Raw genomic sequence first — 66,584 nt, 5'->3', positions numbered from 1 at the left:
TAAACTGGGAGAGCAGACATTCAAGACATTTCGTGGGTCATCCAGTACGACCAAAACGATCTCTATTGCTATAAGGTAAGCAGCTTCTATTGTATTTCCGTTTACACAATGAACTCACTGAACGTTTTCTGTCGTGTTTGGCTAATGACAAGTGCAGTGGTTTTGCGATCTCAACCTTTGGCAACATGTTAGGCGCTTTGTAGTTACCACAGTGCGCTTCGTATCTGAATGCATTTAAACTTCCGACCCGCGCTTTTTTGTCAAGTTTGCAATAAAATATTTGGTGAGCGTAGATTGGGCAGAATTTAGAAGGGACACACATAGACAGCACATAACCTGGATGCTTTTGGCTTTCGCCAGTATTTCGGTATACATTACGGTACCGCTTCGCCATCGTTGGGTATCCTGCTTATTTTGATTTGTAAGCGTTACGTTTAGATGCCATCATTTTGTTTTTAGCTTAAAACCGAACAGCTTTCGAAACATATTAGGCCAACTTTAACGAATGCACACGCAGTACATTGACTTGCTCTTTTTGCTTGCACCACTAATGCTAGCCTTATTACGGTAACGTTTTGCTTTAGTTTGCCACTTATTTCATCCTCACTGAAACACTCTATGCATAAGATACTTTAACATTGATTGCATTGCAAATTTGCGACTGTTGCCAGTCATCTGCAATTATATGCTAGTATACAATTTTCGCACCCGAGGAATATTAATGCGCTTGATACTTTTTACATGTCTTACGACTGTTTTACTTTTGTTGGCAAAATGTGTTTTGTGATGCGAAACATTTATGTGAAATGTTTTCATATGCATGCCTCCTTTTGGAACTGACTTTTGGCCTATGATTGCAGTTATGGTGCGCGCATTCTATAGATTTGGGTTTATTTCTATTCGTTTGGCTTGACATTTGAATACATTTACCATGTTCCGGTTGGGATTCTTTGCATATGCTTTTAAGGTACATTGTTTACGTATAGGTACCGTCTAAAACGCGTCTTTACCTTACTTAAATCTCTAACGCTTCTATGCTAATGTAACCAACTGAAACAAGTGTGTGATGAGGGGGGCGAAAAGGGGGGTAGGGGGGTTAACCTTATACTAGCAGTGACATTTTGTCATGTGTACTAATGCTAGCCTTATTACGGTAACGTTTGGCTTTAGTTTGCCACTTATTTCATCCTCACTGAAACACTCTATGCATAAGATACTTTAACATCGATTGCATTGCAAATTTGCGACTGTTGCAAGTCATCTGCAATTATATGCTATTATACAAATTTCGCACCAGTGGAATATTAATGCGCTTGATACTTTTTACATGTCTTACGACTGTTTTACTTTTGTTGGCAAAATGTGTTTTGTGATGCGAAACATTTATGTGAAATGCTTTCATGTGCATGCCTCCTTTTGGATCTGACTTTTGGCCTATGATTGCAGTTATGGTGCGCGCATTCTATAGATTTGGCTTTATTTCTATTCGTTTTTCTTGACATTTGAATACATTTACCATCTTCCGGTTGGAATTCTTTGCATATGCTTTCAAGGTGCATTGTTTACGTATAGGTACCGTCTAAAACGCGTCTTTACCTTACTTAAATCTCTAAGGCTTCTATGCTAATGGAACCAACTGAAACAAGTGTGTGATGAGGGGGGCGAAAAGGGGGGGAGGGGGGTTAAGCTTATACTAGCAGTGACATTTTGTCATGTGATGTTTGTTAGACTTTTGGAGGGGGTGGGAGGGGTTTCACAAAGTACGCTAGCGGGACGAGGTATCCTTTTCTAAATTATTTCATCGCTCCTCGAAGGTTACTTAATTTTAGTGTTTGCTGTACAAACATTGGCGTTCATGTATGTATTACCCGCAGTAATGCAGATACTACTGTGCAATTGTTTTTGGGGAATCACGCGTTGGAAAAAAATGCATTTTTTCATTCAGAACATATGGTTCATAGCTTAAAAATGTCATGCACTGTTTGGCATACATCTCTGCTGCCTTTATCTTCAATACTAACCTTTAATATTTGTATACTACATAAATTACTCCTCTCGCTACTCCTTTATGTTTATTACACACTTTATCTTCTTTAATCTTCTCTTTGTTTTCCATGATTTTTCATAATTTACAACTAAAAGTTGACAATAGCTAATGATGAGAAAGTGAGCATGCAGGTGAGAACCAATCTGCTAACTCAAATGGTGTGACTGACGTGAGGCTCTGCAAACGTTTTGTACAAGTTTTACCTTTTGCTATTCCTATTTTCAGCAGTAATAGCGCACACTCGCCACCATGCATTTCACATCATGCATTCTCCAAAACACACGCTACACCACACACTCTTTAGCGCACATTGAAATTCACTCTCTTCTATCCACTCTCTACAGCACACTCATTGTGTGACTTAGTGCGTGTAACTTAGCGCGTGTAACTTAGTGCGTGTAACTTAGCGCAGGTAACTTAGCGCGGGTAACTTAGCGCGGGTAACTTAGCGCGTGTAACTTAGCGCGTGTAACTTAGCGCGTGTAACTTAGCGCATGTGACGCTCTGTTGCACGCGCTCTGTTGCACGCGCTCTGTTGCACGCGCTCTGTTGCACGCGCTCTGTTGCGCGCGCTCTGTTGCGCGCGGTCTGTTGCGTGCGCTTTGTTGCACGCACTGTGTCACACGCTCTCATGCACTATCATTTCACATACTCTTTAGCATACTACTTTTTGTACACATTTTTATATACATCCCCTCAACATGCACCACAGCAAATTTACATCTCTAATGCCTTTATCTTCACTACTATCCTTTATTATTTGTACACTGCATACATTACTCTTGCTCCTGTCGCTACTCCTTTATGTATGCTACACTATGCCTCTTCTTTATACTCCTCTTTGTTTCCCTTGCTTTTCTCATACTTTCAAACTATAAGTTGACAATAGCTGATGATGAGAAAGTGAGCATGCAGGTGAGAACCAATCTGCAAACTCCAATGGTGTTACTTACGTGAGGCTCTGACAACTTTTTCTGAATTTTTTTCATTTTCCTATCCCTGTTTTCAACAGTAATTGCTCACACTCCACACCATGCATTTTGCACCATGCATTCTCAAAAACACACTTCACACCACACACTCTTTAGCACACATTCTCATTTACACTCTTTTATCCACTCTCTACAGTACTCTCATTGTGTAACTTACCACATGTGGCTTAGCGCAGGTAACTTAGCGCATGTAACTTAGCGCATATGACAGCATGGTGCATATACTCTGTAGCACGCAGTTTAGTTACAGCCTCTATGGCACTCTCTGTACTACCAGCTCTTTACCACAGGCTCTCTGCCACACACTGTATGCCACACACTTTTCTACATGCTATCTTTTGGCAGGCGCTTTCACATACTACCTACTGTACACATTGTAATACACATCTCCTCTACATGCAGCATAGCTAATGCTTCCAACTACTACCATTATTATCCTCCTATCCTTTACTATCAGTCAAACACTACACACACTACTTTTACTGCTCAAAACTACTTCTTCATGTATAGTACATACTGTCTCTTCTTTATTCACACTTTTTATTCCCTTCTTTTTGGACACTTTCAGCCTATTTGTCAAAAAAAAATAATAAACAGAAAGTGAGCATGCACGTGACAACCAATCTGCACAATGCAATGGTGTTACTTATGTCACGCACTGTCAACTTTGTGGGCAACTATTTTCTTTAGCTAGCTGTGTTTTCACCATTAATAGACTATTTTTTGATGCGCACTCTTTCCCAAGCCCTCTTTTCCGCGCACTTTCCCGCGCCCTCTTTCCCGCGCCCTCTTTCCCGCGCCCTCTTTCCCGCGCCCTCTTTCCCGCGCCCTCTTTCCCGCGCCCTCCTCCCCGCGCCGTCTTCCCCGCGCCCTCTTCCCCGCGCCCTCTTCCACACGTAGTCTCAATACACATACTTTACTGCACACCATTTTTAGCACACCTCTTAAACATCGTAGCTAATGCTAGCTTTTTTTACTACATGCATAGCCCAAACAGCACCATACATCTCTAATGCCTTTATCTTCACTACTATCCTTTATTATTTGTGCACTGCATACATTACTCTTGCTCCTGTCGCTACTCCTTTATGTATACTACACTCTGCCTCTTCTTTATACTCCTCTTTGTTTCCCTTGCTTTTCTCATACTTTCAAACTATAAGTTGACAATAGCTGATGATGAAAAAGTGAGCATGCAGGTGAGAACCAATCTGCAAACTCCAATGGTGTTACTTACGTGAGGCTCTGTCAACTTTTTCTGAAATTTTTTCTTTTTCCTATCCCTGTTTTCAACAGTAATTGCTCACACTCCACACCATGCATTTTGCACCATGCATTCTCAAAAACACACTTCACACCACACACTCTTTAGCACACACTCTCATTTACACTCTTTTATCCACTCTCTACAGTACTCTCATTGTGTAACTTACCACATGTGGCTTAGCGCAGGTAACTTAGCGCAGGTAAATTAGCGCATGTAACTTAGTGCATATGACAGCATGGTGCATATACTCTGTAGCACGCAGTTTAGTTACAGCCTCTATGGCACTCTCTGTACTACCAGCTCTTTACCACAGGCTCTCTGCCACACACTGTATGCCACACACTTTTCTACATGCTATCTTTTGGCAGGCGCTTTCACATACTACCTACTGTACACATTGTAATACACATCTCCTCTACATGCTGCACAGCTAATGCTTCCAACTACTACCTTTATTATCCTCCTATCCTTTACTATCAGTCAAACACTACACACCTTTTTTTCCACTTCTTTTTGGACACTTTCAGCCTATTTGTCAAAAAAAACCAATAAACAGAAAGTGAGCATGCACGTGACAACCAATCTGCACAATGCAATGGTGTTACTTATGTAACGCACTGTCAACTTTGTGGGCAACTATTTTCTTTAGCTAGCTCAGTGTTTTCACCATTAATACACTATTTATTTATTTATGCGCACTCTTTCCCGCGCCCTCTTTCCCGCGCCCTCTTTCCCGCGCCCTCTTTCCCGCGCCCTCTTTCCCGCGCCCTCTTTCCCGTGCCCTCTTTCCCGCGCCCTCCTCCCCGCGCCCTCTTCCCCGCGCCCTCTTCCACACGTACTCTCAATACACATACTTTACTGCACACCATTTGTAGCACACCTCTTAAACATCGTAGCTAATGCTAGCTTTTTTTAATAGATGCATAGCCCAAACAGCACCATACATTTGGGGAAAGTGCTCCATGTAGGCATCTCCACCGTAGCACCCCAGAACGATGAAGCCCTGTAAACAAACAAAGATACACAGTTAGTTACAAAACATACAATATGCCTTACCTAAGTCCCGCAAACAACACCATACTTACAAAGGAAAAGCCTCCCTGCATGCCGCCGCACTGGAACGACCCTCACTGCTGAAGACCTGTAACGAAACAGAAAAAAAAAATGAGTTACTATATGCCTTACCTAAGTCCCACAAACAGCACCATACTTACCGAGGAAAGCACTCCCTGCACGCCGCTGCACCGGAATGACCCACACCGCTTAAGCTCGAGAAACAAAAAGTTAGATAAAAAGCAAGCAAACAACAAAACAGCCAAAAAACATAGCACATTGCTTGCCATACTGCTTCAGGAAGAATTTGCCTCACAGCCATAAACATAAGCCGGAAAAGGCCAAAGATAAAATAGAAGAAACATGCCCACCATCAAATATGGGTCCGGCTGGGCAAAAGAGAAAAGTTGCAAAAAAAGACACCCATGATTCTGAAGAGCGTGGGGCAGGCTGAGGGAAACTTCCTCAACAAATACTTGCTATGGGAAAGGGGAGAGAAAAGAGTTGGGCCAAAAAAAACAATACATAGATGGCTGTGCACAATCAAATAATGTATTATTGCTTTTAAAGAAATTAGCAAAATGGGAAGTTTGCATGGAGTACTTAAATTCACGATTGAATGAAGCAGTGTGTATGTGTAGGTTTATGTAAATGCCTGTGTGACATCGTGAAAATGTGAATATAAACCACATTTGGCTTTAGCTGTTGATGGGGAAGTAAACATGCACATGCAAAACAATCGGAAAACTCGAATGGTGTTAATAACATGAGGCGCTGGCAACTTTTACGTTAGAGCAGTTGAATTTATTAGATAGCAATATAGTTTAGTTTTCTACAAACAGTCTTGCGTTTGCACTGTTTACCATACAATCTTTAACATGCACTCTTTAACATGCTATATTTTACAGAATACAATTTAAAGCGCGCTTTTTTAGAGACACCTCCTCTACATATATCATACTTAATGCCTACATTTAGACTACTGTTGGTCGTTAGACGCGCCTCTTTTTAATCCTTTTTTTGGGGAACTTTCAAGCTATATGCTGCCGAATTTTAACAATGAAGAAGTGAACATACAAGTAAAGTATTTGGCAAACCTCAATAGTGTTACTGACATTAAACACTCAACACTACCAGGGGATTTGGACTTTGCCTATGTCAATTTTTCCAGCAATAATATACTTTAATCCTCTACAAACACTCTTTTGCACGCACACTGTTGCACGCGCTCTATTGCACGCGCTCTGTTGCACGCACTCTGTTGCATGCACTTCTTAAATGCTCTCTGCCATACGCTCTATCATGCACTATGCTTTTACATACTCTTTACCATACTACCTGTTGCACACCTTTTTAAGTACATCTCCTCAACATACACCACATCTAATGCTTACATCACTACTGACCTTTATCCTCAACACTATCCTTTACAATTTAACACTACATACATTACTCTTACTCCTCTCGCTACTCCTTAACGTAAAAGACACACTGCCTCTTCTTTATTCTCCTCTTTGTTTTCGTTTCTTTTTCATATTTTAAACCTAAACGTTGACAATAGCTGATGATGAGAAAGTGAGCATGCAGGTGAGAACCAATGTGCAAACTACAATGGTGTTACTTACGCGATGCTCTGTCAACTTTTTATACAATTATTTCCTTTTACTAACCCTGTTTTCAACAGAAATTGCGCACACACCACAGCATGCATTTTACACCATGCATTCTCCAAAACACACTCCACAACACACACTCTTTAGCACACATTCTCATTCACACTCTTTTAGCCACTCTCTACAGTACTCTCATTGTGTAACTTGACACATGTGGCTTAGCAACTGTGACTTAGCGCAGGTAACTTAGCGCGTGTAACTTAGCGCATATGACAACATGGTGCATATACTCTGTAGCACACACTATATTTACAGCCTCTATGGCACTATCTGTACTACCAGCTCTTCACCACAGCCTCTCTGCCACACGCTCTATGCAACCCACTTTCCTACACGCTGTCTTTTGGCATACACTTTAACATACTACCTATTGTGCAAATTGTAATACACATCTCCTCTACATGCACCCTAGCTAATGCTTATAACTCTACTACCTTTATTATCCTCCTATCCTTTACTATCAGGCAAACACTACACACACTACTCTTACTGCTCTTTCTACTCCATGTATACTACATACTGTCTCTTCTTTATTCTCACTTTATTTTCCCCTACATTTTTGACACTTTCAGCCTATTTGTTGGCAATAACTAATTTTGAGAAAGTGAGCATGCACATGACAACCAATCTGCACAATGCAATGATGTTACTTATGTAAGGCACTGTCAACTTTTTGGGAAAGTTTTTCCTTTACGTAGCTCAGTGTTTTCACCATTAAAAGACTATTTCTTTATGCACCCTCTTCCCTGCCCCCTCTTCCCCGCCCCCTCTTCCCTGCCCCCTCTTTCCCCGCGCCCTCTTCTCGCGCCCTTTTTCCCGCGCCCTCTTTCCCGCGTCCTCTTTCCCGCAATCTCTTCCCCGCCCCCTCTTCCCCGCCTCCTCTTTCCCCGCGCCCTCTTTCCCCGCCCCCTCTTTCCCTTTCCCTCTTTCCCCGCCCCCTCTTTCCCCGCCCCCTCTTTCCCCGCCCCCTCTTTCCCCGCCCCCTCTTTCCCCGCGCCCTCTTTCCACGCGCCCTCTTTCCACGCGCCCTCTTTCCACGCGCCCTCTTTCCACGCGCCCTCTTTCCACGCGCCCTCTTTCCACGCGCCCTCTTTCCACGCACACTCTTTCCACGCGCCCTCTTTCCTTTGCCATGCACTCTGTTGCATGCATGCTGTTGCATGCGCTCTGTTGCACGCGCTCTGTTGCACGCGCTCTGTTGCACGCGCTCTGTTGCACGCGCTCTGTTGCACACGCTCTGTTGCACGCGCTCTGTTGCACACACTCTGTTGCACACACTCTTTTGCACACACTCTTTTGCACACACTCTTTTGCACACACTCTGTTGCATGCACTTCTTAAATGCTCTCTGCCACACACACTCTCATGCACTATGATTTTACATAATCTTTAGCATACTACCTGTTGCACACATTTTTAGGTACATCTTCTCAACATGCACCACAGCTAATGCTTACATCTCCACTCTCTTTATCCTCACTACTATCCTTTAAAATTGTACTGTACATACATTACTCTTACTCCTCTTGCTACTCCTTGACGTATGACACACTGCCTCTTCTTTACTCTCCTCTTTGTTTTCCTGGCTTTTTCAAACTTTGAACATTTAAGTTGACAATAGCTGATGATGAGAAAGTGAGCATGCAGGTGAGCACCAATCTGCAAACTCCAATGGGGTTACTTACGTGAGGCTCTGTCAACTTTTTCTCAAAGTTTTTCAGTTTCCTATCCCTGTTTTTAATTGTAATAGCACACACTGCTTTTTACACCATGCATTCTCTATTATACATTCTGTACCACACATTCTTTAGCACACATTCTCATTCACACTCTTTTAGCCACTCTCTACAGTACTCTCATTGTGTAACTTGACACATGTGGCTTAGCAACTGTGACTTAGCGCAGGTAACTTAGCGCGTGTAACTTAGCGCATATAACAACATGGTGCATATACTCTATAGCACGCACTATATTTACAGCCTCTATGGCACTCTCTGTACTACCAGCTCTTTACCACAGCCTCTCTGCCACACGCTCTATGCAATACTACACGCTGTCTTTTGGTATGCACTTTAACATACTAGCTACTGTGCAAATTATAATACACATCTCCTCTACATGCACCCTAGCTAATGCTTACAACTCTACTACCTTTATTATCCTCCTAGCCTTTACTATCAAGCAAACACTACACACACTACTCTTACTGCTCTTTCTACTCCATGTATACTACATACTGGCTCTTCTTTATGTTGTAAATTGAAACAATGATGTGATTAAGCATTTACTGAAGACATTAATTCCCTTCCTTTAGATCATGTTTTCTCTGTTATGTTGACCGAAGTTCGGACTCCATTTTGTATTGTCATGCTCCCACGTGTTCCCCACGAGAAGAGTCCAACCTCTGTGTTAGTTGCTCTCGTAATCTGCCTAGTAACAGTCTATAAATAGCTCCTTTGTCCATCTGGCGCATGCCCAGATTTGACCACATCTGTTATCAGTTAAGCCTTGCTTGACCATGTTTTCGCGGGCTCAAGGAGTGTGTTAGCTCCGCCCACATATTGATTCAGTATCGAAAATGACCATAAATGGTAATGTTCTCTGGCCTCATGTTGTATCCACCCACTTATGAGCCCCTCTATTGTGTATAAAAGGGGACCATGTACGCAAGTTCTTTGTGCTACTCTATGCAATACTGAAGAGTGTTGTGTGGATTGTAGGACCACCCTTAAGGGTTAATAAATGCTGTCTTTGTACTTTGCAGTTTCCGTGCCAACTTCCTTATAGATTCCATTACAGGAGAGCGAACCCTTGTGTCCTGCGGGCCTAGCTGGGGCCTGTATTCATCAATTGGCGCCCGTCACGTGGGGCTCATCGGCGACTCGGATGCTCGAAGGACTGGTCGCGACGAAGGTGAGGAATTTGGCCGGGGACGTGATCACTGCCAGCGGCGTCTTAGCCCTGGCATCCCGAGGTTTCTTCCTTCCCTTCCGAGCTGACCGTCTGGGTGGCGCCGGTCCTCGACTGAGACCTCTTCTGTCGGTCTTGCCGTGAAAGCCGTTTGGGCGATTTTGGAGCTTGGCAGTTGGAATCTGGACTCTTGATTGGTAAGAACCGTTGTACGGTACTTGCTCCGAGTTTTTGAAGCCTGGTCTGGCTATTTGAGTTTGATTTGTGATGACTAGTCATATTTTGTATTTGTCTTTGTGAAAATATATGCGTTGCAACACATATAGGCAGGTAATGTGGAGAGATTTCTCCGGAGCTGTGTAACTTTGAACGGCGCAACGATTAAGTGCCATTTTCTTTATAATATTGCATATTTTGCATTATTTCTGAGCATGCCTGCTTTTAGCGCACTCCGTAAGTGGTGTTGCTGCTTTGGAAACCGGTTGAACCTCGAGGAATCTGCTCCAGCTCCCCCAGAGGGGACTCCTAATAGGGATATGTATGTGAAACATGGTCTTTCTTCCATAATGTACAGCACAGTATGGAGGAAATATACTAAAAAAGATCCTGAGTTACGATGGCCTTTGTATGGATCGTTTGATATACGTAAGATTGAGTATGTGGAACAGTGTATGTGTAAGCGGCGTGCTCGTCAGGATATGTTTGAGTGTGTGCGGTTGTGGGTGAAGGAGGTGCGTGAGCGAGAGAAGCGTGAGAAAGCACTGTTTGATAAAGAACAACGGAAGAATGATCATGTGCGAGCACAGGAAGCGAAGCGTCGGGAGGACAGAGAACAGACGGAGAGACAAGAGAAAGAGCGTAGGCTGCAAGTCTCGGGTCAATATGCTGTTCGGCAGCCACTTTATCCTGTCCTTAATAATCTTGATGATGATTTTTATTTACTAGATCGCTCTCCGCCCCCTTATGTTGGCGCATCTGCTCCGAGGCCACAAGATTCTGTCCCGGGTCCGGGTAAGGTAGATACGCGGTCCATGCTATCGGCTGAGCAAATGGCTGAGCTTCGGCAAATTTCCTTCCGTGCACTTAAGGGCAAGGTGTCCGTGGATGAATTATTCCATACTTGGGGGCCGTGGCAGGATAGAGAGAAATTGTATTTTCTGGGTCATTTCGCTGAGGAAGTGATTGCCGCCTTCCGGAAATATTCTAGTGTCTTTGAGCCTGAAGAAGTGACATCGGATGCTAAAGCATTGCATAATGGTGTTTTCTCTTCCTCTAAGGCTCCTGATACGGCTCGGCGGCTGTTCGCCTTGCGGGACTCGGTGCTGGCCCTTAAAGAAAAAGCGCGCCAACGAGCAGGGGAGGAGAAGCAGTTGGATTCGTGTACAGCAGAAGGCCACTCATCCACCTCCCAGTCAGATAAGGATGGCATAGTGCATGTTAAACCAATGCGAGAGGCGGCGCCTTTGTATGTTCCTCCTAAAGGAGCGGGGACTAGCTCGGACATTACCTCCGCCGATGCTAAGGGATATTTTGTGTATAATTGGGTTTATACTCCTTGGCATAGAGCTGATGTTATGGCCTTAAAGAATGCGTTGCCTGACCCCCGCAAGAATCCAGCGGCCTTCTACGAAGAAGTCGAGGGGGCCTTGAATTCTTGCGTTATGACCTTAGCAGATATAGACCTGTTCTTTGGCCTTATTCTACCACCGGATATGTGGCGATCTGTCCGAAAGGTAGATGATATAGTTGCCTTTAAGGCTCGGTGGTCTGACCTTGAGGATGAAGATAGGGAACGGAAGCCCGCGCAGAAACCACCCCAGAGTATTTTAGATCTCCCTGCTGCTATTCTGGCTAAGCTGAAGACAATTATCCCCCCTAAAAAGATTGACTGGAATATGTTAGCTTCATGTAAACAGAAAGTTGACGAGTCAGTGGCGGACTTCTTTACGCGCTTTGAGGAGACGTTTCATGATTTTAGTGGCCAGTCGCTTACTGATGATACGGGTCGCCTTCTCTTTGCGGATAAATATGTAGCTAATCTGCTGCCAGCAGTTGCGGCCCGTTTAAAAGCGAGCGAGAGTTCTTGGTCTTCCGCAACCCCGACGGCCCTCCTGACTATCGCTCAGTATTATGAGCGTCAGGAGCAAGAAGCAAAGGGCCAGGAGGAAAAGAAATCGAAAGATCTAAAAACAAAGGTGATGTTGGCACAAGTATATGGCCCGCCCCGGCGGGGTGTTAATAGAGGTAGGGGAGGATCTTATGGTCCTCCCTCGGGCCGATCTGATTTGAATAGGAACCAATGTGCGTATTGTAAGCAATCGGGTCATTGGGCTAGGGACTGCCCGGTGTTGCATGCTTCGCGTCAGGGGCATACTCAGGGTGGCCCGCGAGGTAGAGGGGGTTTCTCGAACTTTAGAGGGAATTCTAACGAACAGGCTCGTTTTGACTCTGCTGGGCAGCACCGAGATAGATCAAATGTTTTCGATCGCCAGCATCAGTATCAAGTGTCGGGGATTGACCGATCGGGGTACCATGATTCTCAGCATGCATAGGAATGCGTTGGATGGGGGTTAGAATCAGTTGAGGTGCCGGTCGATCAGAAGGGTCCTTATGTATCGGCTGAGGTTTTGGGCTCTACTGATCAGTTCCTAGTGGATACAGGAGCGACACGTAGTGCGCTGTCTAAGCAATTGGTTCCGGGGGCTCCCCCATCCGGCTTAATGGTCACATCGGTAGGGTTTGATGGTACACTCTCCCGAAGCCCTCTTTCGCAGCCCCTCATGTTTAAGGTTGATTCTTTTTCTGCACCCTGTCCGTTTCTGCTTGCCCCGTACACACCGGACAACATTATGGGCCTTGATATGTTAAAGCATTTTAGGGCTACGATCCGCTGCTCCCCTGCTGGTGTGCGGGTAATATTGAATGACAATTACCCCCGGTCTGAACGGATGTGTGCGATGTCAGAGGATGCGCTGTTAGCTACCCTCCCTCGTGCTTTGTGGGCAACGTCGGATACTGATGTGGGACAAATGGTGATTCCACCGGTCCACATTAGTGTCCAGGAGGGGGCGGTGTTACCACGCCTCCCACAGTACCGTATTTCCCAGGAGGGCGAGGAGGCTCTCATACAGATAGTGCAGGATTTGATTGCGGTAGGGGTAGTGGAGGAAGTTCCCTACAACATCTGTAACAGTCCGATTCTTCCCATACTGAAAAAGGATACGGATGCCAGAGTTTATCGGTTTATAATTGATTTGAGAGAAGTAAACAAGATCGTGATACCTCAGTACCCAGTGGTTTCCGATATCACGACGTTGCTTACTTTGGTCCCGCCTACGGCGACTATGTTCTCAGTGATCGATTTGAAGAATGCCTTCTTTTCCATTCCCATTCATCCTGATAGCCGATATCTTTTCGGGTTTACATTAAATAATAGATCTTATCGTTTTTGTAGGATCCCCCAGGGCTACACAGAAAGCCCTAGCATTTACAGTCAGGCTTTGAGAAGACAATTGGATTCCTTTGTTCTGCTCGAGGGGGTCGCCCTCATTCAATATGTCGATGACATCTTGCTGGCGGCTGACACCCTGGAGTTGTGTGAGAAAAGTACGTTATCCTTACTTTCCTTTTTAGCATCCCACAATCATAAGGTATCTAGGAAGAAATTGCAATTCTGTAGACCAAAGGTGACTTATTTGGGTCACCTTTTGTCTAAGGAGGGGCGTGCACTCACACCGGATCGTATCCAAGTAATTTTGGACACACCGAGACCGTCCACGCAGAGGGATGTGCGTGCATTTTTGGGTCTTGTTTCTTTTTGTAGACAGTGGATATTGGGGTTTTCACATATAGCTAAGCCATTGTTAGCCCTCTTGACAAAGGACACGCCTATCCCAAACCCTTGGTCAGATGAGTGTGATACTGCTTTTCAGCAACTACGACAGGCCCTTTGTTCAGCACCAGTGTTAGGGACCCCTGATTATGCAAAACCCTTTTCGTTGTATGTGCATGAGAAAGATGGATGTGCATTATCAGTTTTAGTGCAGATGCACGGCGATAAGCAGCGCCCTTGTGCATATTTTTCGGCTGTACTTGATCCTGTCGCCCGAGCATTACCAGGGTGTTTCCGCTCGGTTGCGGCGACAGCTGTGTCAATACGCCAAAGTGAGGGAATTGTGTTATCTCATAAGCTGTTGGTATTAGTCCCCCATGCTGTCGATGCCCTGCTTAATCAGACGAAGACGCAGCATCTGACCAGTGCCCGCTTAACGGGATATGAGTTGACGCTTTTGGCTCCTCATATTACGTTGAAAAGGTGCGTAACGTTAAACCCGGCAACATTGTTGCCATACCCCGAAACCCAGCCTGAGGCGCGGAAAACACATGATTGTATTCTCGTGACTGAGGAACAAACAAAGGGTCGTATTGATCTCCAGGATACGCCCTTTCCAGATGTAGATGGAGAACTGTGGGTGGACGGATCATGCCTGAAGCTACCAGATGGTACGACTTCAGCAGCGTATGCAATTACCACATTACAAACAATAGTGGAGACAGCACGCATACTACAGAAATCAGCTCAAGCAGCGGAACTGATAGCATTAACACGAGCATGTGAGCTCAGTACAGGATTATGTGTGAATGTTTATACAGATAGCCGCTATGCCTTCGGAGTAGCGCATGACTTCGGCCTACTCTGGAAGGAGAGAGGGTTTTTAACGTCACATGGAGTACAGATAATGCATGGAGAGTTAGTTCACAATCTTTTAACTGCATTGACATACCCAAAGAAAATTGCCATCGTTAAGTGTAGCGCCCATAGGAAAGTAGTTGATAAAGTTGGAGAAGGGAATGCGTTAGCAGATCGAGTAGCACGGGAGACTGCGATGCAGCCCGGTGCTACTGCTATGTATGTAGTAAAGTCACAGGTGGAAAGATGGCATGATGCAAAGGAGGAAGTGCGAGAAATGCAGAGGACCGCTTCTGACAAAGAACGGGAACAATGGGCCAGCGAGGGAGAACTGGATGACGAGGGCTGCTGGAGAAATAAGCAGATGGATAGATGGAAATTACCCACGGCCTTTGTACAACCTATGGTTCAGATGGCACATGGGCTAGCACATGTTGGAGCTTCCGCAATTGTGAAATTGCTTACCCAAGTCTGGGAGCATCCAGAGATTGCTAGCACGGCAAAGAGGGTGGTGCAGACCTGTATGATCTGTTTGAGGTATAACCCAGGAAAGGGTACTCGAACTCCAGCAGGAGGATTCGTGACACCCACTGCACCCTTCGAGGTTTTGCAGATGGATTACATCCAGCTTGAGCGCTGTAATAATTTGAAGTATGTTCTAGTAGTGGTCTCCGCTTTCAGCAAATGGGTTGAAGCGTACCCTACGAAAGACAATACTGCAATGACTACTGCGAAGTTGCTGCTGAAAGACTTCTTCCCTCGATATGGCGTCTGTAGACTTCTGTGGAGTGATAATGGGCCTCACTTTGTAGCGGATGTTATAAAGTACGTCTTGAAGGGCCTGGGCATCACCCAGAAGTTTCACGCGGTATTCCACCCTCAGTCTGCAGGACTAGTCGAGAAGTATAATGGTACACTGAAGCTCAAGATCGCTAAAATTCAAGCTTCAACGTCTTTGACTTGGCCAGATGCTCTACCGCTGGCGTTATTGTCAATTAGATCGGTACCACACTCTTGAACTGGCCTTACACCTTACGAGATTGTCTTTGGACGCCCAATGAATATTTGGGGTCCACCAAAACCCAAGGCTGTGTATGATGTACCTTGTGTGATGATGAATGATTATCTGGCGCAGTTAACGGATAACTTGGTTTCTATTCATCAACAGGTCCGAGAGGCGCTCCCTGATCGGTCTACCGGTGAAGGACATGGTCTCCGACCTGGTGACCACGTGATGGTGAAAATCTTTGACAGAACAAACAGCTTGGAACCGAGATGGGTGGGTCCTGAGCAGGTCCTCCTCGCAACGAGGACGGCTGTGCGAGTCTCCAACAGAAAGAATTGGATCCATTCCCTGCACTGTAGGAAGGTGCCGCCCGGATTGGTGGAACCTGCCGTGCTGACCGATCAACGAGAAATCCTGGCTGCAGAGACAGGCCGTGCTGCGGAGCCAAACGCCACTGAGGAGCTCTTTCCGGACCACGCGACTCCTGGAGGAAGGCGATATCATCTTCGACCAAGGAAGTGAGTTCTCCAGTACCGGGACATGCTGTCAGAACGGCCCTTGGGTTAGTGAAACGGAGAGCCGATGAGGCAAGGGGGGGGGATCAGCCCTGCATTAGTGTAGCGACACCCGTCTTGGCCCGCTGGTGAAGAAATCGACCGCTGCCCAAGGGGAAGAGTTCTGACAGACTTTTAGTTTCAGGAAGATATTGGGTTTTTATTTTTGACATGGAGAAAAAGAAAGTCCTTTGTGCATCAGGGTTCATGTTGACAGTAGCTATTGTTGGGATAACCACATGGTTTGTGGAGGATGTAACTCCCGCTCGGAAAATACTTGTGTTGACAACTCCGGTGCCTGAGGAGCACTACTTTTATACATTACCGTATCAAGAGTTGAAGCATCGACAGTCTTACTTGAATAACACTTTCATCCAGATGCTGCATCATACCCACGTTGCTACGAACGCTACGAACTGTTGGATATGTGGGATGATGCCAGCCCATCAGAAGAAAGGAGGTACGCCATTCATACCACTTCCTTTCTCTCACAATGGCTCTTGTAGAGCATGGTACACTTTGCTTTTTGCCACTCGGAAACCGACAGTGGGACGATTGCTCTTCAGACTCAATAAAGAATGTCATCAGGATAAAAATGGGTATCCGCAAGCGAATGGGACAATTTGGGAGTGGGAAGAGTACCGACCAGACAATCAATCCATTCCCTACATCTTCACGAACACAAGAGACACTGTGGGGAAGGACAAATTTGTGATTCAAGTAGCACAATCTCAAGCGGACCTGTGTGTCCAGAGTGTGGGTTTTATTCCTGTTGGTGTCAGTGATTGCATCACTGTCCTGAACATTGATGGATTGAATAATAGTACCTTTCTAGCGTCCCATAATACATACTTTGTGTGCGGAAATAAAGGTTATTACCGTCTGCCGGCTGGGTGGTCTGGGGTATGCTATGTATCATTTCTATTACCTCCTGTATTCCTAGCACCCGCATCTTATCATAAGGATCTGAAATTATTGAATAATGTGACTGTAAATAGGTATAAACGTACTTTATCAATTGATGATGTAGATCAGACTGATACCAGTCTGCAACAGTATATTGATTTTAACTTAGGACTGTTTTTCTTTGTTGGAGCTGCTCTGAACAGTAGGAAGATCCGAAGATTAACAAGAGTGGTAGAGGCTGTGACAAACCAGACTGCTGCTGCTCTTGGGAATCTTATGGAGGAATTGCAAATTACTAGAATTGTTGCATTGCAGAATCGTATGGTATTAGACGTTATGCTAGCTGACAGAGGAGGAGCATGTAAAATTATTGGGAGTAGCTGTTGTGTGTTTATCCCTGATCATACGCCATCAGTTTATAATGCCATCAACAAACTACATAAAATTGCAGCTGAAATCCATACAGAAAACGGCACTTGGTCCTTTTCTGGATGGTTTTGGGCATTGATTACTGCCTGGGGATGGAAGGTTTTAACTGGTCTTTGTATTATTGTAACAGTTCTGTTTTCTTGCTGTATCTGTATTCAATGTGGTCCTTTGCTCTGCTCCTTATGCGTATCATTCTGTGTCCCTGATAAGAAAGCTATTGCCGATGTTGCTCACCAGAAACGTTTAGCTAAAGAAGTCGAAGAAATGATGACAATTGACATATATGATGATTATCCTAACAAACCGGATGTCTTCAGTAAATGCTGAAAGGGTCGTCTGTTGTAAATTGAAACAATGATGTGATTAAGCATTTACTGAAGACATTAATTCCCTTCCTTTAGATCATGTTTTCTCTGTTATGTTGACCGAAGTTCGGACTCCATTTTGTATTGTCATGCTCCCACGTGTTCCCCACGAGAAGAGTCCAACCTCTGTGTTAGTTGCTCTCATAATCTGCCTAGTAACAGTCTATAAATAGCTCCTTTGTCCATCTGGCGCATGCCCAGATTTGACCACATCTGTTATCAGTTAAGCCTTGCTTGACCATGTTTTCGCGGGCTCAAGGAGTGTGTTAGCTCCGCCCACATATTGATTCAGTATCGAAAATGACCATAAATGGTAATGTTCTCTGGCCTCATGTTGTATCCACCCACTTATGAGCCCCTCTATTGTGTATAAAAGGGGACCATGTACGCAAGTTCTTTGTGCTACTCTATGCAATACTGAAGAGTGTTGTGTGGATTGTAGGACCACCCTTAAGGGTTAATAAATGCTGTCTTTGTACTTTGCAGTTTCCGTGCCAACTTCCTTATAGATTCCATTACAGGAGAGCGAACCCTTGTGTCCTGCGGGCCTAGCTGGGGCCTGTATTCATCATTTATTCTCACTTTATTTTCCGCCAAATTTTTCACACTTCCAGCCTATTTGTTGGCAATAACTAATGATGAGAAAGTCAGCATGCACATGACAACCAATCTGCACAATGCAATGATGTTACTTATGTAAGGCACTGTCAAATTTTTAAGAAAGTTTATCCTTTAGATAGCTCAGTGTTTGCACCATTAATAGACTATTTCTTTATGCACCCTCTTTCCCCGCGCCCTCTTTCCCCGCGCCCTCTTTCCCCGCGCCCTCTTTCCCCGCGCCCTCTTTCCCCGCGCCCTCTTTCCACGCGCCCTCTTTCCTTTCCATGCGCTCTGTTGCATGCATGCTGTTGCATGCGCTCTATTGCACGCGCTCTGTTGCACACTCTCATGCACTATGATTATACATAATGTTTACCATACTACCTGTTGCACGCATTTTTGTGTACATCTTCACAACATGCACCAGAGCTAATGGTTACATCTCTACTGTCTTTATCCTTACTACTATCCTTTAAAATTGTACTGTACATACATTACTCTTACTCCTCTCGCTACTCCTTGACGTATGACACACTGCCTCTTCTTTACTCTCCTCTTTGTTTACCTAGCTTTTTTCAAACTTTAAACCTTTAAGTTGACAATAGCTGATGATGAGAAAGTGAGCATGCAGGTGAGAACCAATCTGCAAACTCCAATGGGGTTACTTACGTGAGGCTCTGTCAACTTTTTCTAAAAGTTTTTCAGTTTGCTGTCCCTGTTTTCAACTGTAATAGCACACACTGGCCACAATGCTTTTTACACCATGCATTCTCTATTACACATTCTGTACCACACACTCTTTAGCATACATTCTCATTCACAATTTCTTCCATCTACTCTTTACAGCACACACATTCTGTGACTTCACACATGTGGCATGACACGTGTTACTTTGCGCCTCTGCCTTAGCCCCTGTACCTTAGCGCATGCGCCAATATGTTGCATAATTCCGTGCTGCAGACTACCATGGGATGAATTATGTGAAGCACTGACAAGTTTTATTGCCTTTTTTTTTGTACCGTACTGTTTGTCTTTTTTAATGAAACTATTTAAATATTATACTCTAAGAGAAACACTCTACTACTCTTTTCTTCACATTCTGCTACACATTCTCGATGTACACTTTTTTAGCTACACATTGTCTACACTATGCTACATTTTACAACACTTTTTCTACCATACTCGACAGAAACCTTACACTACAAACCATCTCCATATTATTACATCTGTATTGCTCTTTGGGATACAATTTCTACTTGTGTTTTCCCTCTATTACATCTACCAACTTTATGAGCCATGCAAAAATTACTTAATTTCGTTACTATTGACAACTTACTGTATATTACTATGCTAAATCAACATTAATACTTGTTTTTATTCTTCCATAGATAACTGTGAGAAGTTGCGCATTCTTTTTCAAGGCATCAAGGGGAAAGTATCTTAATTTATTGTTGATACACCAGCCTATGGTGAAAACAAATCAGTTGGGATCATTAGAATATATATATATTTTTTTTGAAACATACTCATTGTTTTCAGCATGCATAACCTCTGTTAACGATAGCTATAGGCTGTTGAGAAAGTCTAGTGCTTACAAATCCGTAAACATCATTCACAGACTATTTAAGAAACACTGACCTTTGCTTAAAGCACAACATTCGTGGAAACACTACAAGCGTATAGAAACACACAACAAATGCATGCTTAGAAAACACTTCTATTCGTTTTAGAATCCTATGCATATAGCATAAATTTAATAAAGTATACATCTAACCTATCTCACAGAAATTAGTTTGCTGAACAGCATCTATTTATTACTTACTGTTATTAGCAGCACAAGGGAAGTTGCATGAACCTTGTATAGCTATACAAATAAATAGTAACTACTCAGAAAAGTTAGAAAGTGTATATAAATTTTAATATATGCTAGTTAGCATTATACTTGTATAGAAGCATACAGATATATAGTCCATACAAGAAACTTACAACACTAAAATACAGCATCCAAAGAACGCTACAATACAAACCTATAATAGGTAGTTTAATACCGGCAGTTTATTTGAACAATATTTTGGTGTCGCTATTAATATCATGGAAATACTGCAGGCAGCTTATCATCAAGGGCATAACAAATTTTCTCCTACTTCGCGGGGCAAACAATGTTTGCCAAACAGCACATTCGCAATCATACACAATAGCTACAAACCTGCTAATACATGGACTGTAGAAGATTTACATGCCATTATGGACTTAGGGGATGCTTTATATATAGATATGCATTCCATAAATCAAGAACAGCTTATGCATCCTGATGATTTACCAAATTATATCCAACACAATGACACTATCTATTCGCTTAAGCTTAAACAACCTTCTTATGGGGATATACTGAAACAGTTTGACCCATCTTCGCCAAATATGCAAACAGTATTGAGAGCTGCACTCAATTTGCATTGCGGTGTTTTACTTTGCATGGATATGTATGTTATAGCTATTATGCACAGTGAAAATTCATACTTTGTATTTGACTCGCATAGCCGCGACACCACAGGAATGCCTCACCCAAATGGGACATGTATTACCATACAAATATCATTTGAAGGGCTTATACAGTACATAACAAATCTGGCATATAGTCTAAAGCGACCCAATAGTAATTACTTACCATATGAATTAACTCCAATAGATATAATTCCAATTAAAAAAGATTCACTACATAAGGCAATGCTCATAGCAGAAAAAAATGCAAGTGCCATATTACACAAGCATATTTATGTGCATTCTACTAAAGCATGTACAGATTTATTCACACACACATTAAGAACTCGCATACAAAATGAAAGAGATTGCCTCCAAAGATCAAAGGCAGGTACTCTTCAGCCATCAGCATCATTAGCTAGTGATCAGCATATTCCCCCCTCACAAAATTGCATTGTGCCTATAACAACTGCACAACTGACGCTACCTACCTGCACTAGCATAGATACAACAGAATATGCAAGTAACTCACATAATACTCCGACATACGCAAATATACTTAGAAATACACTTAGACACAACACAAGAGTCACGAGTTGTGATACAAAAAACATACAGACACAAAACATCACAGGCTCAACAAGTGATTTGCATAATAACGCATATATACAAAGCTCCCATCCTACAAACAAACCTAACACTCAGGGTAACAAAATACTTAGCCCAAAAAATAACCCCAAGACTATATTGTCCAAAATGCATATTAACATCAAGAACAACATAGAACAAACTTTTTGGCCACAAACACAACAACATATAAATGTCATAAATAGTACAGACAAACAGCAAACACAAACAAATCTTACACTACCATCAAGGTGTACACAATCTATACAAAATAGTCTATTTGCTATTCTACATAACTACTGTAAACCCGCACATAGTTGGGATAGTCAAGACTTGCAATCTATTATGGGACTTGGAAATGCACTATATATTGAAATGCAGTCAATTAATAAAGAAAATTGTATGCAACCACAATATTTACCCAATTACATAGAGCACAATAGCGTTATATATGCAATTAAGCAAAAAAAGAGCATAACGTTGGAGGAAAAGCAAACAGAAATGCAAAATGCAAGGCTTTTGAGAACCCTTACTTCAATGCATTTGAACAGTGGTATATTGATTTGTTTTAATGCATACACTATTTCAATATTCAAAACGATTCATGCATACTTTGTATTTAATTCAAATAGCCAAAATGAGGAATTAATACCTCCTGCTAAGGGGACCTCTATTGCTTTACAAATCAAATCACCTGAGCAGGTTATTGATTACATCAGAACGTTGGCTCTCCAGAACAAAGTACCCCATTCGTTAAGTTTTACTTTATACTTCACTCCAGTTACAGTACGCAAAATTAGCAAATTGTCACTTGAGACAACACAAAGAAAACATAGAGAGAAAAAAGTTACACCTATAAGAGACATGTATATCCATACTACTAAGTTAACTCTACATGCCTCTATACATATCACACCTATAGAGTTACAACTAGAAAATACAATTACAGAAACACTCAACAGCGATAGGCAAATGCATACAGAGAATTCCACAACCACAAGTCATATTGAATCTATCATAGCTATTAACAATCCCAATCCAATAACAAACACATTTACACATAATGCTGGGATTCACAATGAACCAAATGCAATAGAAGTACAACCAAATAACTGTAACAGAAAAAGATTGCATGAACAAGAAACAGAAAATACACTTAATGCCACAAATATAACATCTTTGACAAATGCCACAATTAGTACTTTCCATGCACAAATTAAATATGGCCCAGAGTATGCTTGCACTATTTGCAATCAGTTATGGCATAAACAAAGTTTGCAAACAACGCACAAGTTAAAAAAAAGGGCTAAATTCATAGAATGTAACATTAGTCAATATCAAACAGAAGATATATGCCGGACATGTTACAACTATATTGCCAAGGACAAAATACCACCATGTTCTTTCTATAATGGGATGACATTTCCTGATATCCCACCTGAATTACACTTGCATAATTTAGAAGAGAGATTAGTATCGCCAAGAATACCTTTTTTACAAATCAGAACGCTGCCGCGAGGCTTCCAAAAATCTCTCTCAGGTGCAGTAGTTAACGTTCCTGCCGATGTTATGACAACTGTAACTGTTTTACCAAGACAAATTAATGATAACATGACGATTCCAATAAAATTAAAACGCAAATTAAGCTATAAATCCTATACCCATTTCGAAAATGTAAGGCCAAACAAAGTAAAGCGTGCAGCTCTATATTTAGCAACTACTAGCAGTATGTTCCAAGAATATGGAGTCACTGTTAATAAAGATTGGGAATATACACCAGAGAATATGCCACCTTGTAATGACACTTCTGATGCAAACAATACATCAGATTCATCAGACAACATTGCAGCTGGGAATTTAGATACTATGCTAACTAATGAAACTATAACTACAGAAAGCATTAACATTATTAACTTGGCACCTGCAGAATATAACACACCAAGGGGTCTATATGAAGACAAAGATTCTGAATATTTAGCTTTCCCCACTATTTTTTGTGGGAAGCGAAGGCCAACAAACAAAGAAAGGCATGTACCAAGACATTACAGTACAATATGTCAATGGGAATTAAGAAGTTATGATTTAAGAGTAGCAAAGTCCATGACAAATGTTTTCTTCAAATTGAAAAAGTTGCATATTAAGCAAATACAGAGCAAAATATACATCTCACTTAGAAAATATTTTACCAATGGTAACATTATTACAGCAAAAGACATCAAACAAAAATTAGATAGCATTTTCCAATTTAATGAGGGATATAAAATACTAAAAACAATACGTGGCTCACCACCATATTGGGAGCAATGCAAAAAAGACTTATTTGCTATGATAAGACAATTAGGGATACCAACATTTTTTTTAACTTTATCAGCAGCAGAAACTAAATGGTATCATTTAATCAACATACTATTACGCACTGAGAAAAAAAAAGAATGTACAGAAGAAGAATTAAAAAAAATGTCATGGGAGGAAAAATGCAAATTAATACAGAGAAATCCCATTACTTGTGCCCGACATTTTGACTTTCAAGTTAGAAAATTCTTTAATTGTATATTACTGCATAAAAGTAACCCAATTGGCAAGGTGATAGATTACTTTTATAGAGTAGAATTTCAACAAAGAGGATCACCACATATACATGCTATAATATGGATTGAAAGAGCTCCACAGTATGAAACTTCAGAAGTTACTACTGTTACAGCTTTTATAGATAAATATATAACCTGTGCAAAACAACAAGATACAAATATCGAGCCTTTATTGCCACTACAAAAGCATGGACATACCAAAAATTGTCGTATTAAACATAAAAGAACATGCAAATACCAGTACCCAAAATATCCAATGCCAGAAACTTTTATACTGGAACCATTACCACTAGACAAAACTGATCAAGAGCTCTTACAGAAAATCGAACTAATCCACCTAACTATGAACACGCAAGAGTTCTCACATTATTCCTTTGAACAGTTTTTAGATACAATGAAACTAGATCTAAGTCAATATGTTAGATGTATACGCTGCATTATAGAAAAAAATACAATTTTCCTAAAAAGAACACCAGCTGAATGCTTTATTAATAACTACAATACGACAATTTTACAAGCATGGCAAGCAAACATTGATATACAATACATCTTAGACGCATATGCATGTGCCGTATATATAGTATCATATATTAGTAAATCACAGCGTGGAATGAGCAAGTTGATTGCACAAGCAGCAAAAGAAGTTTATCACAATCCAAGCATAAAAGAGCAGCTTAAGCATATAGGTAACAAATTCCTAAACAGAAATAAGCGCGCAAGAAGCAGCCTATCTTATACTTCAAATTCCTTTACGCAAAAGTTCTAGATCGTATGTTTTCATTAATACAAGCCCTCCAGAAAAGCGTACCTACTTATTAAAAGACATTGAGACTATAAATTTGTTACCTGATACATCCAATCAAATACAATATGATAATGTAATAGTAAAGTACAGCAAACGTCCTACAGATTTGGAAACGTGTACATTAGCTGACTATGCATCTATGTATCATGGAAATCATAAAAATAGAAAGCAGAAAAATGCAACAGACTATGATAATTTCCTCACCGAAAACAACTTTTATAGCTCGGATGAGGAAGAACTTGAAATTAATATACCAAATAAAACTGCAGAAACAGATTATACAAAGCGGCAAAAACAAAAAATAATTCGGTATTGCAGGTTTAATAAAAAAAATGACCCTGAAAATTATTACAGAGAATTGCTAATGCTTTATTATCCCTGGAGAGTAGAAAATCAAATTATTGGTAATAAGGAAACATATTATGAAAAATACCTAGAACTTCAAAATATAGTTGACGCTAATCATACTAAGTATAATAGGCATAATACCCCTTTAACACCTAATGCCAATGGAGACTGTACATTGGACGCATTACTTATACCTCCAATGGATATAGAAACTGACGAAAACATTTGTCCTGAAGTTCAAACAAATGAACCACTATTATATGACTTATCATTTGATTTAGGCATTAGAAGTACAAGTAATGATGAACTTTTAACCAATAATATAATGCCAGATGACCAATATCACAGTTTGATGCAAAATCTTACAGATGAGCAACTTAACTTTATATACCATCACTTGCATTGGATAAAAACCAAAGAAACACCTTGCTATACGTTTTGCACAGGTGGTGCAGGAGTAGGGAAAAGCTTCCTTATAACAGCCCTTTACCAAACATTACTACGCTATTACAATACCAAAGCAGGGGAAAATCCTGATAACATTTATGTATTGCTTACAGCTCCAACAGGCAAAGCAGCACATAACATCCATGGTAAAACGCTACATAGTACATTCAAAATACCAGTTTCGCAATCGCTATCTCATAAACCACTCACTCATGAGAACAGGAGTGCACTTCAAAATGAATTATTGCATCTTAAATTGCTAATAATTGATGAAATATCAATGGTAGGGGCAAATCTTTTCAATTTTATACATAACAGGTTACAAGAAATTAAAATGTCCAAACTCCCTTTTGGTGGGATATCCATATTAGCTATTGGAGATTTTTATCAGTTAAAACCAGTATTTGACACATACATATTTGAAAATTCTAGGCATTCATACAGACCAGTAAGTACAAATTTATGGCAAACACACTTTAAGTTGTTTGAATTAACAAAAATTATGAGACAGCTAAACGACTTACCATTTGCTCAATTACTAAATAGATTAAGAGAAGGAAAACAAACTAATGACGATATTATACAAATACAAACACGCGAGCAAGACCCACCCCAAAACATTACCAAAACCATCCCTTATATAATGGCAACAAACAAAGAGGTTAATAATATTAATAATGAAGTTTTGTTACAACATATAACAAAATACCCTGTATACACATCAACCGCAATAGATACAGTTGCATCTGACCTAAGCGAAATTGTAAAAAAAAAAATACTAATGCAATTACCTGCAGATGCAACTAAGACCATGGGCCTGCCATTTATATTGCATATTGCATTAAAATTACGATACGATCTAACATGCAATATCAATGTTAACGATGGCTTAACAAATGGTGCAACAGGTATAGTTGAATTAGTAGAAACTATCAATAGCATTCCAAATGTGATATGGATTCTTTTTGATAAAGAAAATGTTGGCAAATTAACAAGACAGGAAAATAGGCACATATATCACAGTAACATTTCCCCTCATTGGACACCAATTCATGTTATCTCTAGACATTTTCAATTTACACAAAAATTTATAACAATAATACGCAAGCAATTCCCATTACGCCAATCATCTGCACGTACTATACATAGAACACAAGGAGAAACTATTGAACCACTTTACATCCATTTTAACAATAGTAAAATACATCATTTGCATTATGTTGCTTTAAGCAGAGCAAAATCATTAGAAAACATATATATTAAAAACTTTCAGCAGGACAAAATAGTTGTCCACCCAAAGGTTCATGAAGAAATGGCCCGCTTAAGGACACATATGCTATTAGAAATATCAGTACCACAATTATGTAATTATCTGCTAAACTTTAATGTTATTGTACACAACATACGTTCACTACAAAAAAATCACAAAGCTATACAAGCCGACACAAATATCATGAAGGCAGATATTATATGTCTCAATGAAATAAACACAACTAGGGAAGGGAACAGTCATTCATTATATATTGACCACTATCATCTGATGCTATTTGATAAATTCCATAATCAAAATACCAAGCATGGGATTGCTATTTATTACAAGAAAAATATTTGCCTTTTGCCAATTTATCAAACACAGCACGAAATTGACATTTTACATTTTACTTTATTTATAAAGAATTGTGATTACTTATTTGTGATAATATACAAACCACCACATGTACAACTACAAAAACTTTTTCAAGTGTTAACTAGCGTATTGAGCTTTTACCCAAACTACAAATATATAATAATGGGCGACTTCAACATAGATTTAGCACAAGTATCACATAATGCAACACTACTTTTAGAATACATGCAAAACCAATTTCAATGTCACCAAAAAATACAAAACTACACAACAGACTACAATTCAACCTTAGACCATATATATGTTAATGAAGAGATAACTCACTTTGGTATACTAGAGTCCTACTATAGCGATCACAAAGCATTATGGGTAGCTATTTAATAAGCTGAAATTATCAATTGGTATGTTATTTTGCTTTAGGAATTTCCTTTCTTTACATGCTAGATTCAGAAGGTCTACTTACATTATTTGTCTCGTTGCAGATGATTTCTATACAAGAAATTAAGGAAACCAAACACGAGGAAAGCAAACCGTATCAAAAAGCAATACGAGCAAACATAGTCAAATGCTCTGCAAAAACACACTACAAAAACGCTAAGCAAGAAAATAAGATTTTATTCCACATTGCTCTTGCTGATGAAAGTGGGTCCATTAAAGGAACTTGCTACAATGATGATTTTTTCAAGCTAACAAAAGAAGGGAATGGAATTATAATTCGGAATTTTATAAACAAGAACAATGTCATCATCTTAACGAAACAAACAAAGATTTCGAGAATGCCACCATTAACGCTCCCGGAAACAATAACCCAAGAAGCAGTATATTTGCTACAGCCGCCTGCACCCCCAGTTTCTCCAATAAAAACTATAAGAAAAGCTAATTTACGGACATTGATGAGCATATTAGGGACAATATCAGAGGTACGTATCATAAAAAAATTAAGGTGCTTAACTATTGCATGTAGTAGTCTGTAAACTTACATACTATCAGCAACACTATCTGCCACACACACTTTGTAATCACACTCTTCAAACCACTATACCATACATTCAAAACCCATTTAGTAACTGCAACTCTTTAAAACACACACTATTAGCAGCACACTTTACTATAAACTATATACAACACTCACTCCAACACACATACTATCTACAAACATTTCAAGTAATAGCTGTTGCTTACTCCTTTTACCCACACCACAAGGTTACATATAGTTAAAAACGGACACTCTCTATCTCATTCATTGCTACTTAAACTTTGCCAATACTCTGTAGTACAATCTACTACAAGCATACAACAATTTTTTATAGAGAAATAACATCTAAAGGCTATATTTAGGACTAATCGATGTAGAAACTCAAATAGAATACACAACATTGCTGCTAATAGCACTATACTTACTGCACAACACATACAATATCCTAGCAACTCTACTCGCTCATTTTACAATCTAAATTATATTTAACTAATATAATTTACGAAAAAAAACATTAACATCTGTAAAAATACACATCGGACACTAAATGCACTGTAAAGTGTTGATTACATGGAACAGTCCCACAAGTTTCAAACATGTAAAGTATTTTTACTATTTATTTCAAACACTTGTAAAAATGATAGCTATACAAAATATCATCATCTACTCTTTTATGTGCACTCTCCTACAAATTATATCATATATATACTTCCATACAAAAGTCTCTAACGCACACTCTCTAACATACACACTGTAGCACACACTATTACACAACTAATACACCACACCAATCAACAAACTTTTCACTCGCATGTTCTCTCCAATAAACAAAGATACAGCACAAGTGTATACTATCTATGCAAGAACAAATAACAATGATTGTTTATCAAATTTAACAGGAGGAAGAAACCAAAACTGTATTCATTGGAGGACAAGAAACAAAACTAAAATCAATAACAGTAAACGATGCAACAGACTCAGTGAAAATAACACTGTGGAGGGACGCAGCGGACTTTCCCATCGAACTTGGGAGCTACATAAAAATAACCCATCTGACAGTGCATGAATTTAACAACGAAAAAATATTAAATTCTACTCGGAATACACAATTGCAAGTAAGTACAAAGTAAAAAGACAATGCGAAAAACAAAAAATGTATTCTTTGCAAAGAAATTACTTACACATCTAGAACAGAAGACTCATTAAATTCACCATTTTTATATCACACGTAGTAACATCAGTTGCTCTTTTTTCAGCATACAATTTGGAATTCTACACATAAATCTCATACACATAGATGAAACACCAAAATACTATATCGCCTTTAAATACATGCATATACATTCATACAAAACACTCTCGAAATATCACAAACAACTTTTCTGTTTACCTTTCCTACAGCTCAACACCTAACGACAAACTTCAAAACATGTAGGTCAATACATTGCAAATCATACTACACCTTTCATTATAATAATTTTGCACACATTTTAAAATGCTAGTCCATAACCATGCCATATTAACTATTTTTGTCCATATCTACACCTTACCTACAAACACATGGAAACATAAAATATCTTACTTTATATATAGCACTAACTTACTGTTAGAATAGCACCAGAATCATACATTACTACATCTCAAGCAAAGCAACATCCAACTCTCTATCTATGTCTATATTTACCTTTTTGGAATACATACTAATCAAAAACTGCCTTAAATGCACTTTTCCATTTTACATTACCTATTACTTAACTTGGAGTTTATTTGCACTCTCTCACTACTTTCCTGTGCATATTCGAATTCTATTGCAAATTTTTCACAAAATGTGCCATATAAACATACATTTCTATAAATATCTGACACCTTTACATCATCTTGCATTACATTTAGAAACACTCTGCATCAAAAAAAATACAACACCGCCTTCATAAATTCCATAGGTAAGAACACATAAGTACGCACTTTGGGTCTTTGCCTTCAACTACATTTTTCACATTCTCTGAACCGCGCAGAACAAATGCAATTCACAGAAAAATCTTGAAGAAATTCCTTCAGCATCTATAGAAATTTTTTATTTCTCTGAAAAGCACGTTAAAATATAGAAAAAAAAATAGACAGTAAAAAATGGGTTTTATAACTGATGTTTTTTTCTATTTGCAGAAAATTGAGCCACCCTAAGAACAACTGCAGATAACTATATATGGACTCGAAAATACAACTCAGGAAAAAAGCACCATTACCATACAAATTCAAGATAATGAACATTTAAAATCGGTACAAATAAGCAATACGCTTTTAATGGACCACCTACAAATTCCAGCAGATATTGAGGACTTTTCAGAGGCTCTTATGCCACACCTACCGAAAACACTAAATATAATATTTCAAAATGAACACATTGTCGAAATTCTCGACGAAGATTAAATTATGCAATATGCAAAAAGATAACTACTTTTGTAACTTTGAATAAAATGGATACATACAAAATAAATATTTTAGTTAATAAAAATCTTAAATCACATTTGACTTACTGTTTATTTTTTCTACGAAATAATGTTTGATATGTACTTGCATGTATTTATATGCGCCATTCGGATAAATAATTACACAATGACTTATGTATACATTTTGCAAGAATTGGGTACTAGTATTACTAAAAAAAATATATATATAATTTCTAAATATTACTTAATGCACTTGGATAAGGATAATTACTCCTCCATTTAGAATATAGAACGTCCTATTCAAACCTTTCTCTTTCTCTTCACAACTATTACTCATGTAATAGTACACTATCTAAACAGTAGGTCACCCAACAATACTACTATTGTTAAAGTTACAGCTATTCGAATTGCTAATGACATTATGGTTTGCTTATCTTTAGAAAACAGTACAAAAAAAACATTAGTATTTACTGTATCAATAGCTAACTCAATATATGTGTAGCTAACTCTGTCTGTAAGTACAAAGGCAATAAATGTTGCATTTAAGACTTATTAAGGTATTAACATTGGAAATAACAATACCTTTTGTTTAAACAACAAAAACTTACCCAAAAACAATGTCATAAACAATGCCAATAGCTCTAACTTTACTAATGCCGAGACCATTGCATTTTAAATGCTTGTTTCCTTTTATGATTTCTACAATGGGACACAACAAGGGAAGGGCAATCCCCCTCCAGGGAGGAGAATATGCTTAACTGAAGCTTGATGTGATGTAATCTCATTGTCAGTTTCCTTTCATTTTTTTTGTTGTGCTCCGACCCACTTGTAACAAAGACTCTGAGCCTTTGTAATTTCTATCAGTGATATGCACATAATCTCTGTAAACAACGGTGTACAATGATCCTACAATGTCAAAAACCTAATAAAATGGTTTAACAAACAAAAGTACTTCAAAACTTGGACATAAAGTGACATTTTTACATTAATGTTTTTATGAATGTAAATATTGTATATTTCCTAATGGAATGCATCATTTAGAAGTTTTTTTTAATGTATTTGATAGAGAAGTTCCCCAAAAAACATTATTGACTTAGTGATAGTGAATTTATACATCCTGTATATCCAATTACCTTTCAATATTTTAGTCCCAGATATTTTGTCCACAATATTCTGATGTCAGAATGTTTCTATGTTTGATATTGAGTAGTACAATCCATCAAACACAACTATGTTTCTGGAAGATAGGTGTTTTATTTCGCTTAAAAAAACTTTCCAAGCTTTGTATCCATCTTATCCCTTGTTCATAAGGTCTTCACCAGGCAAAACACTTGAGATAGGTGTCAGTCCAGTACCACCCTTCAATTCTTAAAATAAAACACAAAACAGTTCTTAGTGAAATGATTGGAAGGCAAGTATTGCACATTCTGTAGTGGGTCTGGGTTTGTATCAATCCTTTATTAAGTGGACAGTTAAATCGCTGTGATCAGAATCTGGGAACAACTCAAATATGGTGACTTCTGTACAAAGGGGATATTAAGTGCTTCAAATGGCTTATGAAGTGCTTCAAACAGACCAAGGCTAATCAGTATGTTTTGGGCCATGAACTCTACAGAGACTCAACATAAAAACGTATTTGTCAAATTGAAAAATAAAAAAAACTGAAGGAATAATGTGGCTCTCATTTACAGGGTTTTTGCATAGGGAAGAATGGCAAGTGCTGCCCTACACCAAAGTGAAAGAGCAGGAGTGCACCGTATTTATGCAATATAGTGCATTCCTGTCCATTCTCCCTGCACTGGCAAAATTTTGCAGCCTGGGGTCAACGTAGGCACCATTGCACCATGGTGCAAGGGCCCTTCCAATGCATGCATGCAGGATTGTTTTTGTGAAGGAATTGGAACCTTATTGCACTGAATCAATCCTAAAAGTCGTTTTCCTCTTAGCAGCACACATAGAAAGAGGAAGAAATGAGGCAAAATTAAAGATATTTCTCCTTGTTATGCCTCACCTCGGGAGGCGTTGGGGAAACGTATGGATTTGGTGCTTCCAGAGGTTTACATGATTTTGTAAATCTGGGGCAGAGTAAAATTCCCTGGGGGTTGTGTAGAAACACCCACCGCAACGCCCATGGAATGCCTCCAGGACTCAGAGTAAGGCAGCGCAGCGATTTGTGCTGCGCCGCCTTACTCAAGATATATTAGGCCATGCAAGGTGGCTTTGCGTGATGGTATAAACCTAATTCAGAGCCACTTTACAAATGTGATGTAAGACTCTCATAAACAAACCTCTTAGTCTTGATAATGGTGTTACTTTCTTATGAGAGTTCTTAGTGTCAGAAAATGCATACATTTCTAGGAGTGTGAAGTGATGAAACCTACACCATCAATGTTTGAAAAACCATGCAAAAAACAAATAATTCTGGTGATGAACATAGGTTATGGTGAAGGCACATATATGTCTTGCACAGGCGAAACCATGGATTAATTGGTCTGTAATCGTAATACCTTATCCAGCTTCGCTGGCAGGACAGCCGTCTCTGTGTACACCTTGCCAGAGAATCATCTGCATGGTACATTTCCATGGTACATAAGTAATTTGTGGAATCATAAATAGCGAATCCCATGTCAAGGGTGTCAAAAATCGTTCAGCAAGCAGCAGTTGAAAAGACATCTAACAAGTTCCTAAATATTGTCACTAATGGACTATAATATAGTTGTGCCCATCAGCAACGAACAAATGAAAACGTGCAAAAAACATAAAATGCTTGCAGAATTTGTCTTTTGAAAATAGAAAAGAGGCTGAAGTGGTTTGCCTTCTCCAAAAAAACACCAAAGAGTGTATTTAGCCTTATGTCAAGCAGCACCCATTCTTTTGCTATTGGGTTGGAGTCAAACACATTCATCATTTTTGATAGGCACAGGTAAACATATTACTTCATGATAGTCAGTAAATCAAATACTGCAAACTACATTATAATTAAAAAAAGAGTGCACCTAAGCAGCTACTCGACAATGGTCACACAATTCAAAATAAACAAGTTCATATAAAGGTATTAAAAAATTGCAAATATCACGGTTTTGGAATATTGTTCATTTATTGTTGAATTTTCATTGGCTGGTAGGTAGCCACCTATTACATGGAAATTCAAGACATACTTCAAGTCAAAGTACTAGATGAGTCTGTGGGCATTGTTATATAAACCAAATTACAAACTGAATGACATCCAAGATAAAGTTCCAGAAGAAATAAAGAAAAATGATGCCAGCACCTTGGAGTTGTTCATAACAAAGACAACAAGTTTTCCAGAAATCAGATGAAACCTTATATTAGGAAACAAAAGACATTATTTCATAATCTGCTATATGAAAAAAAATACAGAATTTCTTAGAGAACCTTTCGGTTATTGTGGGAAAATGCCCTTTTATGCGTGGTCACCCCCACGTTTTGCTAGATTTTCTAGGTTTTGGACTCTGCACACTGGGAAACTGTGTCCAGTGTATGTGCTCTGACCCCCAAAATCATGACCAATTGTTATACTCCTAATTGGCATATTTATTTACCTATAAGTCCCTATTATATGGTACAAGATGTACCCAGGGCGTGCAAGTTAAATGCCAATTTTGGGCTGCAATACATATTGTGCCACCACTGAAAGTGGCAATGTGAAGCCATCAGTAACATGGCTTTAAACTGCAAATTCAACCTGTCAAAATATTCTCTTTTGACAGGCCTAATCCCTCCTTTTAAATATTCGTAAGCCACCCGTAAGTAGGCCTTAAATGCCCATTGAGGGAGGGTGCATGATATTTCAAAGTAGTACATATACATTTTAATGTCAAACATGTCCTTGCAGTGACAATGCCCTAAACGCTATTTTCACTCCAGCAGGGTTCCATACAAAAGTATTGGTATACTTGATTAAGGTTAATAAAGCACCTAGAAACCAGATAAAAAGTTCTTTTTTTTTTTAAGTTACCCTTAGCCTAGCTGAAGTGTCTAGAGGCGCATTTGCCTGAGCTTTCAGCTGTCACCCAGGAGCTGACTATCTCCTTGATTAGGTGTGAATTGGCTGCCAGAGCTGAGACATAGGGCTGGGATGTGAGTAGGGGACCTGTTCCTCAGACAGGAGGACCATTTGCGCCATCCAAGAACTTAACTATCTTCAAAGGGGCCTGCTCATTCACAGGCAGACGTAGATAACATCTGAGCCTGCTCCCTCTATTGTCCTCCTAGCCAGCCAGCCACCAAGCCCAGTAGGGAGGAGCTGCCGCCAGAACCAGTTTTGAGCGACAGGAGCTACTCCCACCTCCACCTCCAGGCTCTTGCCAATCATAAATGTGAACCCCCTGCGCACCTTGTCCAGAACACCATTAGACATGGAAGACAGATGAAGGACTGTACCTAATGTTGTGACCTGCGGGGCCAATCCCAACGGCTGTACCTGCTCTCACTTGTACCCAGAACAACAAGTGTCCACAAGGCCGCTTCATCTCCATCCCTCAATGCTGCCATCAGCTAGCACTCGCATGCCTCCAAAGGCTGCCAAGGTACAGCAATCCGAACTTCTTCCTCCTTCATCGCCGTCCACAACAAGACACCCATCCTTCTGCAACTCGTCACCATTGATCCCCTTCTTCGCCTCCCACCTGTTGCTGTTGATACAGATAAACCCACTCACAACCTTTCAACGTCCAGAACTGTGTCTAAGAAAGAAAGTAACTCGGACTAGGCTGAACCGAATCATTATAGCCAACAGGTGGATGGCCTTAACTTTGACTTTCCCCTGATGTAGCGTGACAGTTTCCAGTGGTTTGCGCTTTTCCTTTTTTGGTGCTATTTTTATTTAAATCTTTAAAAAATCATCTATCCAGTTCCCCTTATTAGATTTTTTTTTGTTTATGTGTCATGTTGTTCATTAAATTATCCTCTATTTTATAAATTGGATTGGAATATTTACTGTGTTGTATTTCTGACTTTTTAACCAATGTGGTGCTACTAAATGCTTCATAAAGTTTCTTAAATGAAGCCTGTCTGTTCTGTGCCCTGGCTACTAGGAGTTGCCCTCAGGATTAAATTACTGAAACCGTTACTGGACCTAACAAGAATAGTGCCATTTTTACTTCAACTCTGTAGCCACACTACATTAACTATAATTCTCCACTCGACCATCCACCTATTCTCACAATAGATGTGTTTTGCGATGTCATAACTATTATTGTGAATACCATTATTTTAAATGGTATAAGGGATATAATCAGGCGTGTTGAATTTAATAAAATATCTACTTGTCCATGGAGCAGGTTGCTTCATAAAGCTACTTGCCCTGTAACTAAATCCACTTGTGCCTTTTGTGATATGAAATGCGGAGACAAATTATGGCAGCAATCTCATTATATAAGAGCTCTTATTTAGCCTCTCTGATTATGCCAGGGCTCCTTCCGTAGTAGGATTTGAATACTAGCAATCCCCTTATGTTACACGTTTCCGCAGATCTACATACTGGGACTGAAGGTAACGGTAAGCAATAGTTCCAGGGTTGGAATGCCTTTTTTGAGTCTGTGCAAACCTACCAACTTGCATGATTTAGGAGTTTTCTTCAGCTCTTCTCTAATCTTTTCCCATACTGAGAAAGGTTGGAAATTTACTCCTGACAATGGCAGACATGAAACCTCATCCAGGGTTGGGGAAAAAGTGGTTGGAGGGAAAGCAAACACTCAGATTTTCGCATGAGCAAATATACACCTGCATTCTAGGAATGCTATTTCTTGGTCTACTTCTGTAAAATCCTGTGAATCCACAACATCCGTATATCTGCACTTAATGCAAGGACATGGGTGCACTTTTGAGACTTTATTTAATAATTGGCCCCCTAATTAGGTCTGGCATTAACCATGACCTTTTGTGTTTATTAAAATGATCTCTCTCTCTCTCTCTGTCTATCAGCTAGCTTCACTGTGAGTGACAGCATTCTGTTATTTCACAAGGAGCATATCGACACACAGTTGTTTTGTTCAGTGCCAGGAACTACTGTGGCAATGTGTGCTTTTTTGAGACCAAAAAAATGTTTTGCTTTTGCAAATGTTTGTTATAATGGTGAGAGCCCAGCAGCTCCCACACCAATAAGGTTTTACAAAAACCATGCCAAAACAAGTCACGCATTGACTAAACCAAAAGGCTGACCAACAATATCTGACCTACTGGCTTTAACAATGCTTGTTTATTTTTAAGTTTCCCATGATCTTATTAGAACTGGTTATACTGATTTTCCATTATGAATATTTTTGGTAAATACTAGCATACTAGAAAAACAATGGGAGAGAAAGGGTTTTTTTGGTTGGGGTACTCCTAGTCCCCTAGAACAAGTTAAACAAACAATGGAAGGAGTACACCCTCAGAGGTAATTCAATGCCTCGAAGATAAAGAGAGGTGTACTGAAAGGAAAGGCTTATCCTTTCTTATAGAAGACCCCTCACTCACCAACCTAGTTGGTGACATGCTTCATCATTGGGGTCCCACCCGGATAACCGAGTGTCATCCAGGTGTGCTGCGACACCTGATTACAGTGGAGCTGGTTTTGTTTTGTTTTCATGTGGTGCAAGTGCAGGAAGTGAATTAAAAATTGGTCAGATTTAACTCTCTGTCAAAAATTCTTTAATCATGGAGCAACTGAACAATGTTAAAAAGGATTGGCGGGATACCATATAAGGTTAAATTGACCTAAGGTATCGACAAAAAAGTGAAGTGAAAAAACTAGTGAGTTAGGTCTACAAGTTTCAACCTTTAGGGAAAGTTATCCAGGTTTTCGTCAGGACCGATGCTAACCAGGGCGGTCTATACACGCTAAGGTGTACCCTACCCTTGGTTAGAATGAAAAACCCCTCCTGTATTTACAGCGGGGTAATCATTACTCGTATTTCTTAAGGAACTGTACCTGTTGAAAAAAAGAGAAGGAAACAATATATACACAACATATGTTCTGTACACAGCTTCGTTTCAGGCTCCTCTCAATCGTCAACCAATATTATTATCACGTTGTTGTAAGTGACTAACTCAACAGTCATACTGTTTAGCTAACTTCAGTGAATAGATATAATCGTGCTCCGTTGTGACTCACAAAACGTAAACACTGAATCGGGCTTACATTCACCCGTGATCACTCCATGTGTCCGAATGAAACAAACAAGTGATATTGTGCACTCACAAGGAAGGTACCGGGGTGCACATTTAAAGCGACGAGTGGCCAGGTGACTAGCACGGATGCCATTCGTCCCACATGAGAACACACATTGCCAGTATCTAGTTAATACCGACGGGGGGGTCCTAAGTTACAACTCAATGAACTCAACAACATAGAAGCACTCTCAGAAGCATGCGTGCGTGAACGAGGAAATCAGGGACGAGACTAAAGGAAAAGGAAAAAAGCTGTAAGGGCCAGCCTTACTAGTGTAGCGGAACAAGCGTGCCTCGAGGATGCCGAGGTCACGTTGATAAGTCCTTCCACGATCTAAAAAATGGAAGATACGTGGTTAGGTAAAGAGGCATGAAGGAGAAGGACAGGCTCTGTGGTGCCCACCCACATGAATTGAAGGTACTTACTTCGTGGAAAACACGGATCTGCTGTTACGCCTGAAACCGTGACCCGCAACCGCGTCTCGACGGTGGCCGAGATACAGTGTGTATCAGAGCGGAAGTAAAGTAGTACCGGGTTGGCGGCAATAGGAGGGAAGGGAGCCAATCAACGTTGACTTGCTCCGGGAAGAAAAACCAATAGCAGATGCTCAGAGAAAGGAGGTAGTATCCCTCACAAAGGGTGAGAGCGCGATTGGTAACTAGGGGCGCTAATCGTTGGCAAGTCAATACTGAAGCGCCCATCTCATTGTAACGTGAAAAAGAAGGAAATTAAAAGAATAGTTATAATTTCGCAGGCACGCGTTAGTAAACAGAGAGCGAAAGACCTATTAGTCAAATGGAGGTTTAGAAATTGACATCGAATCGGGCAGAGTGCCCACGATAAGGGGCAAAAGTCCCAAAGGAGGGGGGAGCAAAATGAGGATTGGAAACATAACCCAAGACCAAGTCCCGAACACAAGGCACTCATACGGGGAAGGAAATGAAAAGAAAACAACAGGCAGCCAGGACAGGCACTTCCATATAATGATGGTAGGTTCCAATGGGTAAATCAATGTTAACAGTTAGCTAGATGAATGATGGTCTATTTTGGAAGGACAGAGTTCCATGGGATATTATCATTTAATCCGCTTTTGTGAGTGGAGAGTCTATATACCCAGCGTTGTTCTTTTTCAAACAATCGTTCCTGCATTCTCTCTCTTGTCTTTATTTGTTCAATGACGGTCCATTTCAGATCATTGGTTGTATGGCCTTGCACAAGGAAATGTTCCGTGAGTTTAGTCATTGATTTTTTACACCTAATAGTGCTGCGTTGTTCACAAATTCGCTGTTTAATTTTTCTGCTTGTCATGCCCACATATTGGAGTTTGCAGGGGCAGATAATCCTGTAGACTACGTTCGTACTGTTGCAGTTGGTATGTGTTCTCAAGGTCCACACCTTACCAAGTTCTAGTTCCAGAGTTTACATGTTGTCTGTAAGGTGACAGACGCTGCAGTTACCACATTTGTAGTGTCCAGTGATGTCCGGTAGACCCCATGCGTTGAGGACAGTGGTTTGTTGTGCTTGGACCACCATTTTGGGGTGTGTGTTCACTAGAGTGTTCTTTAAGCTTCTGGATTTCTTATAAGAAATAGTGGTTTCTCCCATTTGAGATTGCCGGTGTTGAGAATTAACCAATGTTTGTTAATGAACTTAGTTACCAAATTAGATATCGTATTGTATGTAGTCACACAAGTCAATGGTGACGTAACATCTTTAGCGACTCTATCTTCCAGTAATGCCGTTCTTGGTTGGTTACGTGCCCGTTTCTGGCATTTGTTGAGAATCCTCTCAGGATAACCTCTTGATGAGAGTTTGTTAGTGAGATCTAGGGCTTGTTTCTTGTAATCCTGGGTTTTGCTGCAGTTACGCCGTAGTCTTAAGTATTAGCCATACGGAAGATTTTCTCTCAGAGGCCTTGGGTGGAAACTTTCAAACCTCAATAAGTTATTTTTCGCTGTGGGTTTGTAGTGAGTTCTAGTCTCCAGGCGATCGTTTTCCTTCGTGATCACAACATCCAAAAAGATCATGGTGTTTTGATCTTTGGTGTGAGTGAATCTCAAATTCTGATCACAGGTATTAATCCACTGACAGAATTCGGACAGGATGTTTTCTGGTCCTTGCCAGATTGCAAGGACGTCATCAATATGGCGTTTCCAGAAGGTGATATATCTGAAAAAAGGATTCTGTTCGGTGAGTATACATTTCTCCTCAAAGTTATACACATAGAGTCCAGCCACACTTGGCGCAAATGTGCTTCCCATCGAAGTACCCCCCGTTTGGAGATAGAAGGTACCTTCGAATTCAAAGAAATTTTTCTTTAGGGCCAATCTAGCGCATTCCAGAACAAAATTCTTGGGTGTTCGATACGTCCAGTTAGTGGCATCAAGGGTGCTCCTTAGGACTTCGAGGGTGTCATCCTGCGGAATGCTAGTATACAGGCTTTCGATGTCAAAGCTCACCAATATCGTGGTATCATTAACTCTGATATTATCCAGAAGTTGAAGCAGGCTTTTGGTGTCTTGGAGATATGTAGTGGTGTTCTGAACAATTGGTTTGAGGAAAACGTCACAGAAACGTGAAAACGGCTCCAACAGAGAGCCAATACCCGATACAATGGGTCTACCAGGGGGAGGGAGTTTGTTCTTATGCATTTTTGGTAGTGTGTAAAAATATGAGTCCAGCCACACTCAGCGCAAATGTGCTTCCCATCGAAGTACCCCCCGTTTGGAGATAGAGGGTACCTTCGAATTCAAAGAAATGTTTCTTTAGGGCCAATCTAGCGCATTCCAGAACAAAATTCTTGGGTGTTCGATACGTCCAGTTAGTGGCATCAAGGGTGCTCCTTAAGACTTCGAGGGTGTCATCCTGCGGAATGCTAGTATACAGGCTTTCGATGTCAAAGCTCACCAATATCGTGGTATCATTGACTCTGATATTATCCAGAAGTTGAAGCAGGCTTTTGGTGTCTTGGAGATATGTAGTGGTGTTCTGAACAATTGGTTTGAGGAAAACGTCACAGAAACGTGAAAACGGCTCCAACAGAGAGCCAATACCCGATACAATGGGTCTACCAGGGGGAGGGAGTTTGTTCTTATGCATTTTTGGCTTTTGTGACGTTTTCCTCAAACCAATTGTTCAGAACACCACTACATATCTCCAAGACACCAAAAGCCTGCTTCAACTTCTGGATAATATCAGAGTCAATGATACCACGATATTGGTGAGCTTTGACATCGAAAGCCTGTATACTAGCATTCCGCAGGATGACACCCTCGAAGTCCTAAGGAGCACCCTTGATGCCACTAACTGGACGTATCGAACACCCAAGAATTTTGTTCTGGAATGCGCTAGATTGGCCCTAAAGAACCATTTCTTTGAATTCGAAGGTACCCTCTATCTCCAAACGGGGGGTACTTCGATGGGAAGCACATTTGCGCTGAGTGTGGCTGGACTCATATTTTTGCACACTACCAAAAATGATTAAGAACAAACTCCCTCCCCCTGGTAGACCCATTGTATCGGGTATTGGCTCTCTGTTGGAGCCGTTTTTACGTTTCTGTGACGTTTTCCTCAAACCAATTGTTCAGAACACCACTACATATCTCCAAGACACCAAAAGCCTGCTTCAACTTCTGGATAATATCAGAGTCAATGATACCACGATATTGGTGAGCTTTGACATCGAAAGCCTGTATACTAGCATTCCGCAGGATGACACCCTCGAAGTCCTAAGGAGCACCCTTGATGCCACTAACTGGACGTATCGAACACCCAAGAATTTTGTTCTGGAATGCGCTAGATTGGCCCTAAAGAAACATTTCTTTGAATTCGAAGGTACCCTCTATCTCCAAACGGGGGGTACTTCGATGGGAAGCACATTTGCGCTGAGTGTGGCTGGACTCATATTTTTGCACACTACCAAAAATGCATAAGAACAAACTCCCTCCCCCTGGTAGACCCATTGTATCGGGTATTGGCTCTCTGTTGGAGCCGTTTTTACGTTTCTGTGACGTTTTCCTCAAACCAATTGTTCAGAACACCACTACATATCTCCAAGACACCAAAAGCCTGCTTCAACTTCTGGATAATATCAGAGTCAATGATACCACGATATTGGTGAGCTTTGACATCGAAAGCCTGTATACTAGCATTCCGCAGGATGACACCCTCGAAGTCCTAAGGAGCACCCTTGATGCCACTAACTGGACGTATCGAACACCCAAGAATTCTGTTCTGGAATGCGCTAGATTGGCCCTAAAGAAAAATTTCTTTGAATTCGAAGGAACCCTCTATCTCCAAACGGGGGGTACTTCGATGGGAAGCACATTTGCGCCGAGTGTGGCTGGACTCTATGTGTATAACTTTGAGGAGAAATGTATACTCACCGAACAGAATCCTTTTTTCAGATATATCACCTTCTGGAAACGCCATATTGATGACGTCCTTGCAATCTGGCAGGGACCAGAAAACATCCTGTCCGAATTCTGTCAGTGGATTAATACCTGTGATCAGAATTTGAGATTCACTCACACCAAAGATCAAAACACCATGATCTTTTTGGATGTTGTGATCACGAAGGAAAACGATCGCCTGGAGACTAGAACTCACTACAAACCCACAGCGAAAAATAACTTATTGAGGTTTGAAAGTTTCCACCCAAGGCCTCTGAGAGAAAATCTTCCGTATGGCCAATACTTAAGACTACGGCGTAACTGCAGCAAAACCCAGGATTACAAGAAACAAGCCCTAGATCTCACTAACAAACTCTCATCAAGAGGTTATCCTGAGAGGATTCTCAACAAATGCCAGAAACGGGCACGTAACCAACCAAGAACGGCATTACTGGAAGATAGAATCGCTAAAGATGTTACGTCACCATTGACTTGTGTGACTACATACAATACGATATCTAATTTGGTAACTAAGTTCATTAACAAACATTGGTTAATTCTCAACACCGGCAATCTCAAATGGGGGAAACCAATGTTTTCTTATAAGAAATCCAGAAGCTTAAAGGACACTCTAGTGAACACACGCCCCAAAATGGTGGTCCAAGCACAACAAACTACTGTCCTCAACGCATGGGGTCTACCGGACATCACTGGACACTACAAATGTGGTAATTGCAGCGTCTGTCACCTTACAGACAATATGAAAACTCTGGAACTAGAACCTGGTAAGGTGTGGACCTTGAGAACACATACCAACTGCAACAGTACGAACGTAGTCTACAGGATTGTCTGCCCCTGCGAACTCCAATATGTGGGCATGACAAGCAGAAAAATTAAACAGCGAATTTGTGAAGATCGCAGCACTATTAGGTGTAAAAAATCAATGACTAAACTCACGGAACATTTCCTTGTGCAAGGCCATACAACCAATGATCTGAAATGGACCATCATTGAACAAATAAAGACAGGAGAGAGAATGCAGGAACGATTGTTTGAAAAAGAACAACGCTGGGTATATAGACTCTCCACTCACAAAAGCGGATTAAATGATAATATCCCATGGAACTCTGTCCTTCCAAAATAGACCATCATTCATCTAGCTAACTGTTAACAACATTGATTTACCCATTGGAACCTACCATCATTATATGAGAGTGCCTGTCCTGGCTGCCTGTTGTTTTCTTTTCATTTCCTTCCCCGTATGAGTGCCTTGTGTTCGGGACTTGGTCTTGGGTTATGATTCCAATCCTCATTTTGCTCCCCCCTCCTTTGGGACTTTTGCCCCTTATCGTGGGCACTCTGCCCGATTCGATGTCAATTTCTAAACCTCCATTTGACTAATAGGTCTTTCGCTCGCTGTTTACCAACACGTGCCTACGAAATTATAACTATTCTTTTAATTTCCTTCTTTTTCACGTTACAATGAGATGGGCGCTTCCGTATTGACTTGCCAACGATTAGCGCCTGTAGTTACCAATCGCGCTCTCACCCTTTGTGAGGGATACTACCTCCTTTCTCTGAGCGTCTGCTATTGGTTTTTCTTCCCGGAGCAAGTCAACGTTGATTGGCTCCCTTCCCTCCTATTGCCACCAACCCGGTACTGCTTTACTTCCGCTCTGATACACACTGCATCTCGGCCACCGTCGAGACGCGGTTGTGGGTCACTGTTTCAGGCGTAACAGCGGATCCGTGTTTTCCATGAAGTAAGTACCTTCAATTCATGTGGGTGGGCACCACAGAGCCTGTCCTTCTCCTTCATGCCTCTTTACCTAACCACGTATCTTCCATTTTTTAGATCGTGGTAGGACTTAGCAACGTGACCTCAGCATCCTCGAGGCACGCTTGTTCCGCAACACTAGTAAGGCTGGCCCTTACGGCTTTTTTCCTTTTCCTTTAATCTCGTCCCTGATTTCCTCGTTCACGCACGCATGCTTCTGAGAGTGCTTCTATGTTGTTGAGTTCATTTAGTTGTAACTTAGGACGCCCCGTCGGTATTAACTAGATACTGGCAATGTGTGTTCTCATGTGGGACGAATGGCACCCGTGCTAGTCACCTGACCACTCGTCGCTTTAAATGTGCACCCCGGTACCTTCCTTGTGAGTGCACAATATCACTTGTTTGTTTCATTCGGATACATGTAGTGATCACGGGTGAATGTAAGCCAGATTCAGTGTTTACATTTTGTGAGTCACAACGGAGCACGATTATATCTATTCACTGAAGTTGGCTAAACAGTATGACTGTTGAGTTAGTCACTTACGACAACGTGATAATAATATTGGTTGACGATTGAGAGGAGCCTGAAACGAAGCTGTGTACAGAACATATGTTGTTGTGTATATATTGTTTCCTTCTCTTTTTTTCAACAGGTACAGTTCCTTAAGAAATACAAGTAAGGATTACCCCGCTGTAAATACAGGAGTTTTTTTTTATTCTAACCAAGGGTAGGGTACACCTTAGTGTGTGTAGACCGCCCTGGTTAGCACCGGTCCTGACGAAAACCTCGATAACTTTCCCTAAAGGTTGAAACATGTAGACCTAACTCACTAGTTTTTTCACTTCACTTTTTTGTCGACACCTTAGGTCAATTTAACCTTATATGGTATCTCGCCAATCCTTTTTAACATTGTTCAGTTGCTCCATGATTAAATAATTTTTAATTCACTTCCTGCACTTGCACCACACGAAAACAAAACAAAACCAGCTCCACTGTAATCAGGTGTCGCAGCACACCCGGATGACACTCGGTTATCCGGGTGGGACCCCGACGATAAAGCATGTCACCAACTAGGTTGGTGAGTGAGGGGTCTTCTATAAGAAAGGATAAGCCTTTCCTTTCAGTGCACCTCTCTTTATCTTCGAGGCATTGAATTACTTCTGAGGGTGTACTCCTTCCATTGTTTGTTTAAATACTAGCATACATCAACACATTGTTCTAAATGATGCTGCAAAGAAATGGCACTTAAAAGTTTACAGTAGATTAGCAAAATGTTTTTGCATATCTTTGCAAAGCTGAATATAGGTGATAAGATCCTCTGTGTTGTCTCGGTTTACACTCCAACAGAAGCCAAACGTGCTTTCTTTCTCAATTTGAATCATTTACTGGTAGAAATTGGATCTTCTAGCTACATTATTGGGGGTGACTTGAATCTTTCCCGAGATCCTATAACTGACAGAACGGGCCCCTTAGATAGATGCAATGAGGGAGACTGAGCCCTGCTGGGAGATATAGCATCAGATCATGGCCTTGTGGACCATTGGCGTCTTTGTCATCCCTCTGACCAAGAATACACCTTTCTCTCTTCTACCCACGGCACACAGTCTAAAATAGACTATTTCCCCATCTCTTATTCATTGGTAGCAGTCAGCAGTTAGTCCTGTATTCTTAAGGTCGCACTATCAGACCATGCCCCTATCCTTATTACTCTGGAAATTGGTTTAGTGTCAGCGGTCGTAAGCCATGGTGTATGAATATCCAAAGATATTGCTCTCCTAAAGGTAAGCTTCTACTCCGTTTGCACATTTCCGATTACTTAACTGTTAACAAATCATCTGTCTCTTCCGGCAGAATTGTTCAGGCAGCTGCTAAATCAACCATTCGTGGTCAATTGATGAGGGATGCTGCAGAAACTAATAAGTCTAACTATTTCCGTTGTATTGAACTAGAGACTCAAATAACTTCTCTCACACGTTTATATACGTCTCATCCCACATTACCCATCCATCGAAAACTTGAGCTTGCTAAATTGGAACTTAGTAATTTATATACTTCTAAAGCGGAGTATGCCCTTCAGCGCCTAAAGGGTAGACATTATGAGCAGGGTGAAAAAGCAGGTCGTCTATTAGCAGCACAATTGAAACAGCATGAGGCTACTATGGCCATTTCTGCCAATCGCTCTGATAGGGGTGAGATCCACAGGACATTGTAGACAACTTTGCATCCTTCTATAAAAATCTTTATACCCGTGAAACATCAGTAACTGAGGATCAAATACTTTCATATTTAGCATATATTAATCTCCCCTGCCTCACAGATGAAGGTAGAGCCCTGCTTGGAGGTGATATAAGCAAAGAAGAAATTGCTGTAGCCATCTCTAAACTGCCTCATCACAAATCCTCAGGAGAAGATGGTCTCCCTGCCGAAGTTTACAAATGGACCGGGGCAGAAACTGTTGATTCTTTATTTACTGCCTTTCAAGAGGCAGTTCAAATGCAGACAATTGGTCCTATTTCTAACAAAGCGTTGTTTGCAGTTATTCCTAAGCCTGGCAAAGTTCCACTTGTCTGTAGTAGTTATCGACCTATTTCCCTCATAAGTAGTGATGTAAAGATTCTAGCTAGTATTTTGGCGGCACGTTTACGTAAAGTAATTCCCTCTCTCATATACCAGTCACAGGTTGGTTTTATCCCAGGCCGTTCCTCCAGGAACCGTCTCTGTACCTTGGCCCATACTTTGTGGTCTGCAAATGAGATGAACGTAGATGCTGTTGCTCTCTCACTGGATGCAGAAAAAGTTTTTGACCGCATTGACTGGAAATATCTTTTTGCAGCTATGAAACGTTTTGGACTAGGTGAGCAATTTATCTCTAAAGTTCGCCTCTTATATGACACTCCAACAGCCCAAGTCAACTGTGGTATTTTTTTGATCTGATCCCTTTCCAATTAAGCGAGGTACCCAACAGGGTTGCCCTCTTTCCCCTCTTTTGTTTTTACTGGCAATTGAGCCTCTTGCTTCACTCATTCGGCATTCACCTCATGTGCAAGGTATACATATAGCAGGAGGTACTTCTAAACTATACTTATATGCTGATGATATTATGCTCACGATAACAGATCTTCCTCACTCTCTGCCAGCTTTACTTAAGATCATTGATGGGTTTTTGACTCATTCTGGTTACAAATTGAACTGGGATAAAAGTGAAGCTTTGCCGATTTCTTCTGGTACCACTAAAGCATCAATCTATGGATTTCCCTTTTGTTGGAAATCATCCCAATTAAAATATTTGGAAGGCTTAGTTAATAAAGGATTATCAAATATGATCACAGATAATATCACATCCCTTATAACACAAGTGGAAACTGACTTTGCAAATTGGTCTCTCTTGGGTCTCTCTATGTGGGGTAGGGTACAAGCCGTGAGGATGGTTACCTTACCTTGCTTTAGCTATATACTTGGTATGCTTCCACTTCTTGTTCCCTTGTCCACACTTAGCAGAGTGGATGCTTGAACTCAATCTTGTGTTTGGAGATCGACAAAGTCTCGTCTTGCTGCTTCTAAATTATTGGAAAGTCGCTCTCACGGTGGTTTGGGATTACCATCCTTAGAACATTATTCTTTAGCTTTACATCTTTTGCAGCTAGTTTACTTACTTCCGGGCACAAAAGACCCTCCACAGTGGGTCACAATAGAATACTCTATACTTAATCAAAGTGATGGTCTAGATTTCCTTTATGGATCCCGCCTTCCACGTTCCTCTCCCCCACATCCAGTAATGCAAGCTTCTTACAAAACATGGCAACGTGCACATCGTATCCTCCAAGTTGCCCAATGATTACGCTATAAAGCCCCACTCTGGGGTAATGATAGTATTCATATAAGTGGTTGTGCACTCCAATGGTCTAGTTGGAAATCAAGAGGAATACACACGATTGATCAACTTATGCTAAATGGAGAACTAAAATCCTTTGATTCAGTTAGTGAAGAGTTTGGTGTTCCGCCGCATCAGCTCACACGTTACTTGCAACTTTAGTGTTGTCTCAAACAATGTCTTGGCTCTCCTCCCTGGTCTCTGAATTCTTCACCCATCTTAGACTATCTTCTTACTTGGGGTCGGCATAAAGGGGTATTATCGGGCCTGTATGGTATCTTGATTCACCACCTATATTCATAACCCCTTCTTAAAGCTCTTCAAGAGAAATGGCAAAATCATCTACACATCACTGTTGAAGACGGTGACTGGTCGGACATGCTAGAAGCACTAGACAAAGGTACCCAAGAGGCTCCTCTGAAGTTCTGCCTTTTTAACCCCTTCGGTGCTCATGACGGAACGGTTCCGTCATGAGCCACGGTTGAGCTGTGCTCATGACGGAACCGTTCCGTCATGACCACGCCCGCGCAAGATTCCGTCAGCACAGCGGCGGAATCTGCGCAGCATGGAAGGGGTTAAGATTCCTACATGATTGGCATTGAACACCTCTAAAATTACAAAGAGCAGGACTCCTTCCACACTCCAAATGTTGGAGATGTGCTGATAATAATTGTGATCTTTCCCACATACTTTATCATTGCCTTACCATGCAGCACTTTTGGGCATATGTAGAAAAAACACATTAAAGGACGTGATCCTTCTCTCCATACTCCTCTTACCCCTTCTATTATTTTACTACATGATTGTAGAAATCTTGTAACTATTACACGCCCGCAACATCATCTCTTACATACTGCACTTTCCACTGCTAAAAACTGTATCCTGCGACACTGTAAATCATCTAGTCCCCCTACGCAGGAAGAATGGATGAAAGCATTATAGCAACGTATTATTTATAGATTACAGGATCAAGAGGACATTTTCCAGCAAGTTTGGACTCCCTTTCTTCACAATACTTGGAAATGGCTTTATTCGATAATATGTCATAAAAGCACAAACAATACATATATCACAAAACAATTAAATAGAACAAGACTTTACACAAAATAAAAGGTTATTAAATACTGTTCATAATTGTCGATTAGTTCATAATAAAATTCATATATAACCACTAAAAATATTTCCTAAAAAAACGGCGATATTAAAACCATCATACATTAGGTTTAACTAGCAACTGGGAATTTTGCGAAACGTGTGCGTATAAACCAGGCCCCTCTTAAAAATGTTGCTACAGCTATAGCTTATACAAGGAGTACAATCTGATTCCAATATCCTCATGGCTTCAATATACCGTCGTGTACCCATGTTTGAACAAATGGGTTTCAACCACTTACGTCTTGGGCCACTATAAAGGGGGCATACAAAAAATAAGTGAACAATTCTCTCAGCCATATCCAGACACTTGATACATTTATCATCTGGCGGTTGCACCCATTTACATGTATGTAAAAGCTTTAACTGGCAGAGATCCTACCCTAAACTGAAAAAACAGTTTACGATCTAAGGGACTCTCAATATTATCCCAGTAAGTTTCACACCATGGTCTAGACTTAAAATTTGAAAAACGGCCTGTGAGGTTAGTGTTCATATTGGCAAGATAAAATGTTGAAAAGACCATTTCCCAATATGTGGCTTTTAATTGCTTTTTTGATGGGAAAGATGATAAATCCGGTGCTTCCCATAGTGAAATAAGGTCTAATTTTGTTATCAGCGACCTGATCTCTCTGAGCCAGTAAATTTTGTGAAATCGGTCTGCCAAAATTACATCCTTCAAAGCATGAGCATAATGTGAAAGTTCAGGTGTAGTCCAAATTCGCCTCCATTATAAAAGAGGGCGCAACCTCACTGTATCAACCACGTTTTTCCTACCTAAAACAAATAAAAGAGGGACGGTAGGAGTACTTTGGGGGACTACAACTAAACTACGTAAGATTTTATTCTCTGCTTTAGATAATTGGCTCAAGTTGTTGAACCCCCATAATTCGGACACATACAAGGTGGCACTCAACACTTTCATGTTATATACCTCCAATGCAGGGGTGATTGGTTTAGTGACAGAAGATTTATGTTTGGACAATAAAATGCCCGCATGCTGGTGGAATTTTAAAATTGCCATATCCAGATGTCGTTTCCAACACATATTACTCTGAAGTAAAATACCCAAATATGTAAAAGCCTCTACTTGCTCTAGGGGAGTATTATTTAAAATAATACTACGTTTAAAAGATTTGTGTGGATTAAGGGACATGAACTTTGTTTTCGATGTGTTAATCTCAAGTCCACGCTCCTGACAAAAATCCCCAAAGGCATTCACTGCCTTCTGCAGCCCGCAGGGGGCTCTGACTTACTTGGATGTAGAAGCAGCTCCCTGCATTCCAGCAGGGGGTCCGGTTGGGTTCGCGCTCCTGTTGCTGCTGCTCACTGTGCTCCTGCCACTGGTCTCCCCTCGCCGCCGCAGACTCTTTAAAACTTGGCGCGGCCGCTGTTGGGGGGGACTACATACCCCAGCATCCTGAGGAAGCCGCACACACCTGCCACGCCCGGAGGTGCATAAAAATAGACGAGAGTCCCGGTGGAGCGGGGCTCTGACTTACTTGGATGTAGAAGCAGCTCCCTGCATTCCAGCAGGGGGTCCGGTTGGGATCGCGTTCCTGTTGCTGCCGCTCACTGTGCTCCTGCCACTGGTCTCCCCTCGCCGCCGCAGCCTCTTTAAAACATGGCGCGGCCGCTGTTGGGCCAGTCTCTTTACACTTTTATCATATCATATAGCCTTATAACTTTATCTTTCTTTAATTTATTTATATATTTTCTTACATATACTTATACTCTATTACTATTACTGGAATAGCATAGAGTATGGTGCCGTAAAGTGGAGTGGAGTGGCGTACAGTCAATCAATCAATAAATCATGCGCTACTCACTGGTGAGGGTCTCAAGGGGCTGGGGATGCAGGGGGGGTGCAGCTCCAGTTTAGCCGAAGATTCAGGTCTTGGGGTCCAGGTCTTCCTGAAGGTGTGCAGAGTAGGGGAGCGGCTGATGTTGATTGGGAGTTCATTCCAGGCTTTGGCCGTGATGTAGGAGAAGGCTTTTCCACCCACTCTGGTTCTGCGGATGCGTGGGGTTTCTGCTAGGGCAAGGTCAGCAGAGCTGAGGTTTCTATTGGGTACGTGGAAGGAGAGTCTATCGTTGAGGTATTTGGGTCCGATGTTAAGGGATTTGTAGGCGTGGGTGAGTAGCTTGAAAGTGATATGTTGATTCCAGCGTAGAGGGTGTTTCCATAATCCAGTCTGCTTGTTATGAGTGCGTGGGTGATGGTCTTTCTGGCTTCAGGTGGATCCAGATGAAGGACTTGCAGAGGACAGTGGAGGGTGTTGAAGCAGGTGGAGGCCACGGAGTTGATCTGTTGGGTCATGTTAAGGGAGAAGTTGAGTATGATGTGAGGATCCGGGTGTGGTCCGTGGGGGTAGGGGGTGCCAAGGGCAGGGGGCAACCAGGAGTTGTCCCAAGCTGAGGGGGGGTCCGAGAACTTCTGTGTTCTCTGCTGCTCCTCCAAGCTGTGACGTCTTTCATTCCTTCTTGAAAGCTGAGTCTGGTGGTTTTGGGGTCCTTCGTGAGGGAGAGGATGTGCTGGGTGTCATCGGTGAATGATGCAATGCTGATTCCATGCTGTCTGACGATGGAGGCGAGAGGTGACATGTAGATGTTGAAGAGCGTGGGACTGAGTGATGATCCTTGTGGTACTCTGCAGTTGATCCCTGTGGGTTTGAATAGGAAAGGCAGGAGTCTGATCCTTTGGGTTTTGCCGACGAGGAAGGAGCGGAGCCAGTTAAGGGCGGTTTCCTGGAGTCTGGTTGTGAGAGTGAGGTTGGAGAAGGTGTCAAAGGCTGCAGAGAGGTCGAGTGGGATGAGGGCTGTGGTGTGGCCTTGGTCGAGGAGTGTGCGGATGTTGTCTGTGACAGTGAGGAGGACGGTCTCGGTGCTGTGGTTGCTGCAGAATCTAGATTGGGGGTGTTGAGGGTGAAGTTCTCTTCGATGATGTTTGTCAGTTGGGCATTGGCAATCTTCTCAGTGACTTTGGTGGCAAAGGGAAGGAGAGAGATGGGTCGGTAGTTCTTCAGGTCCATCGAGTCTGCAGATGGTTTCTTGAGGAGGGGCTTTGAAGGAAGTGAATCGTTTAGGGCCACCCAGGTCATTAATGACCACCTCTCAGCCTTCGGTACTAAGTGAAGAGTCAGTCAGGCAGTAGAGAATACAACACAATAACTGTTTATTCATATACACTCAGAGCGGATCCCCATCTGCCCAGTCGCTAAGAGTGCTGCAGTGGGAACTGAAATCAACAAGCATAAAGATACATTATGTACATTTTGTGGAATTTTCCAGGCAGGTGCAGTTAAACAGTGTAATGCAGAAAGAACGGTTTCAGCGCCTCAGTTTATACAAAGTAACGTAATCCAAGGTCGTTTAATTCGGGACCCGCCACCAGACAAGGGGAAGAAGGCCTCTATCTAGTGAGAAAGCTATGTGCTAACATGAATGGTATGTGAATTACTAAAACAGGAGACAGAGGAAGAATCAAAACTTACAGGGTAGCATTTCTCGGAATTGAACTGGATCAGTTTGGAACAGCCTAAAATTGCGCCCAAAAGAAAAATGGTGCAGCAAGTTCTAATTTATATAGAGCACTGCATAAGCATAAACGATTTCTAGTCAAACAGCTTGACTTCTGCGCACTTTAAGTCATTGGGGAAAGTGCCCGATTCGATGGAGGCATTGATGGTCTGTCGTAACTCGGGCGCTATGGTGGAGGCAGCTCTGTGGAAGATATGTGGAGGGCAGAGGTCCATGGGTGCTCCTGAGTGAGTGCTTTTCACGGTCGTGCTGGTATCTTCGGTGGTGACAGGGATCCAGGTGGTGATGGTGGGCCTGCTGTGATATGAAGGAGGCAAGGGTGGTTTCTGGAGTCTGCTCGCTAAAGGTGTCGTAGAGGTCCCTGATTTTCAGGTGGAAGTAGGAGTTGAGCTTGTTGCAGAGGTCCTGGGAGGGAGTGACGTCCGTGGCTTCGCTGGGGCGTTTGGTGAATTGCTGAATGATGTTGAAACAGGAGACAGAGGAAGAATCAAAACTTACAGGGGAACATTTCTCGGAATTGAACTGGATCGGTTTGGAACAGCCTAAAATTGCGCCCAAAAGAAAAATGGTGCAGCAAATTCTAACATATATAGAGCACTGCATAAGCATAAACGATTTCTAGTCAAACAGCTTGACTTCTGCTCACTTTAAGTCGTCTGGGAAAGTGCCCGATTCGAAGGAGGCATTGATGGTCCGTCGTAACTCGGGTGCTATGGCGGAGGCAGCTCTCTGGAAGGTGTGCAGAGGGCAGAGGTCTGTGGGGGCTCCTGAGTGAGTGCGTTTCATGGTCGTGGTGGAATCTTCAGTAGTGACCGGGATCCAGGTGGTGATGGTGGGCCTGCTGTCATATAAAGGAGGCAAGGGTGGTTTCTGGAGTCTGCTCGCTAAAGGTGTCGTAGAGGGCCCTGATTTTCAGGTGGAAGTAGGAGTTGAGCTTTTTGCAGAGGTTCTGGGAGGGAGTGATGTCCTTGGCATCGCTGGGGCGTTTGGGGAATTGCTGGATGATGTTGAAGAGTTCCTTAAAGTTGCTGGAGTTGGTGAGGATTTTGTGTCGGATGAAGGTCTTCTTTGTGGATCTTATGCATTGGTGGTATTCTGTCATGTCTTTCTTGTAGGTGTTCAGGTCTTCCATGGTTTTTCCGTTTCTCCAACATTTTTCAAGGCGTCTGCAGGAGCTTCTAGCTTCTTGGAGATCGGTGGTGAACCAGGTGGCCTTCAGGAGGCATTGTCTGTCGGTGGTGCTGCAGGTGCAAGCTTGTCCACTCAGTTGGTGATCCAGCGGTGTAGTTCCTTGCCTGCAGAGTTGGTCGAGGCTGGGGGGTCGTGAATGAGGGTGGACTTGTGATGCTCCTCTGTGACCTTGCTCCGGTTCCTTGGTGGAGGGTGAGGAGTGGGTTTGAGAGCAGTGGTGCTGAAAGAGAAGTGTATGCAGTGGTGGTCCGTCCAGAGGGGCTGTGTGGTGTGGCTGAAGTGGATGTTGTTCCCACCTGCGAAGATGGGGTTGAGGGTGTGTCATGCCTTGTGGGTGGGGGTGTTGACGAGCTGTTTCAGTACGATGTTGGCGAGGTTGTCCAGTAGGGCAGTGGAGCTGGGGTCCTGAGGTTGTCGAGGTGGAAGTTCAGGTTTCTGATGAGTATGTAGTCCGTGGAGGCGGTGGTTTGGGATATGATGATGTCAGCAATGGTAGTGGGAAACAAAGCGCGAGGTCCAGGGGGTCTGTAGGCGAGGGTGCTGCAAAGAAGAACTGACAAACCTCAAGTAATGTTTTGTCATTCTTTAAAGAATCTCGCCACTCTAACTCTGAAACAACACCATCAACAATCTCACACACCTTGAATGTGTCAAACTCCCAACAGTCTTCAGAGTCACATACCACATGACCTACAGGTACCAACCGTGATAAACAGTCAGCAAATTTTTTGTCAACACCAGGGATATATTTGACAAGAAAGTCGAAATCTTGCAAAGCAATGATCCACTTACAAATTCTTGAAGAAACTGCATTGAGATCTTTCTTGCCAAACAAATCCTTTAGAGGCTTATGATCAGAATGAACAAGGAAAGAAGAACCCCACAGGAACTTCTTTAGCTTTTTGATGGCCCAGTAGATACAAAGTGCTTCTTTCTCAATAACAGAATATTGTAATTCTGGTCCAACAAGTGCCCTAGACAGGAACATAATGGTTTCTTCCTTCCCACCTTTGAATTGTTTGAGAACCGCCCCCAAACCTTTAGAACTTGCATCCGTGATTAAAACAGAATCCAAGGAAGTGTCGAAGCTCTGCAAAGAAGGAGCTGACTTGAAAGCTTCCTTGACCTCTTCGAATTCCATCTGGCATTGAGCTGTCCAAATAAATTTTACACCTTTTTTTAAAAGTGATCTAAGAACATGAGTGCGAGTAGCGAAATGAGGCACAAATTTATTATAGTATTCAGCCATACCTAAAAAGTTAACAAGTTCCTCACGTGATCGAGGAAAGAAAGGATCAGAAAGAAAGAATGGCTCTGCTGTTACATTCTGCATCTTTTTTTTTTTAAAGAAAATAAATAAATAAATTGAATAAAAATTGTTAAAATATCCATAAATAACGTATGATATTCACTTGCACAGTAAAGCAGGTAAAAAAACGAGTCACCATTCACATGTCAACCAGATTGAAAGTTTTCCTTCTCTATAGCTGTGTTTATCAGCGAGAAATGACAAACAACAGGCTGTGTTTGTCAGCGCAGGATATAACCAGAAGTTGTGCTTGTTTTCAGCTGTGTTTGTCAGCGTAGGATATGACCAGAAGCTGTGCTTTTCAGCGAAATGTGATCTTCACTTGCACAGTAAAGCAGGTAAAAAAAACGAGTCACCATTCACATGTCAACCAGATTGAAAGTTTTCCTTCTTTATAGCTGTGTTTATCAGCGAGAAAAGACAAACAACAAGCTGTGTTTGTCAGCGTGAGGTATAACCAGAAGCTGAAATGTAGAAGTAAGCTGCGAAGCGATTGTAGGCATTCAAGTACTGTTGCTAGGATACAGGAGACAAAGAATCTCTTGCGAGGCAACGTAGAAGCGTCGATTCCACGCAGCGTACTAGCTCCTAAGCTAGCAGGTTTCATAAGGCAATGGCACAATCAGCAAGTTTCTTAAAGGCGATGGCACAGTCAATAGCCTTCAGCGAGCTTTCCCTTAACCACAAAAAAAAATAAAAGACCTCCAGACAGCACGAACAGCGCCTTTCAGAGCGTGTCACACAAGCAAGCTTGAACAAGACGCGCTCGACACAGCGCGCGACGCTCTGAAAATCTTGGATCGTTGCGAATACGGACTCACGGTAACACCGTCCTCGAAGTAACAAGAGCCGAGCAGAAACATCTAATAACGTGAGTACGCCAGAAGAAATCCAACAGTTAATGTAAAACAGATGGCAAGGCAAATGGGAGGGAGCGTGGACGTAATGCGCCAAACCCAGGATGAGGCAGGGCACGAAAAAAAAATAGCGAGTTATGAGTTATGAAAGTCTTGAAGAGGTCGAGATCCTATGTAAATAAGGATGCGAGTTTCAGGCAGAGGCAACACGCGATGTGTTAGGACGCTTGCAAGATTAGATCTCACCTCAGAGAGAAGTTTCGTCGTGGAATTCAACCAAATGAAGTAAAAATTGTTCACCATGGGTTTCTTCCTCTTTGAGAGATCTCGGTCGTCGCCAGTGTAATAAGCAAGCTTCCACGCAGTTGAAGGATGAATGATGTCCTTTTTATTTCAAGAACATCTATCCAAGCGTCCCAGCCACATTAGGTTCAATCACAACTGTCGCCTACAGAACACACTAGCTTTACCCCATTCTACATTCTACATTCTAGATCACACACCAATGAAAGAGACAAATAAATAAATAAATTTAATACAGAATCATGAACATTGGATACAGGGTTACCACAGGCTGGTCTGGATCTAGAAGTGAAGGTGTTCAGTGGTGGTGGAGGAGTCTCTTGTAGTGAAGTTGGAGAGTCGAAGGGAGCTCTTGTGTGCGATGGAGAGTCCTCCTCCTGGGTGGTTGGGGCGGTCCTTTCTCTGGATATTGTAGCCGTCGAGAATGTCGGGGCGATGTCCCGTGTGGAGGAGGTGTTGGTCCAGGTTTCCCTGAAGAATGCGGCATCTGGCAAGAGGGTGTCAAGGAGGTCCCAGATCTCTCTGGCATGTCTATGTAGGGAGCGCACATTGAGGAGGGGGCACTTCAGGCCTTCGGTGGTATTGGCATCTGGCGTGGGGGTGGCAGCCGTGGTGGTGAAGGTTTATCGGCAGTGGCAGCAGGAGAACTGGTCGAGGGTGGTGTTCGTGTGGACAGCTGGCAGTTGCTGTTCCTTCTGGGGTTGAGTGCGAGGAGGGCAGCTGATGTCATAGCGATGGGGGTTGTGGAGCTGGTCGCGGTCGTGTCATGGACGGGCACAGACGAGCTTGCCTTTGGCGCAGCAGCCTCCATTAAATAGGGAAGGAGGGAGGTAAGCACAGCTGGGAGCCGGGAGCAGGAATGGGCAGGGGGGAGGGGCTGTGGGGGCAGCAGCAGCAGGAAAGGGAAACAGGAAGAAGTAAACAGAACAAACAGAGAGCGACAATGAAAACAAATACAAATACAGAGGCACAGTACTTAAAGACAGAAAAACAGGCACAATAACAAAGCCAGAGAGAAAAAAACGAAAAATGGGAACAATAGCAAAGACAGAAAAATGATAACAACACTGGCAAAAGACAGCACAGAAAGTAGTAGAACCAGCAGAAGAACAAGGCTCTCCCACTGGACTACCAGGGATGAGGTGCAAGCAGGAGCCTGCCGGTGGAGGAGAGCCTCGAATACCTACCTGCACAAGGCAGCGGCAGCAGCACTACCAGCGGAGCTGCAGAGAGAAGGAGAAGGTCTCTGACCAGGAGGTTAGAGGTCTTGCTTGCACTCCCTCGCAGTGGCTGCCATTAAATAGGGAAGGGGGAGGGAAGTGCAGTTTGGAGGGGGAAGCGGGAACCAGCAGGGGGGAGGGGCCGAGGGGGCAGCAGCAGTGGAAAAGGGAAACAGGCAGAAGTAAATAGAACAAACAGAGAGATAAGGCAAACAAATACAAATACAGAGGCACAATACCTAAAGACAGAAAAACAGGCACAATAACAAAGACAGAGAGAAACGTACGAAAAACTGGCACAATAGCAAAGACAGAAAAATGGCAGAAAAATAGCACAGACAGCAGTGGAACCAGCAGAAGAGGAAGGCTCTCCCACTGGACCACCAGGGATGAGGCGCAGGCAGGAGCCTGCTGGTGGAGGAGGGCCTCAAACATGTATCTGCACAGAGCACTGCACAGGTCAGCGGCACTACTAGCGGAGCTGCAGGGGGAGAGAGCAGGTCTCTGACCATGAGGTCAGAGGTCTTGCTCCTATGTGCCACTACACTGTACCTCACTCCATTGTAGACCACTCCACTCCATGCTATTGCACTCTACCACACAGTGGAGTTACATTGACTGCAGTGGTGTACAGTACAGTAGAGTGTAGTGGGGTAGACTGTAGTGGCATATAGTTTAATTGTGTACAGTGGAGTGGTGTACAGTGGAGTGTTGTAGAGAGGAGTGACATACATTGGAATAGCGTACAGTAGAGTGGGGTAGAGTGGATTGCTGTATAGTGGAATAGCATAGAGTGTAGTAGCAAATAGTGTAGTGAATTAGAGTGTAGTGGGGAAGAGTGGAGTGGTGTACAATGAAGTTGTGTACAATGGAATAGCTTACAGTGGATTGTCTTAGAGTGGGGTGGCATATATTAGAGTGGCATACAGTAGAGTGGTGTACTGTGGAATAGAGTACAATGCAGTGGTGTGCACCGATGTGGCATAGAGTAGAATAGCATAGAGTGTTGTGTCGTAGAGTGGCATTGCGAACATTATGTTTGCTTTGTTGCATACATTGGAAAAGCGTACACTGAAGTAGTGTAGAGTGGAGGGGCGTAGTTCACGTTGATTGTCATGCGTGGTTGTGTGGATGCTGTGGTCTCGCATTTCACATTGAGGGAGTATTTTGGGCCCTAGTTTTCTTTGTTTCATAGGTTTGACATACTACTGTATCTGCTGTGGAATATGTGTTATGTGTGTTGTAGATTTTGGTTTGGTGTTACCCATGGAACCACTATGTTTGTTCACAGAACAGAGCCACAGAACAGCCAGAGTGCACCCAGAGCACAACCAGGACACGCCCGAAGCAGAGGCATCACAAAGCCCACAGTAATGCAGAGTCAGAACGAGCCAGAGCAGAGCCACGGCACAGCCAGAGCACAGCCAGAGCACAGCCAGGGCTCGCCCAAAGCAGAGGCATCACACAGCTCACAGTAATGTAGAAATAAAGAAAGGCAGAGCAGAGCCACTGCACAGCCAGAGCCCAGCCAGAGCATAGACAGTGCTCACCCAAAGCAGAGGCATCATACAGCCCACAGTAATGCAGAGTTAGAAGGAGCCAGAGCAGAGCCACGGCACAGCCAGAGTGCACGCATAGCAGAGACAGTGCTCGCCCAAAGCAGAGGCATCATACAACCCACAGTAATGCAGGGTTAGAATGAGCCAGAGCAGAGCCACGGCACAGCCAGAGTGCACGCAGAGCACAGCTAGGGCTCGCCCAAAGTAGAGGCATAATGGTCCACGGTAATGCATGGTTAGAATGAGCTACAACAGAGCCACGGCACCACCAGAGTGTTATGTTATGTTACCAAAATTTGTTGCACATATACCCTGGGGTGTCTTGGTGCTGACTACTCCTGAGCAGGATAGAGCCTAGTTATTGAAATGACAAGTTTTTAGCTCTTTCCTTAAAGATATGGATCTGAGAAGGAAACCATGATCAGTTATGAAAGCACTTTTGGTGGACTGGCACAATCTAGCACTTGACTGATGAATTTCTTTCGATACAATTCTTTATTGGTATTTTCATAATAACACCAGGCAGTGTCCATACATTTAAATCACATGCATGGCACAAATAGCAAATTATGGATTTCTTATTAAATCATGTAAAGTAGTTTGTAAAATCTTGCAACCAAAAATATTTAAATGCAGTTCTGTAAACTAATTATTTTTTATTCTGAACCAAGTAATGAATAAAGAACTGTCAATATTCACAGAAGTGTATCTGTTAGATGTAGAAGCGGTCTTTATCTAATTTTGAATGTATTTTCTACTCCAGTGATGTAACAAAAGCCCAAGCAGCCGGCCCCCCGGTGCGAGGGGGGGCAGGAAGGGCGAGCTCCGGGGACCCCTGCCGGCACCGGCAAGTCCCTGGCCTGAGAGCTCTGACTGGATCTGGAGCATTGTTTCGTTACGCCACTGGACTCATCTCCGAAGACCTGGCAACACATTCAGAGATGTTTGGGTGTATTGGTGGCAGTGATCTCAATGCCCCTGTGTTAAACAGACTAACTTAAGGAAACAATGTCCACTATTGCTTAATATGTCTTCCTTGGTAATGCATCTTTAATCGACATATACTTACTTCCTTTATGGATCTATATACCTTCCATGTACTTGAATCTATATATTTATTGCGTTCCTCCCAAAAAAAAGCATATTTAATGCACTACCCTATTTCTCACCCGTTACCTCTATCAATATCTTTAATCTACATATATCTACTTCCTTTAAGCATCTATAAAGTTTCCATGTACTTACGGATCTATATAATTATGACTTTCGTCTAATTCAGCATATCCAATCCACTACCCTATTTCTCACCCTATACCCTTTCTCAATATATCTTCTACCTCAACTCTGACTCATTTCAAACCGCTTTCTACTGCTCTTTCCAGTGCACTACCCTAATTCTCACCCTATACCTCTATCAATAAATCCTCTACATCCACTCTCTCATTCATCTCAAACCCCATACCACCACTATGATCCCCAAAATAGCCCTTTCTATACTCTCCTCTACTCTACCCCTCCTTGCACCATCTGACACCTCGTTCACTATACTGTTTCTCTAAAACAAGCCTTTCTAAACTCTTCACTCTGACTCTTCTCCTCCACATCCCTTTTTACTCATCCCAAGCCTCCCACTGCTGCTCTGACCTCCCAAAAAAAAGTCTAAATCCTTCACTCTTCTATCCCTCCACCATCCTTTTCAATCAAAATAACAGACTAACATGTCCACTTCTCAAATTTCATATTTCTCTATATTGATTCACCACTAATCCTTTATGGGTTCCAGAGTAGCATGCTACTCGCCAAAAAAAGGCTTCCACACCCCATCAGGGGAAACAAGCTCTATATATATGCAAACCTTTGTCCCTCTTCTATCCTTCTCAATCCAAATAACTGACTAATATCCACCACTCAAATTACTTTCATATTTCACTGTACTAATTTCACCACTAATCCTTTATGGGTTCCATAGTAGCGTGCTACTCACCGAAAAAAGCGCTTCAACACCCCATGAGGGGTAACAAGTGCTATATAAATACAAACCTTTTTTCCCTCTTCTATCCTTCGGCTGTCCTTCTGAATCCAAATAACTGACTAACCTATCCACCACTCAAATGACTTTCATATTTCATTATACTAATTCAACACTAATCCTTTATGCCTTTATGTATTCCGGAGTAGCGTGCTACTCGCCCAAAAAGCGCTTTAACACCTCGTCCGGGGTAGTAAGAGCTAGATAAATGCAATTACAATACAATACAATACAGCAAAGTGGCATGGACTGGAGTGTCATTGAATGGATTGGCATAGAGTATAATAGCGTACAGTGGAGTTGTGTAGAGTGGATTGGCTTAGAGTGGAGTGGGCAGAGTGGAGTGGCTCACAGTGGATTAGAATAGGGAGGAGTGATATCTAGCTGCAAGACATAGAATTGAATGGAATTCAGTGTAATTGCAATTAGTTAAATGGCATATAGTGGAGTGGTATAGAGTGGAGGGGTGTAGAGTGGAGTGTGGTAATTGAAACAGATGTAGTGTGAAAGTGTGTGAATGGATGTAAATGCAATGGGGCAGGAATATATCATTTGAAGTGCAAATGGTAATTTATGTAGTATGTTTCAATAGTGTAAGTAGTGTTAAAGTTATACGTTTTAAAATAATTCATTATATGTTATGAAACTGTTGAAAATTGGGTTATTATTTGTGCAGTATGGGAGGCCTGTGCAAGTAATAAGTCCACAATTACCCCTTACTGGGAACAAAGCATGCCATTGTAGTTCTTGACCCTTGTCTGGGTAGCAAAACAAAGCAGTCCAAGGCCAACTTTGGGGACATGGTATGGGCTAGTAATCACCATTTCCAGCCACACAATAATAACACTCAATAAATGATTGTCTAGAGAAGTTGGTGCTTTTTCTCTTATAAAGGAACAGTATATTTATGACACTTACACAACTAAACACTACACATTAGTTTACAAACACACAAAAGGAAGATTTAAAATACCCTAGATGACAGTGAATTCACATTTTACCCCTATAGGCCCATGATCCAAAATAACAGGAACCCTCCACTTATGTCAGATAGCAAATTATTATATATGGGGCTTTCACTTTAAATAAAAGAGGCAAATTGGCTTTATTAAGGGAGTCAGCATATTACCAGAACAACAAACCACATGTTAAAAATACCATCATTTCGTAAGTAAACGCAATGATCAATAATAGTCAGGAGTAAATGCAATTATTAATGACAATAAAACATATTAATCTTCATTGGTAATCACTGTCAGCATCATTAATTTAATAAAACATGTTAAAATGAACATAGAAAGTGTTTGTGTGATGTCTGTATGCTTTCACAACATATACAATGCAATCATAAAAACAGCCCCTAGAGAACACTACTTTCAGACCACATAAAATAAAGCCACATTTACAGTCACTAGAGAGCACAGCACTCCATAGATCTTCTTTAGACACCTTCAGGCCACACAAAAGGCAATCATACAACCAACCCCTAGAGAGCACTGCACTGCTCTCTCAGCTATAGAACAAAAGCTCCAGTCTTAGGAGTGCTCTAAAAAAATGTGAGAAAAATCTAGAGGGTCATGGATTTCTTGACCCCTGAACTATAGGGTCAGTTTACTTCTAAGTTGGCTGCTATAACTCTTACAGCACCCCAAAACATGTTCTAAATTCCCTGGTGATGCTGGTTATGCCTCTGTCCTCCTAGTGGCACCACAAGGCAAGATGATTATGCAAATTGACAGGCTCTGCACAGCATTATAGGGGGGCTCCAGCTAGGAGCACTGATTATTGGCGCTCCAGTTGCTTTTGGGAGAGCCGTGCTGCTTGTAAGTTGCCTTGTGCCACTGTTTCCTTTCTCTGTAGGGGGGTGCCAGTCCCACCAGGTTCACCTCCAGGATAAGTAAAGCGGTGGCGGCCGCGGGGGGAGCACAAAAACTCGACCACCTCGGCCGGCTCCCTCGTGCTCAGCCTTCTTTGTCAGCCCGCATGGCAGCCAGCCTTTCCTTCTTCTCCTGCACACGTTCAATACAGTCGGGAGGCAGTTTACTGTGGGCCCTCAGCCCCCACATACATGGGCACAGGGGCAAAGGATGCCCTCTGGGAGCATACTGCTGCTTGGGGTCCCAGGGTTGGGTTCCTGGGCCCCTGTATTAGCTTTGGAGAGATAGGGTCACCCAGGGACAGGAATGTCCTGGCAAAGAGGCTCCACACACACCCCTCTCTGGATAGAAAATAAATATTACTACTTGCGCCGACCATCGGGCCCTGGCCCACCCCGAGGGCAATTGTTGAAGATTCAGCAGAGCCCCACGTGCTTTGTTTCTTGAAAATAAGTCAAAGGTCATCAGTATTAAAAAGACGATAACTCGTGCACCATTGGGTCGGTTTGGATGATTTTACTCCTGGAGCACTTCCAGATGGGGTATTTCACAGGGAGATGCTTCCACTGGCTCCTTGCAACAACTCTCCTCCTGGTCTTTGTTCCTGGGTTCAGAAGTGCAGATCTTTCTCCAACTGGTCCTCATGGGGTATAAAGGGGTCAGTCTCACTGGCCCTTGGAGAGTCCCACTGGTCCTGGCTCAACTGGGGCAGAGTCCTTTCTCCTTTTGGGCATCAGAGGGTATCCCTTTCCAGTTGCCCATGGCTGTTGTAGTCCCACAGTCCTGCAACAAAGGACACAAACGTACCTACAGGCCTTTCTCTCCCTTTTGCAAGAGTTTTCAAAAGGGGGTGGAAGGATATAGAAGTCAGGCACCCCTGGCCAAACCAAAGGTGCCACATCACCTCTCCACCCCTGTCCCAAATCTCCTGAACAGCATGCTGGGACATGTCAAGATGATGTCATCCAGGAGTCACTTGTCACATATGCTCCTGTGGTCTCAGCTCTGCCCCTAGCTGACATCACTGACGGGGCATTTCTCACCACAACTTCAAAGAGGAGCCCTCTCCAATGTTAGCTCTAGTTGTCTGAGCTTCCTCCTTTGTACAATAGACACGGGCTGTCCCCATTCATGGTACACTGTGACAGGTAATTAACAGATACAGAGTTTGCATCTCTACCCTTTCCTCTTCAGGAGCTGAGGGAACCACTGTTAATTGCTTCTTTTGTGTGGGTCAGCCTTTGTTCCCACTGATGGGAAGTAAAGTAATTAACTTGACCCAGCAGGGTGACAAAAGGCCTGGTATAATATCCTATGGGATTTATATTTCGGCAGAGAGAGTAACCCATCCGCCGAAATCTAAATCTAAATCAGGCCCTTAGACAGTCATATTAAAAGTGTAAAATGTAATTCTGACGGATATAAGTGCATTAAGTTAAGAAAACAGAATACCTTTGTATAAATACCTGAATACATGAAGATTAGTCAATGGTGTTAAAACGCACACGTGTAAATATACATGAGAATCTCATCTTCAATGCACAGTTACACTGAATTGGGTTACCAAGTAGCCATTTTGTAGGGAAGTGTGGCAAGAGAAGAGTACGTTATCTAAATTGAATATATAGGTACCCCATAAAATGGCAGGGCATGGGACGCACATTCTTTCACCACATGGCAATGCTTATCATGCAGGCGTTGCTGTATATCAGTTAAGATGATAACATTTGATTTACCCAAATATCTATCTTAAATTAATGCTATAGTCGCTTTTGTGAACAAGAGTTTTCCCAAATGATGTCAATCATAATATTTCTTATAAGTGCCACCAACAGGAGTCAGAGGACCTTGTAAGACCTTAAAATATCCTATTGCCTTCTGGATAGGTGGTGAGCTTTTCAATTGCACATTCACACCTGCCCAAACTATCACAGATTTAATTGTTACCTCCTGTGTCACACACTTAAAATTAAGCTCTATTCTCTATAAATTCCCCAGAGTAAATTTAGGGGGATTGCAAATCTTTCTATAAAAAACTATTCTTTGCTAAACTTGAAAGGTTTCGGATTCCTTGGCTCCATGACCCTGTCCCATTTTAGAATCATACGCGGAAATAGCCTCTCCTCAATTAATTGATATTGCAGTGCTTGCTACAGTTGACCTATGTTCCTGACTTATTCAAATTTGAAATGGGTGAGATATTGCATTTTGCCCAATGGAATTGACGGAATTGTGGCTACTCTGTGTATTCTTTAACAAGAAGTTCTGGCCAAATTCTACCAATCACTATGTTGTGGAATGTTTCTCCCACCAGGCTCCAGAATATGCGATCTGGCGAGTGTGAGAAAGATGTGGCGTCCCCTGGAGCGATTTTCAAATGCAGGCTGACCCTGGCATTTGTGAGTGGTCGTGGTCAGAGGGCTGTCGGTCGGTTAGATTTGCTGCCGCTGAAGTCGATTTTCTACTTAAGCTCCAGCAAAATCAACTCGAATGGGTGCACGCTCTTGCCCAATGCATGGTGTCATTCACACTTATTTTCAGAGCTGCTCACACTACCAGCACTAAATTGGAGCGCGAGCTGCATTTTTTCTGTCCATTTGCAGAATTCAAGTGAATCTCACTGAGTTTTTCTGTAGCTCCACAGATTTCCTTGGAATTAACCTCTGCGAGTTCTGCCCACCCCTGAATTTAAAATACAAATCAAGGTACTCAAATGCTTCTTATGTTTCTGACTTTTTTTGTATTGTATGAGCAATCTCTAGGACAAATACCCTATGCCTACTATTAAGATTTGACATTTTGTTGCATTAGATGATAAGGCTTCAAATGTCAAAGGAAGATTGAGGAGGGCTTTTTCAAACCTTGTCAAGAGTACTACTTCATCAGTGTACAGGAGACAAGGAGTTGATTGAGCAGTAAGTACAACATTTCTTAAAGTGCCCTTTTGATATTATTGACTATTTTAAAATTGGGTGTCAGAAGTATCCTTACCTAACCCCCTTAATGACATGAAAGGGCTTCAGTGAATTCCATATTTGTCCCACTGTGCATGGTCGTACAGGTATGCACAAGCAAACAAATAATGCCACCAATAAACTCACTTGAGACCTTGCCAGTCACCAGGATCTACCTCAGTAATCCTCTACCGACACTATGAGATGCTCCCTCCATTAAGGTCGCAATAGCCTTTCGATCGGTATATTATATTACACACCCTGACAACTACAGATCCTGTTCCACAATATCGATAAGAGACATAAAGCCAGTTCGGCTTTGAAATCAAGAGAAGTGTTGCATCACGGTGACAAAGCAGCGATGCAACACTTCTCAGTGCACCCTCCTTGCGACACCATTGATGCACCGTATTTACAGTACGGTGCATCATGTCGCAAGGAGTTACAGACACTTCAGACTTACTGACGTGTCTGTATGTGCAAAAGTGGCGCATTGATGGGGTGTGTCTGAAAACAGACACTACTCCGACAATGTGTTCTTTCA

At 41.9% G+C, this 66,584-nt stretch overlaps 1 protein-coding gene across 1 annotated transcript; it reads left to right on the top strand.

Annotated features, from left to right (window-relative positions):
- Nucleotides 1-27,379: 27,379 nt before the first annotated feature.
- LOC146866401 (uncharacterized) lies at nucleotides 27,380-30,627 on the top strand. Its single transcript, XM_085640854.1, has 3 exons — nucleotides 27,380-28,332; nucleotides 29,288-29,503; nucleotides 30,552-30,627. Exons 1-3 carry the CDS (start codon nucleotides 27,850-27,852, stop codon nucleotides 30,567-30,569), a joined length of 717 nt encoding a protein of 238 aa, XP_085496980.1. The 5' UTR covers nucleotides 27,380-27,849; the 3' UTR covers nucleotides 30,570-30,627.
- The last annotated feature ends 35,957 nt before the right edge of the window (nucleotides 30,628-66,584 follow it).

Source organism: Triturus cristatus, chromosome 2_1 (assembly GCF_964204655.1).
Source record: "Triturus cristatus chromosome 2_1, aTriCri1.1, whole genome shotgun sequence".
Lineage (NCBI taxonomy): Eukaryota > Metazoa > Chordata > Amphibia > Caudata > Salamandridae > Triturus > Triturus cristatus.
Note: the sequence above shows the minus strand (reverse complement) of the source record. Positions and strands in the feature narration are given on the sequence as shown.

What these genes read in the sequence shown, in the direction of transcription:
- LOC146866401 (XM_085640854.1), top strand. Translation starts at nt 27,850, where the DNA reads ATGCTAGATTCAGAAGGTCTACTTACATTATTTGTCTCGTTGCAGATG. An exon ending in TATTAGGGACAATATCAGAG is followed by an intron (nt 28,333 to 29,287) that starts GTACGTATCATA and finishes CAAATTTAACAG; the next exon opens with GAGGAAGAAACCAAAACTGT.